Consider the following 52,500-nt stretch of genomic DNA (forward strand, 5'->3'; position numbering starts at 1 on the left):
CGGGGACTGACTCTTGAGTGAACGAGCGTTTCAAAGACTTTAGACAAAGATGGAAGAATGGTGAGAGGTCTGTAATTATCCTTGGACAGGCTGCAGTCTTTCTTATACACTGGAGTTATTTCGCCCTTTTTCCACTGTTTAGGGATTTTTCCAACGTCCAGAATATAATTAAAGAGAGTGCAGTACGGCTCACACAACACTTCAGCGGAATCTTTCACTGCCCTCGCGGGAATGAGGACATGGCCAATGGCTTTATTTGTTTTCATGTTACACATGATTTCCTTCACTGCTATGGGTTTAGTATAATTTAGGGTGATCTGGCTGCTGGCGGAGTCGTGTGGAAAATGTGTGAAATCCTTCATGCGTTCAGTTGAAGTTCAGTTGAACGGTTAAAGAGCAAATTCAAAATATAATTTTCTGAAATTGGTGAATGGCAAAATAATCCATAGCAAGATAATAATTGGGGACCGTAAGATATACCTATAGATATTGGTGGGTGAACTTGTTTCCCACACTTGTTTCACACACAAACAAAAAAAGCCATCATGATTTTTCCGGGGCCATTCCCCTTTATACCCACCTCCCCCCCCTCCCCCCGGCTCTATAAATGAGATTTTCTGAAGGGGTCAAAACTAGGAGAGGGGTTTTCCTGAGGGGGTTTGTCGTCCCAAATGTCATTTTCAAAAGAGTGCAAACACCAAGAATACATAAATCTCTGAAGAGGTAAAGGGAGAGGGTGATCATCAATATAGGCATGTTGAATGCAGTTTTTCTTGTAAAGAGTACTATAAAACATATTTTCTGAAGGGTAAAGAACGAAAATAATATTATTTCTCTGGGTATCTAACAGTAAATGCTAATTTCTGAAGGAGGTAAACCCAGAAACAATTCTCTGAAGGGTCAGACCAAAAACCCATCATCAGTAGTGGGAGGGAAGGGAGGGTGGATAATTAAATTGAATGGCTCCAGATGTTACAATAGCAACTTTTCCTGTTTTATTTAGACACTGCTGTTTTCCTTCTACCAGCATTTACAGTTTGGGCTGGGTATCTTGAGGTCTCTGATATGTCTTTGTCTTTGCACTAAAACATACTATCTTGGAGAAATTTAATCAGGAAAAGCAAAAAGAAGAAGTTAGAAATTAACTTATCTGAAGATACAACAGCTTTGGCAAATAAAAAAATGTATTCTTTTGATCTGCCTCTACCCATTACCTCAGTGAAACTCTAAAACCATAAACAAGAAGCAACCTTAAGAACCCAGGACACAAGAATTTGTCCCAATATACTAGAAAAAACTACCAAATTAATAATAAGGAATAATAAAAGATGGCGAACATGAACATAGAAATATCCTCTTAATTGACTTACCATATAATTGTATAGAATTACTAACCACATGACTTATCCAAATAATAGCCCTAAGACCTATTCAGCTAACTCAATGTTGTACCCAATTCAAACCCTTTGGGAATAAAATGTCTTGTTTCAGGAATTTCCATATCATTTAAATGTGAATTCCACATAATAAAGCAAATACAATACACAAAGAATCTTAACCCTGGGAGATTTGAATTGGGTACAACATTGAGTTAGCTGAATAGGTCTATTACACATTATCAGTATCCTTTCCTTAAGAATGTGAGGTTGAGGTTGACCTTGTTTTGAAACAAACCTCTTTTCTTTTTTAAAGGAAATTATACTTTAAAAATATCTAATTGCATAAGAGCAAAATGATTTTAAGTTGAATCAAATCAAGGTCTTCTCAATGCCGGCCTTATTTCTACCTAATGAAAATTGACATTATCTGGGGCAGCATGAAAATGGAAATTATTTATAGTTGGGGCTTTTGTAGTACTTTGTCTTGGCTGCATGCTGACTGGATCGTGTTTTGATGGGCACTCAGCCCGAATGTGCCCGTAAACTCTGCATTTGTGGCAAACTGAAGTGATAAAATCATATATTTTTTTATGTAATAAATGAAAACAAAATTATGATGCATCATGTTGTTGCACCAAGAGCCAGCAAACACAATTGCCATCAAACACCTTGTTGGAGAATAGCATGAGTTATAAATTCATCTTATTCTTCAGACACAAGTGGTTCTAATATTATTTTCCTTGAAGATTGTTAACATTTATCCTAGTTATTCCTTTTTTTTAACCTACTCTCCTCGGTGGCTTAGTTGGCCCATGCCAAGGTCTTTGCTGATAAGTCATAACACAATGAATATTTATATGATATTTACAAAAATAATTATGGTTGTATTAGTTTGTAGCTGATGTGCAAGTGTTTGGTTGATTGTTTCAAAGAATGTCTTTCATACCATTATAAAAAAAAGCACTTGTCCTAAGCTGCCAAGGAATATGAAACTCGCTTATTGCTTATAAGCTCCAAACTTACCTATTCTGTTTTGTCTTCCGTTGAAGACTCTGTTCTCCCTCCTACTTTCTCCTCTTCTTGTTTCCCTTCTTCTTCCTTCAGCTCTGCCAGCATCCCTTGTTAGCCTCTGATGCCTCCTTCCTCTTTCCCTTCTTATCTCTTCTTGTCTCCGTAGCCGTTCTCTTCTCTCCCTTTCTCTTCTAATATCTTCCTCTCTCAGCCGTTCTCTTAAATCCCTTTCTCTTCTTATTTGTTCCTCAGCCTCTCCTTCCCTTTCTAGCCTGTCTTCCCTATCTATTTCTTCGTTGAACCAGTCTATGTCTATGACATGCTCTTCAAAAATAGTAAAACAAACGACACAGTAAAACCTTAAGTCTAATATCCTTGAATGAGTTTGTCTAGTGGTTTAAATGGCAGCTTATATTTAAACAAACCATCTCTCCATGATTCCCAAGAGAGGAGAGAGGCATTTCGAGGTACATAAATCGGTAATTCAGGCCCAAAATTCCATACTGATTATTTAAATCTGTCCAAGATCTAGTCAGCAGTCGTGATTGATTGATGACACAGTAATATAAATAAATACCATACATGAGGTAGAAAAGATGTACACATACGCTATTAACAGAGATTATATTAGTGAATGATGTTATGATTGTTATTATTGCTGGCGAGGAGGGGGGGTTGAGGTGGGGTATTTGATCTCTTTGGCTGGAAGACTGGAACCATGTAAATTCAGGTTAGAAATGTTTAACCTAGGTTGATTCTTAATTTTCTATGTCTAGAGGACAAAGAAAATAGAGAATCAACACAGATTAAAAATTTTTAACCTGAATTTTATTTTGACATATAACAGCTACACAAAAAAGCAATGTTGCTGCAGTTCATTCATTTTACATGATGAAAGAAAGTGTTTTACCATAACATTGACCAGTAAAAATTGGAAGGGTATATTTTGTTGGAAACAGTACTTTGAATGAGAAAAGATTTTGTCTCACAATGGAGATCACGGGAGGTTTTCGTTAAGTCGGTAAATACGTAGATCCCTGGGTAGCGTGGGGATTTTGGCCATACTCAATCAATATATCCCTTTCCGACCTCCAAAACTTGAGTCAGCTATAAATATATTTTGTATGATTATCCAAGACAAAAATTTATAAGACATTTTTCAGATGTATAATTGTATAAGTGAGAAAATGCTCTCATAGATTTTTTCGAACCTCCTCAAGGTAAAAATGTCAGTTTGAATATTAGCACACTAGATGGCTAGGTTTCCATGCAATTCAAACTTGTATAGTTAATGCTACTGTTACATATATTTTTTTGGATAGTGTTAGAGAGCAGGAATCTCTTGAGGTGGATTTTAGAAATCTTTTAATTATTTCCTTAATTTTTTTGTAATGATGACATTATTTTCTTGCCAAAGACCTAACCTGCAAAGACCAGGTCTGAAAACGGGTGTGGAAAATGACTTTTTGTTTGCTCTGAAATAGGGTTAGGATTTGAAAAATCGGGCGGCAGACCCCCATCGATTCCGAGGAATACCCCCGGGTTTTTTGGGCATTAAAGTGCCAATAGAATAACTAGAATTGCTGTACGTAGATTTGCTGCATATATAACTGCATCGACTTTGTCAACCACTTGTTAGAAGAAGTAAAGAATACATTTAACTACTTACCACGTGGTCGGCTACCTTCTCTATCCATATTGACAGAATGATAATTAAACTGTAAACCTATTTGACCTGGATTAAAAAGGAAAAAGAGAGAATTGAGGATAACCATGTTATTCCAGGTACATGTATGGCAATTCTGAGGACTAAATCATATAAAAGCAAGCACGCGAAATCCTTCCATAATTCAATGTCGAAGTTGTAATATTGCTTCATTGTCATTGTGCAGGATACTCCAGACACTGTCCACATTCAAGAAACATTAAAAATGCCTTGGATAATAGAAAGACCTTATTTCTATTATCTATGTGAATATAGGATTAAGGCTCTGTGTGGCGCCGCAAACCGCAAGGTCTGCGGCATCCCCGACGATGTTTCAAGAAATATTCACAACTGCCTTCAGTTGTTCAAAAGTTGGATAGCGATATCTACTGGATAAATCACTATCCCACTATCCAAGGGATAAGTGTTTATAGGGAAACCAATTGCACTATCCAGTGGATAGTGCTTTTAAACAACTGGTGCCAGGTTTTTTCTTTTCTTAATAACATAAAGGGAGTTCATTCTCATTGTAACATTTAAAACGACATATAACATTGTTCTCATGAAAAGAATTGCTAATAGGGACACAGACTCGAGGTTTCCGAAGTGTCCGCTGTAAAGGTAGTCGACTGTTAAGGTATTTGTTACGTAATTTCTTCAAATCGACCCTCTATATCAGTGATTGTGTTTCAATCCGTCCAACTATTCACATTTTATAAAGTATAAGCATAGCATCTAATACCAACAAAATAACTGAATAAATTGACAGTGCTTTATCGATGCCATGGTATAGGGATACTAAAGGCTGCGTGTTTTGGAAGGAGTGAGTTGCGTACTGTTGATTTTACCACCCCTCTCCCACAAAGTTAACTTTTGCCAATTTTCCCTCTAAATGAATGTGATGCGATAGTTGTTGGAGTATAACCTGCATAACAGGCGTTTATAAACCAAGCAAGGTAAACGCGGCATTTTGCGCAAAGTGCGAGACGAATTCTAAGGAAGAAGAAAATAAAGTGTCTGCAACCAGAGTCTACAAAGAGTCTAAAAGACACTGACTTTGGGTAATTGCCCTTGCCATAACACTTTGAACTTCACTACCTGGCGTCACTAGCTAGTGTCCCTGGGTTTTCCACGGGACATTCATTTGTGACCTCTCACGCGAAAACGTACACTAACGGCTTCCCGTTTTCGAACGGAAATCCATTCACAAGCCGTTTCTCATCCGTTCAGAAAAAATTTCCATCCGTTCGAACGGCTTGGGCGATCCGTTTAAAAAGGAAATCAAGCCGTTCGAACAGCTGTGTCATCTGTTCACAAAAATTGCCCACCCATTCGAACGGCTAGTGTACCTGTTCGGAAAAATGTGCATCCGTTCGAGCGGTTTGGTCATCCGTTCACAAAAATCATCCATCCGTTCGAACAGCTTGTGCCATCTGTTCAGAAAAAATAATTGTCTATCCGTTCAAACGGCTGTGGCACCCATTCAGAAAAATTTGAATCTGTTCGAACGACTTGGTCATCCGTTCAGAAAAATTATCCACCCGTTCAAAACTTCAATCATTTGGAACCGTTCATTCAAACGCCTTGGATCATGATTAATTTTACGCTGTTCAGATGGCCTTATGCAGTGCCTTGTGGCCGGTCGTTTGCGAAACGAAGACACAAAATGGTAGTTTGCGAAATCTTGTTCTAGCCGTGCTTCGTTGCTTTCTTGCCGTAACGTAACATTGATCTCGAACCAAGCCTGAAATTCAGAACCGACCGAAAAAAGTCTACTAAAGAATATTGTCTCGAGTAAACAACTGTTTCACCGCAATTGTTGAGTCGAAAATGTGTTCCTCTGATCCCAGGTAAACTACTAAGAAACTATTGGTGGAAGTGGCGATTTAACTCGTTTAATGACCCGCTGCCAGAATCACGGGAAACAGTCTACCAAACGAAGAGAAAAGGGTTTTACCAGTAACACTTTCTGATCTTTCTGATCGCGAATGAAATTTGAGTCACTTGCAAAACTCGTTGCCTAGCACGTGACCAACATCTACTCAGTCAACTATCTGATGATTTATTTTTCGTGAACCAAAACTCTCGTCATTTTTTAAAAGACCTTAGATTTTTTTGCAAAGAACAGTGTACAACTATGGCATAGTTCTATGAAGCAACGGTTTGTTGCTTGTTGGCCAGCACGGGTGAGAATCATGACAAGCGTGACATCTCGCAGTTTTCTCTGGCAACGTGACGCTATGCAATTAATTAGTTTCAAAACGGTCTGCTATGATGCAAGCTTTACTTTCATTCATAATTCGATATTCAAAAATACTTACCGCTGCCGATTTATTCATCGTGATTTGAGCTTTTTAACATTATTTCTATTCACGTTTTCCATTTGTGATGGCCATAGCAAGTTTTTATTTAAAAGCATCAAAGCGTTTAATCGCTCTTTTTTTGTTGTTTGTCTAGAACAAGTTTGTTTATATTCTACCAACTCGCATTCCGCCATGGTCTTTCCTTAGAGTTTGATAATTGCAAATATGAGTGGCACGCGAGTTAACAGTGTAGTTGTCACGACAACGCGCCCACATGTCCAAGTGATTGATACGGATTGGCTGTTGTAATCATGTTGTGTTACCTGTCACGGCTGTTTAGAACTCTATGCAAATTTGGCCAGTTTTCGCAGAGCAGCTCAGAGTCATGCTTGAATGAGCAACAACAATGTATCCTTGCAGTTTCTTTGATTTTAAAAACTGTTTGAAAGTCTAAAAAAGTCATTGTGGGATAGCATTGTGATAACAAGTGAAGCTGCCAGAAGTAGAAGGAAAAAAACTTGAATAGCAGTATTAAAAGAGTATGTGTTTTAATTTTAGTAAACAATGGACTGGGTGGCATGTTTTCGGCAAACAACCACGACCCTCAGGCGACGCGTTGACGAGTAATCTTTGCATTTGGCGGTATTAAGGCATTTTTCGCTGTAAAGGTGACATTTACCGAGCGGTTTGCGTAGCGAAAGTAATAAACATTAATCTTTGGTCTGTTCCGTTCGCAGCCAGTCATTAACAATCCGAATGAAACAATATATAAATAATTATTGCTAGAACATGAGCCGTTGTACAGTTAATGGTTATCCGTTAGTTCCATTCGCAGCCAGTCATGACAATCCCTTCTCCCGTGCATGATCATCCGTTCGAAATTTTACTCGAGCCGTTCAGCCGTTCAGGTCTACCGTTCGAAATTTTACTCGTGCCGTTCAGCCGTTCAGGTCTACCGTTCGCAATTTTTTTAGCCGTTCAGCCGTGATTACCATCCGTTCGAAGGTTTTGACGAGCCGTTCAGCCGTTCAGGACTATCCGTTCGAAATTTTACTCCTGCTGTTCAGCCGTTCAGGTCTACCGTTCGAAATTTTTTTAGCCATTCAGCCGTGATTACCATCCGTTCGAAGGTTTTGACGAGCCGTTCAGCCGTTCAGGACTATCCGTTCGAAATTTTACTCCTGCCGTTCAGCCGTTCAGGTCTACCGTTCGAACATTTTTTTAGCCGTTCGGACGTGATTACCATCCGTTCGAAATTTTTCGCTAGCCGTTCAGCCGTCATACCAATCCGTTCGGAATAAATTATCAGCCGTTCAGCCGTTCCGTTTCCGATCGCATCAATGCAGGAAAAAAACTTCCCTTTTTCCAAGTCCTTTATTTGAAACTAAAGCTGGGATAGACATAAAATGACCAGGTTTAATTTGACAGGATGCAGGCATAGTTCAGTATTGGTCAAGCTAGCCTCGTCCGCCACCGTTTCTTATGTGTCTGATTCCCTTTAAACCCCAGGCGATCTGTGTCTTTCTTTCATTCTCTTTCTTTCAGAAAGAATTTCTTAGAAAAAGTCTTAGTCGCCCTGCTTTCTCCAGCCTCTCGCACAGACGTTATTAGGGGTTCATCACGGACGCGTGGCAGACCCCCTTAGAACGTCTGTGTGGAAGGCTGCGCTTTCTCATACTCACATGGCCTATCGTTTTTCAGGTGTTAGAATCGCTTTCAGGTCACGATTTGAAGTACTTGGATATCAGCAATTGTAAGAACGTTACGTCTGTTTAAGTGTCAAAGTTGCTCGCTCAACAACCCAATTTTGAAGAGCTATCGCTGCAAGGAACGTTTACCTTTCCTGCCAGTCCTCAAGTCTTGACACACTTAACCAGCTAGGGCTGAAGAGTCTTAGGTAGGTAATAATACAGTTTCTAGCGCCAATAAATTAGGGCCTGTTAACATGGAGGCGGGGGACTCCAGGTAGGTAAGGTAAAATGTGGCGGGTCACCCCACCTATCATGTAAACGTGATCAAATTGAAATGAGAGATTATATGGATAGGCGGGTTACCCCCCTCCCCCCTACCTCCACGTAAACAGGCCGTAAGAAACTTGTGAACATCAAACGCTGAAATGCCTAGACAACCCAGGTGTTTGAACTCTTGAGAATAACGTATTTCCTTGAATAATAGCCAGTGGCGATTATTAATTTTTCGCCCTAAAAGGTGGCGATTATTCAAGGGAGGCGATTATTTAAAGTACATGTAATGCAAACAGGTCTACAGTCGAATGTCTCCAAAACGACAAACACGGGAATGAGGAAAGGGGACGAACAGGAAGAACGGATAAATAAAATGAGAACAAAACCTAGCCCAAAACCTAACACTATCAGCAACTTCATTTCCAATTCTTCGTTTCTTTTATTTTCCAGTTCTGCTCCCTGTCTTAGTAACATTTAGTGACAAGTCGTCAGTATGGAATTTCTGCAGTCATTGCGCAGATGTCATAATAGTAGTGGTTGATGATGATGATGATGATGATAATAATAATAATAATATTAATAATAATAATAATGATAGTATATATTAATAATAACAATATTAATAACGTTGATGATGATGACGATGATGAAGATGATGAAATTAATGCCTTCTCTTTTTTTTTTTCAGGGTTCTGGAAATAGGAGGAAACGTTCATCTCCTAGTTCAACCATCAGTTGATCCCATACTGCAAATACTTGCTGCATATGAGAATCTGAGAGTTCTATCTCTTGTAAATTACAGCCTTATATCAATAAGCGAGGATTACTTCAAGCATGTTATCAACCTTGAAACCTTGTTTCTTTGGCCAGTGTCACCCACTTTTGTTTGAGAGTGCCAAAAACTCTTGTAATAAAAATTTCAAATGTGAAGTAAGCCCGGTCTCCCCTTTGAGAGACATCATATATGACACAGGAGAAATGTAATGTAATGATCCGAGATATAGATACATCAAACGTTACAAGGATAATAGATAAATTGCACCTCTATTCCTTTCAATTTGTTTTCCTTGTTGTTGTTGTTGTGTATTTAATTTCTGGCACAGAGTTGTCTGCCCAAGAAACGAAAGTATGTATAAAAAGAGAGAACAAAAATCAAACAGATTCACATCTTTGCAAATTTTTATTCAACTGATTATTTTTCAAAACATTATCATCAAGTATTGGCTGTACACAATAAAGCAACAGATAATAATCAGTTATTAAGGTTAAATTTATGCTAATGGCCTACTTTTCACGAATCATGACGGTTTTTCTTACTCAATAGAAAAATATCTCAGAAAATAAAAGCTTGTATGGAAATACAAGCTACAAGCTAATGGTCTTAATGTTTGATATATGTAATACACTTTCGAGCGACATGAGTAACAATCCAATTTCAAATTCAAAGATGCTTAATTTACTATACATAAGTTGATACAAAAAATCCCGTGCTTAATCATAAAGTAAGTCACTGGAACTATACACTGATTCAGTGCGTTCTTTTCATAAAGCGAAATTTGAACACAAAAATTCTGCAAAAAAGCAAACAGATCCTGACTAAAAAAATCTAATTGATTAGTTATTAAATTATAGTATAATTATTACCGGAATGGTATATGCTGTATAATTTGTTGTTTCCGTTCATGTTCTCTACAAGTTGTTGTAGTAATGAAAAACTATACTGTAACTAGACCAATACCTCCCTTTGAGGAGTAAGGCGCAATAAAGATATATTACTACTCCTACGACTGCAAAATCTTTTATCTCGAGAGAAAGGTAGAGATATAACAATTTTATGGGCATCTGATTGTGCTTCAGTGGCTGTCTTGGCCGAAACACTTGTCACGTGGTTTCAATAAAATTTCCCATTTGTCGTTAAAAGATGACAATTTGATACTGGGCTCCGATCCATGCTCAAAAGTTTCATTCACTGGATGAATTTACATTTTATATTATGTGTGTGCTACTGTCAACTTAAAACCAACAGTTATTCTCTTGGGACTACTATATTGTAGCATAATGCTGGACAATGCGACTCAGTTAGAATTTTTACTAACAAAATAAATTATAATCAATAAATCTAATACAATAGGCCACTTCTGAGTTCCAAAAATCCTCACTTTCAAAATGATGCTAGGTGCACAACCTTTCTTGTGAAAATGAGTTGTATTTCCATGAGAATGAAACAGGATTCCCTCGTCAAAGTCTGAGCACCTACCCTCGTTTTGAAGCAGAGGCCCGGAGGAACTCGCAAATCGCATATTTCTCTAGCAGGGACACCTTGTGACTTGTATACGCAGTTGCTTGATTCTTCGCAAAGTGTTGTTGCAATTGACCACTCCAGAAGAGTTTATCTTGGGAGTTAAAATGGCCTCAAGAGAAACTGAAAACAATGCTTATGCAACATTCTGGGGTGAAAAAACAAAGAGCATTATGATATGTTATGGTATTTTCTGGCGTGGTCAATAGCTTGTTGCTTGCTTGCCATTTTGTGCTGTGTTTTTACCTCTCTCTTTAGGTCTGGGGCAGGTAACTGTTGGTTGGTAAGCATTCCACTGCAAGGCTGTGCTGTAGGAAAAATGTAAGGAGCCCAGTGCTCTGAACTTGTGAAATCCAGTGTGCCCAGCATTGAATTTGTATGAAAAAGCAAACATTTTCTAGTCGCCCGAGAACAAAAGTTAGGTGCCACTAGCTACTGGGTTCTGCTAGACCACAGCCTTGCACTGAATTGTTTAGTGTGATAGTGCCGGGAGGGGGGAGGGGGGCTCTTGCGGGGTTGTCATGGATACCTCCTCCTAGTGCTAGAGCGCCCAAGCTCGTTTATTGGCAATTAGTTTATGCTAGCAAGAAGCAAGAACTTGTGTAAAACTCTGCATTTATACAATTCAAATACTGTCAACATCTAATTTATCCTTGAAGCCCTAATGAGCACTACAGTAGACTCTCTAAGACCAAAACCCACATTCAAAATAGTCCAGCCTGATGTTTAAACATTTGCTAAATGAAAAGAATTGGCAAAGGGCATTCATATAAAGGTCAGTACACGTTTTCTCAATAGGTTAACAATTCCTTAATTCTCAAAACTATCAATGTTGATTATGACTCCACTGGTAGAGGTTTACACTAGTAGGGGACAGTTGTGGTTGGTAATTCTTGGAGCTTAAAGGGTTAATAATAACGAGCAGTGGAGCAGTTTAAGACTGTAATATTGCCGGTTAATAATACCTAACCTAAATATGTAAAGGGCACCCCGTCTAACCTTTTAGGTTGGTTTATGTGTTAATAGTGCTCTCCTGGCATGCAAATAAATCACTTTAAAAGGACAGTTCAGCACTTGGCCTTGACTGCAAACCGCAACAGACAGACAGAGAGAGAGAAAGAGAGAGAGAGAGCCATAAGAACCGGCACTTTTGTAACGAAAAAAGGGCACTTCGGTAACATGGGGAACTTTTGTAACATTGGTAGGGAACTTTTGTCACGTTCATAGGGAACTTTTGTAGCAATGGGACACTTTTTTTAACTTTAATAGGGAACTTTTGTCACTTCATAGGAAATATTTGTAACAATGGGGCACTTTTTTAACATAGCCAGTACAGGAAACTTTTGTCACTTTCTTCTTAGAGGTGAAGTCCACCTAGTTACCACCTAATGAGAACCCTGTGCTATTTAAATGAGTGAAAATTATTCTTAATGTCAAAATTTATTCAATATAATTTGTTTCCATATCTTTTATAGACGTCTGAAAAATGAACATTGACAATCTAGAAAGCACGACGAGTCAGGTTATGTTTTGTGGTGACTGGACATCCTGAGAAGCCTGAATTGCTTCCGTTTTGTGTAATTACTCACTGAGGTTTATTTAAAAAAAATCTTTTGTCTTTTACTAGACTAGTCCATCCGACGCAACTAAAGCCAATCACATTTTTGCCACATAACATACAGAAAAGGAAATAAAATGTTAAAGTAGCTAGAAAAAAAAATAGTCAGTTGTCACTCAACGCCCGACCAATATGATCTATTTTAACAATTGTTTTTAACCCATTTGCTCATGGAATCTTTGTCCAAGGTACCTTCAGTTTTAAAGCTAGTGGGCAGGTTCATTTTTTCTGGCGAAACGTTTCATATAAAAAAAGGGAGGAAAGGCAAATCCTGCTGTTTATCACTGTTTTATCCAAGACAAAAATATAGACGTCTATATCATTTAGGCCAAACGAAACTAAAATCACCTAAACGCTGTAGTTCGCAGCCTTTTGTTTTTGATGCTAATTGTCAACTTTCAAGGTCCAGGCATTCGTAAAAAGCAAAATGTCGGGGTTGGGTCATCCTCCCTTTTTTTGCTTATCTTGTCCCGTTTTCTCGTTTGCGGAACTTGTAAGAAAATTTATTTGGGAAGGTGGGATTAGATGGAATGCAGTGCTGGTCCCCGTTGCTCAACGGTTGGATAATGCTAGCCACTGAATAAATCTCTATCCACTGTCACGGAGTTTTGTGTTACTTTTCGCGCGAAATATGATAGATTTTATTTGAAACCAATATATCTCTACAGTAACGGGCTTCTATTCCGATACACTTGCCAAAAACGATAGGGTTCCACAAAAGTAACGGGCTTCTAAACCGATACACGTGCCTTCCACAAAATTACAATTCTCCAAATCGAAAAACTACTCCGTTCAAAGTGTCACATGATCACGTGTTCGAAACGTGATCGGCTACATCTAAGGTCAAAAGATGTCACGCGCGAAAAGTAACACAAAACTCCGTGACACACTCCCCCCTTGACCAGTCGAATCACTGGTCAACTAGTCTCCGAATGTAATCAGCATTCCGAGCGGCAAGACGCCTGGGTGGCCTGATGCCTTCAATTATCTGCTCCTCCCGAAGTTGTTCATCATTAGTCACGACAGGTATCTCCAGGGGAAACAGCCTTTGCACTGGCCTCTTCATAGTTACAGGTCTACCACTCTTACTGATAACCTTGACTACAGCTGCTCTAACGCGATCGTCCGCACCATGGATCAACTGCTCCACTCGTCCAAGTTTCCACTGACTACGGGGCAGATTGTCTTCGAAAACGGTAACAACATCTCCCTCAGATACAGCAATACTGGATCTAGGCCTGGATTTCTGCCGATGCAGGTTCCTTAACTCTCTAACATATTCTCTGCTCCAGCGCCTCCAGAAGTGTTCCAGTAACAATCCCAAGTACTTCCGTCTTCTTGGGAGGTCTTCCGACGACACTGTATGGTCAAGTGAGGCTTGTCGATTTCCTGTTACCTCCGGCAGTGATAATATTCGTCTTCCATACATCAAGTGACTTGGTGTCAATGGTTCTTCAGGATCATCTGACGACACGTAAGTTAAGGGTCTAGAGTTGAGAGTTCCCTCAACCTCGACGAGAACAGTGTGTAATTCGTCATAGTTTAACTTAGCGTTCCTAAGTGTCTTCCGCAAACATCTCTTTGTATTCTGAATCAATCGCTCAAAAAAGCCACCCCACCAGGGCGCTCTGTCCACATTAAATCTCCAGTCAATTCTTTTACTGGCCAGGAATTTCTTGACTCTTGGGTAAGAAAATAACTTGCTCAAAATTTTATCTGCAGCCTTAAACGTTTTGGCATTGTCCGAGATAATCAGTTCTGGTAAACCTCTTCTAGCTGCGAATCTCCTCAGGCAACGGATGAATACATCAACCGACAGGTCCGTAGCAAGCTCTAAATGTACTGCTCTCACAGAACAGCAAGTAAACAGGAGAACATAAACCTTCTGTAACGCTGACTGTCCTGACACCTTAATGTACAAAGGTCCAGCATAATCTACTCCGACATAAGTAAAGGCAGGTTTCTGGTTCAATCTAAACTCGGGTAGGTCACTTTGAGGAGGCACTCTGTAACTCTGCCCTTCATATCTGCGACAAACTGTACAGCTAGCCAGTGTTCTTTTAACAAACTGTCGTCCCTTGACGATCCAAAATCTGGTTCTCAGCTGGGCTAGCGTAGCTCTACCCTATTGTGATGCACCCTTTCATGAGCATCTCTCACCAACAGAGTTGAAAGATAATGATTCTTTGGTAGTAAGGCTGGGAACTTCGTCTCATGTGGTACATCAGCATTAGCAACTCTCCCCTTACATCTTATGACTCCACTACTGTCTTCGTACAAACCAAAGTCTCGCTCTAACTGGCTGTAATTTGCTTGGGACTTCAATTCTTTCTGGACACTTCTTAACCACTTCACTTCTGCATTTCCAAGTTCTTCTGCAGTAACCTCTCCCAAGTAAACAGTTCCTTCCTTTAGCAACTTGGCCTTGATTTTCAAATTTTTCACAAAGCGCAACACCAAAGCTGTAATACGAAACAACTTGTTACAGGAGCTAAAATCTGTGATCGGAATAATAGTGTCCATATTGGGTATTCCATTTGTAGTTAACAATACCGCTTCACCAACTGCTTCGATAGCTTGGCCTTTCTTCATCTCTACGCAACACTCTTCAGCAATTGTTTCTGAACATTCCTCAGAACTGGGCCAGTTTCTCATGGGCTTCGACAGCCACGATGGTTCCTTCCACCACAACACATTACTCTTTAACTTAGCCGCACCTTCTCCACGAGATCCTATGTCCGCTGGGTTCTCAATGCCAGGACAATGGTTCCACATGCTCTCTTCGGTTAAAGACAAGATTTCATTCACACGATTTTGCACAAACTGCTTCCACTCCTTCGAACCCTTTATCCAGCAGATTGCAGTCTTGCTGTGTAGCCACAAGTGTGTCTTATCAATTGTAATCTGTGACGCCAAGGCTTCTTTAACTGAGGACACCAATCTTGCTAAGATGACCCCAGACAGTAATTCGAGTCTAGGGATAGACTGCCTTGTCAGCGGTGCCACTATGGTTTTGGATGACAACAAAACTGGAAAAAAATCACCACTCACTTCAAGAACCAAGTAAACAACAGCACAATAAGCCTTCTCTGAAGCGTCCCCAAACCCATGAATAACATACGACGTAACACCTTCCTCTAATCCAGCATACACACACCTCGGTACTAACACTTGCTGCACCTCTCTCAAGTCCTGAAGCCACCTGTTCCACTGCTTCCGGGCAGACTCCGGGAGTGGTGCATCCCATTCAAACTTCTCCTGGCAAAGAGACTGAAACAAAATCTTCATTTCCACCAGTATTGGACTGAGTACTCCAAGGGGGTCAAAGAAACTTGAAGTAACCTTTAACAAGTTTCTCCTGGTCGGCCCCAAGTCTTCTGAAAGTCTCAGTAAGGCTTCAAATTTAAAAATGAACTCATCAGTAACACAGTTCCAATTGACACCAAGTACCTTGTGTTCATCCTTCATATCAAGCTTCTCCAAATGATTGACAGTAGTTTTCGCATAAGACTCTGTATCCTCCACTACAGCACAAGTTCCGACAGTCCCAACTTGGTCCTCACAAATCAATTCAAGCAATTTAGGTGAATTTGAAATCCACTTTCGCAAGTTAAACCCACCTTCCAATAGGCACTTCTTAGACTTCTGATAAAGCGACAGACACTCCTCAACACCCCTTTCTCCTGTCACCAAATCATCCACATAAAATGAATTCAACAAGTTCTGAACCAACCCAGGGTCAGCCTCATATTGACTGATATGATACTTCAAAGTGGCATTCAAAAGAAAAGGGCTAGCATTGACTCCAAACACCACACGACAAAACCTATATAACATCAATCCGGGATTCTCTTCTTCTAAACTGTCCACCCAGAGGAATCGCAGGACATCACGATCTTCTTCAGCAACTCCCACATTGAGAAAGGCCTTTTCAATGTCTCCTACAAGTGCAATTCTTTTCTCTCTAAACCGGAGGAGAACATTGAAGATTGTTGGAGTTAAGGCTGGTCCTGAGTAAAGACATTCGTTAAGACTTGGACTATCACTGCTGGGCCTTGACGACGCATCAAAAACAACACGAAGTTTGGTTGTAAGGGCATCCCGGCGTACCACCCCATGATGCGGTAAATAATGCACCCTTCTAACATCAGGACGCTTGGCACAGTCTACTTGCTCAATTATACCACTCTGCAACTGATCTTGTATGATGGAGTCATATTCTTTCAAGATCTCTGGATCCTTTCTAAGACGTTTAAGCTGCGAGCTCAATCTTGCCACACAGTTCTCAAAATTATCTGGCAACAGCCCATGTTGCTCCTTCCAAGGTAGATGGACCAGATACTTGCCATCTTCAAAACTCAAATTCTTTTCAAAGGCTTCAAGAACAGTATCCTTATCTCGAATGCCGACAGAATCCAGATCCCACAATCTATCCAAATCCCCTTGCAGCGTATCATCAACAACCCTTGACTCCGTCCTCAACACGTGAGTCGACGAAAACTGAATACTTGAAAGTTTTTCCCTCGGGAGATTTTCCACCGGACCCGACAACACCCATCCAAACTTGGTAGAAACAGCCACAGGTCCACCCTGACCTGACTCCTCCCCCCTTACTGACTTGCCATCAAAGAAATCCCAGATATAATCTGAACCAATCAACAAATCAATCTGCATTGTATTGCTGGCAGGGCACACATCAGCAAATTCAATGTTTTTTAAGTTGGGATATCTTTCTTTAATCCATTCCAAATCTTGACCTTGTAAATCATTACAAATGTGAGGGACTGCAAATGCATTCAATGTTGTTTTAAAGTCTGTTCCTGATTTGGTTAAAGAAAGTTCGACCAGGTTGACAGCTTCCAGCTCTTGGTTCTGATCCCCAAATGTTGCAATTTTCAGTCTCTCTGTCCTGACAGTTTTCAATTTCAAGGTATTTACTACCTATTGGTTGATAGACGATCGCTGGGCTCCAGTATCAAAAATTGCACGTACAGTGAGACTATGAGAGAGTTCCTTCCCCGGGATTGAGACATTTACTTGAGCAGTTTGTAAGAAAACATGCATCCCAGAACCAATATGCAATGCAGGTGAGGCTGTTGCCCCAGCAGGAATATTACTGCTGTCTGCCATACCACTATTACAAACTGCCAAATGGTGACGACCACTACACTTGAAGCACTGAATTTTGGTGTCGCAGTTACGGGCTAGGTGCCCCCCACGGCGCAGGCAATTGAAACACCTCCCTTGTTTCTTCAAAATTTCTCTTCTTGTTACAACTTGGCACTCAGACGCTCGGTGATTTCCTTTGCAAAACAAACAGTTTAACTCCCCACGATTTCCGCTCAACAATGCACTCGCAGTTGATTCATTGCCAGGGTTAAACGATTTCTTTAATGGGGATTTTTTCTCCACAGATGTATTCATACCACACCTTTCACGGGCCTCCACTTCATTTTTGACAGCTTTTATTACAGAAGTTAGCTCCCAGTTATCCTTATGTTCCCTGCTGACAATCAATCGCAATTCTTCGGGCAACTTCTCCATGAATATAGGAATCAAAAGAGCTCCATACTGTGCAGAATCAATTCCCAGTGCTTGTAAACCTCTAACCTGAATTTCCAAATTATCGAGAACAGCTCGGATTCCCTTAACGTTAGACATGGCATTCACAGGCTGTAATTTGAGTAAGGCCTCCATGTGAGCGCTAATAATTATCTGCTTGTTTCCAAATCTATCGGTTAAGATTTCAATAGCCTCCTTATAGTTCAGTTCAGTTAATGGTAATCCAGTGATAGAATTTAGAGCTGGGCCATCTAATAGACTTCGCAGATAATTAAACTTGTCAACATTGGTTAGCGAAGCGTTCTTATGCACTGCAGACGAGAACGAATCCCAAAATGTTTGCCAGTTTTTTGGGTCGCCAGCAAATCTTTTTATGTGTAGTTTTGGTAGCTTCGCACCGTTACTAGAACTAGATGGAACAGACCCACCTTGACTTCCTTGAGGCGATTCTTGTTTGCCATGAGAATTTTCACATTTCTGCAACTTGACAAGGGCGCCATGAATTCGCGCGCGAAACTCTTCAGATTCCTCTATCTCCGGTTCTAAATTTCCTTCGTCGATTGCGGCCAAAATCGATTCGTCCAAGGTCTTTAAGGTCGCTAATTTTTCATTGACCGTAATAGTTATCCGTTTTATCTTGTCTTTAGTGGTATGAGACCCATCGTAATCCATGAGAAGTTCATCGACTGATGAAAGAATTTTCCTTGCGTGTAAGCGATGCGCCGCACGTATTTTCAGGTTCTTCGCTAGTTTTCCAGGCATAATTCAGCTAGTTCTGACTCCAAATCCGGCTCTTGGGACCAAATATGATAGATTTTATTCGAAACCAATATATCTCTACAGTAACGGGCTTCTATTCCGATACACTTGCCAAAAACGATAGGGTTCCACAAAAGTAACGGGCTTCTAAACCGATACACGTGCCTTCCACAAAATTACAATTCTCCAAATCGAAAAACTACTCCGTTCAAAGTGTCACATGATCACGTGTTCGAAACGTGATCGGCTACATCTAAGGTCAAAAGATGTCACGCGCGAAAAGTAACACAAAACTCCGTGACATCCACTGCATAGTGGAATTGGTTTCCCTAATACTTACCCGGATTTATTCGTTGGATAGTGCTATTCGACGTTTGAACAACTGAAGCCTGATGGGTAGCGGAACAAAAAAAAATTGCGTTCCTCTCCTGCTTAGCTTGTTTGATTGAATAGTGCTCATCTGGTTTTGGTTTTGAAGGATCTCTTCCCCCTGTCAAAAATTTCTGTGATCCTTAAAACGGATGACACCACAAGCGGTACAAGGGGCATGGATCCGCGCAAGCAGTTACGGGTGGTTCAGGGTTGAATGACTCTTGAATGAGTTAACTAAAAGCATGTTTCCACCTTCCTAAGGACTGTGAATAAAGAAAAGACCAATGGGGATCAAGGCATGTCTTCCATTCACAACAACATTTCAGTTTACTGCTCGTCTTTCAAACTTCAAATTATGCCACATAACGGCATAGACGGAGCAGAATGTAAAAACGTAACTTGAATAAATTTACTTTAACACAACATGGACAAAACTCTAGGTAAAGTTGAGATTGCGAATTACAGCATAGGGCAATACTAAGATGAAGAACTATTCATAAATATTATAGTATTCAAACGGTGCAACTTAGTCAGCTGACAGTGTATAAATGCAAAGTCTACTAGTCTACGTAGAAACTTGTCTGAATAATAGCATTGTAGCATAGAATTTTCAATAATGATATAAAACAGTTTATCAATCAAGGGGGCTCTTACAGCCGTAACACTATCAGATATTTTGAAACCCAACGTATTTATGCCTAAATTTGAGAATTCGATTACTTTTATTACATTGCAGCCAACTCAACCAGGGCTACTGACACTTTGAAATTTAATACTTAAGAGTGAGTTAACGGAGCAACGGAGTTTTATAAGCATTGGTTATATAAGGCAATTTTCATGAAAGGCGCTTTTAACAAACAATTTTAATTAAATTTACAAAAGGGCCTTTGCCCAGTTATTGATAATGATGTTTGGGTGGCCCCTGCTGAGTTGTTTGCACAAGTGCAATATATAACATGGAACGGCAATGTTCATTATAAATACCTGTAAAAAGGGGGAAAACATTTTCACTGTTCTATTGAAAATTTAAAAATTTATTTGCCAATACAACCAAAACAGTGGTTACTTGGTTCGACGTCTTTTTTTCTGCAAAATGAGCAAACAGTGCTTTATTTTTAACTATATTTTTGGAGATACCATAAAATCATTGCATTGTGTGAAATGTTTTAGGTCACCTGGACACTGGCTTAATCGTCTTGGGATAAAAGTCGCCTATTTATTACAGTTTTTCAAAGTAACGAAGAACTTAGTCGTCTGCACTGTTTTACTGGTGAGCTAAAGTTTATAGTTGCACCCGATGGAAGGATTTTTCACAAGGTGTATTAGCAAGCATAAACTAGTATCCATGAAGGCAGTAGCATAACTGAAAAACCAAGAACAAGTTCGTGGGGTACAACTAAACAGTCACGTTTTTTCACTTTAACTGGGCCAGGTGAATGATAAGAGTGTTATACGGATAAAATGTAGTTTTCCTTAAGTTACCTTTCCCAACAAAGTCTCTTAAGGTTTCATTTTTTATATAACTTCGCCCTTCACCTAAGAAAGAAGACATTCGTATCAAATTTCGTCACTGTGGTTGTTCCTGCGCTAGGTTTAATATTGCTGGGATAATTACGATATTTTTTTTCCTGAGAGAAAATGATTTTAGGAATTTTTGATAAACAGGTAAATCAGTATGAAATAAAAAAAAATTGGTTTGGTCGTACAGCCTATACAAACACCAAACAAACGAACGATCATGACGTGAAGCCTTGGTAAACCGATATGACACGCTCGTCCAACTTACCCAGCAATGTTGCATGGGTGAACACTATGTTTAGGATGATGTTGGATCAGATTATGCTTCTTACCAGACTTTGCTTTAAATAGAAGTAAGCGTATAGGCGAATGTGTAAAAACTTACGTGGTAGCATTTGTTCTGCTATTTTTCTATATAGGCAGCTGGCAACGGCCTAGTTTATTTCCTGTGAATGCGCCTTTCATATTTAATTCGATTTACAATCGTATCCACGGACACTTTCTTGATCAGCTGTTTTCCCCAGGCGTCCTTTTCGAGGGCTTCCTTTATTGTTTTCTTCACAATCGGAAATGACTTTTTAATCATGTCGGCGAATTTAACTCGAATTTTCTCTACGTCACCGTCTGAAAATACATTCCTGACACTACTTCCTACAGTGGGTGGTATGATATCACTTGAACTTCCACCCACATCAGGCAGTCCTCTCACTATACGTTGCTCAAGGGTTTCCACTTCAGAGGGTGGACTTGCAGGTCGTTCTGTGGAAATCGATGGAAGCTTTCTGAATCGCCACTGTGACCTTATTTTGTCCAATACTCTTTTTGGGTCTTCATTCTCCAGTTGTGGATGGTTGGAAATTTTGGACCTCACGTCTTCTACGGAAACAGCTTCTTTCTCGATTTCATCTTTGAAAACACTCTTTATTAATGCCTCCATACCGGCACTCCAAGAAACTTTTGAATTCAAGTTAGACGCACAATCTTCTGAAGCTGGTAGGCTGGGGTTGCTTTGACAATCTTTTTTCTGCTGATCAAAGGTTTCCTGAACTTGCCCACGCATGACATTACGTAGCTGCTGCGAGGCTTTAACCGATGATTTAGACTTCTCCTGTAAACGGTAAAACTTGCGCGCTATGTCAATATTGTGGGCCATCAAATCGGCAAGATGTCCAAGCGCTTCTTCACCTTGGCTGGTGTTGTGAACTTTCAACACAGCTGACTTTCTGAACAGAGTGGAAGAAGGACTTCCCGTCATTCCCGCTTTCTTCCAGAAAGATTTTATGGCCTTGTTCACTTGACTGGATTTCAGGTCTTCTCCGTTCCACGATACAAAACCTTTTTGCTAGAGTTGCTAGAAACACCAGGAACTCTGGAACGTACTTCTCGGACGAATATGTTCATCCAGCTATGCAATTTTGGGCTCATAACAATTCTGGCTGGACCATGGGTTGCGACTGTTTTACTGGCCTTAACAAGGATGACATTTTCGTCATCATGTTTTGATGCTCTGTTGAATTCTTCCAAAAGCATATTTGCAATGACACCAGCTCTGTTGGCATTGTCTACTGATATCTCAACCATCAAAAAATCTCTAATAAGAGTGTACTGGGTTTGGGTAATCTCTATTGAATGCGCACCTGACAACTGACCCAAGAGGCATATGGCGGCTCTAGAGGCTTCACTTCTCTCAAATTCTGCAATTTGTTCAGGAGAGATTAAGGAATGGAGGTCCTCGTCCATCTTCTCCCAGTGCCGTTTATCACACCCTTTGCGGAATGATGTAGACCATCTTGCGAGCTTCTCTTTTAAAGAAAGGAGTTTCTCTTTAGAGATTTCAATGCCAGTGGCTTCACTTAAGCAAAAAGAGTAAAAATAGCGAAGGCTCATCAGATACGATTTGGTAGTTTTCGGATGGTACTCTTTCTTTGCAAAGCCTTCTATGAATTTTTCATTGATGATTCTTTCATTCAATAGACAAGCCAAATCTTGGTTGCTGTCAATCACTCTCAGAATCTTAAAAATCTGGACTCGATGCTTCTTACATGTAATCTTGTCTAGGTTCCCTCCATCGGCCGACTGAAGCCAGGCTTCGAATTTGATAATAGCTGGTGGTATGGTTGCCTCTGAATCAACTGAGCCATCAACATTTCCCACCTCTTCAGCCAGTGTTTCTTCATCGTCTTCGTCATTGATGACCACCACTTCCGGGTCAGACATTCTTGGTCGTTTATGATATGGAGCCATGTGTGATTCTTTTATCGGCCCTTGTACTCTTGACAATTCTCTGATGTAGGCATCAGAGCCTGCCTTCAAGTTGTGTACCTTCTTTAAGTGAGGTGTAATTCTCTTAACCAAGGAAGTACACCCATCAACCGGGCAATAGCGATAATGATGATAATCTTTTGGCTTTGAATCTGCCTGAACTTTGTCATCAGTGTCATCTATCTTTTCTGTCTTTTTTTTCTTTTTAGGTGCTTTTCCTGGGCTTGTGAACGTGTCCTTTTTTTCTCGTACCGAATCGCGTTAAAGCCGTTCTCGCACGTTCCTTTGGCCAGCCATGCACATCCTTTAGGTGCCGAGGGAGGTGGACAACTTGTGAAACAATTATTCCAGTGATTATAAAAAATAATCCTAATCAATTGAGAAATTAAAGCCATATTTATAAGTTTTAAGAAAAGCAAAACAAACAAACCCAAATAAAACACAACAATAAATCTCATGATACTGTCTGGTGAACAGTAAACTTGAATTTTAAACCCCAATTAAGCTTACTGTTATCTGTCTGCTGTTCACTTAAAAAAATTCTTCATGCCTCATGAAAAGTCTTAAAAATATGCCTGAGAGCTTCGAAACAGTGACTATGGTCATTTAGGTAATCTATCTGCCATTTTCCTCAAGAACAATAGCTCCATGACATCACAACTGTCCCTTAATTTAGGGGTAATCTGGACTGGTTATATATTAAGGTATCCATTTTGGCAGCTGATCAATTATTATTAAAACAAATTTCTGGATTCAGCAATAAATAATTAAATTATTATTAATCTTTCAGAAGATCACAAATTATGTCAATTGTAATGATCACCATACCACGTGCATTTTTTTCACTTGCCCTGATGGCAAAGGTGATTTTTTCCCTATTCCTTTCTAAAACACCTTGCCAAGTAACAGGATGTCACATATAAGTGAACATAATAAATCAGTATTCATGTCAGTGGTCTTTATGGATTTCAAAGAGATATGTTGTAGGTAATAATAATAATAATAATAATAATAATAATAATAATAATAATAATAATAATGGACGATTATTCCTTTCGTAGGAATCTGTAGGAAAGCAAGTGGGGGGTGGTAGGAATCCTGCAAGAAAAAACCAATCAAATTTCCACACTGTTGATACGTCATCGTACACACAAAAATCGCTTTGATGGTCATACTGAGGACAAGGGGTCACGACATGCCGCCTAAGAGCAGAAAAAACTACAAAGGTCGTAGTCCTAACGTACTGCGGTACATTGAGAGCTGTGGCAACGAGGGAGATGTAGGAAGCCTTCTTGCTTCTAATCTTGCTGCACGCGCAAGGCTTGCAGCAGAAAACGAGTCACAAGCACATGAAAAAACGAGTCGGACCTACGAGCTCCGACTCATGTCGTTGGAGAAGTTCGCCGAAGAGAATGGCGATGATGCCGTGTTGTTTGGCCCCTACAAAAGGCCATTTTTGGCGGCAACAATCCAAACTTATATGCATAAGTTTGTATTTAATTTACCGTTGTGTTATTTAAAGCAGTTTGAAGGACTGTGAGAAATTTTGTCATGTTAAGTCATTCAGGTTGACGCTTTATAAGCTTAATTAACAGTTGAATACTCGCCTGACCTGTCTAAAGGTAGCGTAGCATGATAACCCACAAAAACCTTGATACATTTTTAAAGAGATGCATCATTTTAAGTTTTGTATACCGAAACTGCCTGAGACTCAAATTATTTTAATTATTATGGTGAACTGCCATTGATATATAAACTCGAACGTCTGAGGTGTGAAGACAAATTGACTTTGACCGTGGCAAAGGTTTAACTGTAACTTTCAAGAGCCTAGATGGTTTGGTTTAATTATATTGAAGTGAGGGGAAAAATCGGTTCATTAATTCTCCACGGAATGTTCACATTTGTCTCAACAAATTGTAATGTGTGCGGGAAATAAATACACATTCATTCATGCATCTAGATGGCCATGCAGAGCCTTTTTGCAGAAAGTTTGTATGGTTTTCATCACCGATAAAATCGTCGTTTGTATTTAATTCACCTTAACTGAATGTATCTTTTAATTTATCCTTTAGTCATGTAAGCTTCGGCTAAACGATCAAACATTTTTGCCCAAACGCTTTGCTATAGCTAAACCCGTACGTGGATGTCATATCCTATCCTATCCTATCCTATCCTAAATACCTTTCCTCATGTTGACACAGCTATAAAATTAATACAGTAATCAAGGCTGTACAACTATTGTATGAATAACTGGAGTCTTTCTTATGTTGTGTGTGGATTATGTTTAATCAGTATTAACCAATTGTTGCTAGCTAGTGTATGGAAAATTATGTGTAGTCCTTCTATATTCTGTTATCGTAATTCGTACTAATATTTGTTGTAGGGTATGCAAGGATTATGGCTTTGGACAGTAACCCTTTTCTCATTTGCCCTTTTCCTCCGAGGGGAGGAACCACTACGTCTAAAACTGCGCCATTTTAAACTGCCTCCAAACTATTCAGGTTTGTCCTTTTTTACAAATTTATATTACATATAAAATAGTCAGGTCAATGAAAATGTCAACCATGCCTGAACCCGATACTTAGTACTAGTCCAATAAGCCCTAAAAACACTGAAAGAAGAATGGAAATAAATACAAGACAACCAGCGGGCAAGAGAAAATCCAAGTGCCTACAAGCCAGTGAACTGGAAAATTTAATTGTAAACCACTTGCAGGTATATGGTTTTGATTCCATCGTTAGGAAACATTTCTGAGAAGGGTGACATTTGTGTTCTGTTTAATGCATGATGAAATCTTTGTAGGGTCAAATGGAATTGTAATTGAGCCCTCTTCAAAGTAAATAGCCCTTTTGGTGTCTGTTATGTTTTATGCCAGAAGAAATTTTCACTGAAATCTCTCATTAGTTTGGTGAATAATATCGTTTTTTTTTTATTTGGCGGTTTTCATTGTTGGATGTTTAGTTTATTATATATGTACTGAGATTTACTGCAAAATGAATATGTCAAATAAAAATGATGCGTTGCAGAGTACACGCAATCTGATTGGTTGTACGATTTTTCTAACTAGTGAAAAATACCGTATGACCAATCACAACCCGCAGACGAAAGTTTTCACTAGTGACAAAAATCGTATCGATTTTCCCGCCTTTCACTGACGGCGTCACTAGGCAAAAGGAAAACCATGGCGTCTTCTTCGAGCAATTCAAGGTTTGCAGATATAACTTCAGTAGAGGAATTTATTGAAGGACAAGAAAACGAAAACACCAGGAAGAAAACTGAACAGAATGTTGCTTTGCTTAAGGAGTTTTTGAGGCTAAAAGATGAGTCAAGGCCTGTAGAAGAAATTCCCCCACACGAACTGAGTTCATTCATCAGCGAATTTATCATAACAGTAAGAAAGAAAGAAAACAACGAAGATTACGAACCCACTTCCTTGCGTGCTATGATGGCCAGTTTTGAACGGTATTTAAAGAAGAAGAATTACGGCTACAGCATTATGAGAGACGTCGAGTTTGAAAAAGCACGAACGGCATTAAAATCAAAACAAAGAGATCTCAAGAAGAAAGGCAAAGGCGATAAACCAAACGCTTCAGTTCCCCTCACAGAAGACGACATAAAACTGCTGTATGACAAAGGATTGTTAGGAAAGTCAACTCCTGAGGCTCTACTGAATACAGTTTGGTTCAACAACACAGTCTATTTCGGTCTCCGTGGTTGTAAGGAACACAGAGACATGTGTTGGGGCGATGTGCAACTACGCCAAACTACAAATGGCGAGGAATTTTTAGAGTATACTGAGAGACAAACTAAGACTCGAACCGGAGAAAATCCCAGAGATGTCAGGCAAATAAAACCGAAAATGTTTTCGGTTCAGGGAAGTGAAAGAGATCCCGTCACTGTTTACAAATTCTACGCGGAGAAAAGACCGTCGGAAATGAACGACAACAACGCGCCATTTTATCTAGCAGTAAATAACTGTAAAAAACAAGATTCTTCTAAACCATGGTTTAAAAAGTCAGCCGTTGGCGTGAACAAGCTGAATTCGTTAATGAAAAAAATGGCAGAAAAAGCCGGGCTGGGGCCCAATGTAAAGAACCATAGCGGTCGCAAAACAATGATCCAAACTTTAACAAACAACGACATCCCAGCGACAGATATTATTCAACTGTCGGGACATAAAAATCTTCAAAGTGTGACAAATTATTCTGTAGTTTCTGAAAAACAGCAAGTAAAAATGTCTCGTACTTTAAGTGAACTGATGTCCGGGAATGTGCATAGCTTAGAGAAAACTAATTCATCTCAAGTTGGAGAATGCTCCACTGATCCTTCAGCTAGCTCGGCGGGTCGCTCGGCGGCAGATCATCACCAACAAGCGATGTCGCTTTTCACGGGCGCTGTTATTCATGGAGGTCAATTCAGCATTTCTATTAACAGCCTCAATCAATCCCCGAAGTTGGCAATCCAAGAAGTTGAGGTAAAGTCTTCTCCAAAGAGGTACAAAAGGCTAAAAGTACTGGACTCTGACTCTGATTAGAATGCATGCATTACTATAATTAGATTTACAAAACAGTCAACTTTTTCAAATTTTATATCTTAGTTATGGTTTTGAACGGCGATATTTAAAGCTGAAAATTTTCATTGTTATTTAAAGTTAAAGAATCGTTTAAAAGTAGACTTTGTTCCACTTTCTTCAGAGTCATTGGATAACTTTAATGTTGTAGGAAGTTTTGTACGTTCAGTTTGCTCGAATAAAATCATTCGCAACTCGTTGTGGTCTTTGTGTTGATTTCACCGCGCAATTGATAGTTGTTAACATTATTTTGTAATATCTCAGTACATATATAATAAACAAATTACCTCATGGTTGGTTCGCTTGTACGATTTTTATTCACTCGTTGTGAAGAATCGCAAACTCACTCGTTCGCTGCGCTCACTCGTTCGTTTTCGATTCTTCACAACTCGTGAATAAAAATCGTACGCACTCACCAACCATGAAGTAATCTCTATTTATTTCATGTGCGGGCTAGAAATGCCAATAGCAATGTGTAAGCTGTAGCAATGTGTAATGTAAGCTGAGATATGCTAAATGTTTAACACTACTGGAGTGGAGGAGTCCTGGAGTGAAATCACCCTTGCACATACTGTAAAAGTTAAAAAGATGGGCTGGACACATCAATGGGCCAGTAGTAATGTGTTGTGCACATGTGACATGAAAACCATTCATCTCAGCACACAAACAATCAGTGCAAACATCCTTAAGTGCCACGATGATGCAAGTTTTAAACCAGAAGAAAAACTACACAATGTTCTTAGAATTTCAGAAAGTAAATTCCTGGTAAATTTTGTTGTTATTTATTTTATTTAGCTGATTCTGGTAGAATGCCAAAGAGGATTGAGGTCAAAATCCCATGGTCGAAAGCAGACAAAAAGGCAAAAGGTGACATGTTGTGCCGCATTTTAAAAAAGACTGTTTAATTATATAGAAAACTTGAATGTTAAAAGCGAAACCTGTATTCACCTTGTTTAAACTTTCAGGCAGGTTTGGTAGTGTCATGTCTTAAGCACTGACAAGACATTTTGCCGATCTAAAGATGCCAGTGGATTCTCAATTGCTTGGTCATTCGTCGCCATGTTTGAGAACATGACAAAAGCATGTTGCGCATGGTTTGCTTATTTGGAAATTCTCAAGGCAAGGCCACCATTTTTACCAAAACAACACAAAATGTTGCAAGAACTGCAAATGTCTTTGCTTGTCAATCAAAAATGCACATTTTAAAGAGTTCTGGATTAACTGATGGCACCTTGGGAAAGGTATGCAAAAAATCTAACCAAAATCAAAACGTGGAATCAAACAATCGTGAATCGAAGCGAATGTTTATAATAAAATTGTGATTAACTGAGAATTTGATTGATCATTATAACACTAGGATTTGATGGCAATGATAGATATTGATCTACTAAAGCACAACCATCAAAAATATACCATGGCCAATTTGACTTAAATTTTGGTCAGGGAGTAAACCCATATTTTTACTGATCCAATATTTTCAGGTGTGACACTTTCTCTTTGGGCCAACCCGTTGAACCGTGAACTATGCCCAGTTACTGCCCTTTTTGTGTGGTTACTAATAACAGGTTTGTTGAATTTACATGTTTGGTAAATGTTGTTGTTCAATTCAATACAACAGGTTTCTTGGCAAACCTGTATGTAAAAAGGGTTTTGTATGCAGAACTATCACATTAAGCAGCCTACATTGAGTAAATCAATAAGGAAATCAGCTGGCAGACTTTTTCTATTAATAGTTTTTGAATTATGATAACGAAAAAAGTGCTGCTAAAAAGTTAAGGTTGCCTGCCCCCCCCCCCCCCCACACACACTCTCCCCTACCCCACTCCCCCCCACCACAAGTGAAAAAATTTAATTCTATAATTAGCTTTTAAGTAAGGAATAAGGTGTTTTTTCTTTTCTTTACCTACAGGAATTAAAAGAGGGAAAAATTATATTTTCCCTAGAGTTGCTAAAAGCAACCGAGCAGTGCTCCCTAACTGTGCTCATGGTGTCACATCATACTGGAAAACCTTTTTGGAGGTTGTATGTCCTATTTTTTATCACTAACTGGTAGTAAAAACAGGCTAACAGTAGCTGAGTTTAGAGAGGATGATGCAATTGATTGTCTAACGTTTGTGTCAAATTAACATAATATTAAAATACGAGCTGCATGGAAAAGAAGATTGGGTGTAATGATGTAATTTAGAGGCTGTATGGATGTGAGATGGTAGATGTGGGGATACAAGGAAGGGTACTAAATTTATCTTCTCTGACACAGTATACTTGCAGTATGTTCTGGATTTCACTTATCGATGTCAGCATACTTTTATGTTTCAGATGTCAAAGACGCTTTTTAGCAAAGAGTTTACTACTCACAGTATAAGACGGTCTGCAGCACGATGGGCCGCGAGGTGTGGAGCGAATGACAGCTCTATTAAGAGGGCAGGCCGATGGTTTGTGAGCTGATGTAGATTTTAACCTTGCAGTACTGAAATCTTAAAGTTTATGTATTAAATCTACATCTAACAATTGCCCATTTTATGAAATCTATTTGTTTTATGTTATTTTTCAAACTACTTTCGCTTATGATGTCTTTTGTGTGTCTGTACTTTAATCGCAAATTCCTATAGAGCAATCAAAACATAAGAATTACAGCTGCCATTGTATAATTTAATTTGATCTATAACTTGAATAATCTGAATGATAACTGTTTTGCTTGACTGTAGTTTTGTTATTCATAGATGATCAGTTCTGAAATAAGTGAATTGGACTAAATTAAGTGTTTCATTTTGTGTTTCAGGAAGTCCAACAGTTTCGAGCTATACACCCAAGATGCAAGGGCAGAGATGATTAAAGAACATCATGATGGTCAACCAGTGTCAGACCACAAAATGTGGATGTTCAAACCCCTGAGATAATTGGAGAGATTTAGATTCACAATTAAAGCAATAAAAATACAATTTGTATGAACACGTAATTTTGTAAACATATATTGTTTAAATTTTGACTCAAATTTGAATGAGTTTGAAGGCTTACACATAGAAATGAAACAGGGTCTGGACACATTCTTGAGTTGGTTTAAAATATACAGAAAAGGGGACTTATGAGGCCTGTAACAATTAATAATTCCAGATCAGACTAAAGTAAATCTCCTGTGAATTAGGCCTTAAAATTGGCCATTTTGGTTTCATTACACCACAGTTTGTGTGAGAAAGGATTAACACATGATTTGAACAAATGATCAGTTACCACACCTTTCAATTACACATGTATTCTGTAAAGTTCTGAGACCCAATTACTATTGGTTTTTCCACTGCTGACAATCAATGAACCTTGAATTATGGAACAATTAAGTCAAGTAATATGAATGAATTAAATTTAATTATCAAAACTCACCAAGTGGACCCTTTCTTTTTTGTATGAGGTTTGCTAAGAAAATTGATGGTAGCAAACACTGCAATAGGCCTTTATTGTATTAGCACGATGGAATTCTGATTTTGTATATTAAATAGCCTGGCAGTTTTTGTTTGTGTTCAGTAATCGACATCCTCGGAGACCCAGGGGCGGTTATTTGGGGCGAGAGGAAATAAATCGGGCAAAGAAATGAAGCGTCACAGGTTTACAAGTAAGGCAGATTTATTTCCTCTCGCCCCAACTAACCGCCCCTGGGTCTCGCGAGGATGAGTAATTAAAGGAGTCTTCAAAACTAACCTAGTCTGTCCCTCTCTACATTATAACTTTTTGTTAGTGACCACGCCTGCTTGATGTTATAGTTAGTGCCTAAAGTCGAGGAAAAAAAATAATATTTATGTCGACTCTTGAGCATTGCCTGACGGGCTTCACATTTATTGGTAGCGTGGAGTGTATTAAATTTGTAGTTCAATTGGGTTTTTTAATCGAGACCCAGCAGGGGACCGCCCAAATCTTTACTTATGCCTCGATGGAAGCTGAATTGCTGCAAGCACTATCACATTCAGTTGCAGTTGAAATGGTTGCAATTACCCCCATTTCTTCCTCGGCCCTAGGATTTATTTTTTTCTTTTTATGTTAAATTTTAGAATACTGCTTTGTGCAGTATTGTTTTCTGTGTTCCAACTGCAATTTTTGGTATCCTTGTAGTGCTTCCTGTTCTCTTTATTTGTCCAATAATTATTACAGCAATTTTTCATCAATGCAAGTAACTTAAAGCTAACAAATCCATTACAGGATTGTGAATTTGATTGCTTGAAAAGTCCAGTGAAGCTTAAATTGTTAAAACACAACATTCAACCGGACCTCCCCACTAAACTGTTGTGTAGGGATTCAGGCGATCCCATATTAAGTTTATACGTCATCCAAAGGTGACAGAAACTCGTTTTGTGGGCATGTCTTAGTTTCAGTAAATCCTAATTTTTTTCTTATAATTTGGTACCCTAAGCGCAAGCACTCTACAAATTTTGGTGTTCACAAAGGAAGCACCAAGCGTCACTATTTATAATATGCTTTCTTCACCATTGCACCTGACGTGCGTTTCTGAAACCTCCGGAAAACATTTCATGCCTGAGAAGTCTTAAGTCAGTTTCCAGTCTATGAGTAATATCTTTTTGGGCAAACCAGCACAGTGTAATTCTCATTTTTATAACGTGTTTTGTTAAAAGATTAATGAAAATACTAGAAATAGATTTTCTGGTAATGAAACTGGTGTACGTAAATTGGTATTTCATGACCGAAACGTTTTCGGCAGTGAGAAACGCGCGTCTGGCACTGTTAGTAACGTTAACATCAGGTAACATAAACAACGATTACAATATGGTCTTTTGAGAAACATGCCGAAATTTGACAAATAAGTTTATCTGTCAACGAGGTGGATGTAGCGAAAACAATAACATACAAAGTTTAGAAGTGTTGATTCCATAGGTCAGCACCGCACATGACAGCATTAGTTTTTCCGAGACGACCTTAAGGTCATTCTTGTCACCTCGCTTGATTCATTCTCGGAAACATTGGACGATGACAATGATGTTTCTTTGCTGTCATGCACGTCCGCGTGGATTTCGTCGAATTCCAGAAGGGCATGGGCCGTAGACATTTCAATTGGTAAATCCTTACAAAGTTCACTTCCACACTCGGGGCAAGGGACACCACAATTGAAGCACACTGGCATGTCGTCAAACCAAGGCATGGTACAGGGCTCGTTAACGGAGAAGGCAGAGTCCTCTTTTGGGTACGCTGGGCTTTTTCTTCGCCATTGATCTTGGCACCACTCAATCATTCTTTTAGTTGCTCTCTCTCCAGGTTTCCAACCCTCTGTTGCCGTCGTTACTTCTTCTTCCTCCATCCTGGCTTTCAGATGGTCAAACGGTCTTGCGTCCAACAGCTTGCAAACAAAATTTGCCACAACCTCGTGCATTTTCCATGTGAATTTCAGGCCTGACGTGTTCCTCCTCTGTTTCTTAACAAATCCTAACATTAAAATAAACTGCCAGACAGCTATATCATAGAGTGGTCTTAGAAAGGACAAACGGTTTGAAGACGGCATGTTAACAGTTGCCAAATATGCAAGTATGTGAAGTATGGGTGATAGATTAATGAACTAACGCTTACTCGTTCCTAGGGCCCTCTCTGTCATTTTGAATGCCGCGAAGGCCCTGGGGACAGGTTTTTGTCGACCCTTCTGGTCGTGGAAAATGGCGTCCTCCTCATCGAAATCTTCTGTGGCTACGCAGACAGTGTCTTCGAAAAGTAAACTTGTACCACCGTTAGTTTCAGATCTTCTTGATTTGGCTATTTATTCGTTTGGTTGTCAGTCAGGATTAAGATCCAACCATAAAGTCCGTGGTGACCCAGTTTTGGAAGGCGTTTCGGCGTTTCTTGGACGAATGCTGTTAACCAGCAATGCTGAAACTCAGGCAGCGTTCGAAGAAATAACAGCTACAAGACTGGGTAAATAAATAGTTATGATGTTTATATAGAGACATTTCATTTTTTACAGATAGTTTGGTTGAAACTTTGAGGGCCTTGGAAGACCATTGATTGCCACGTGGGGCGAATGAACCAGGTCGTTTCGCCCGATGTCCTGTTCGCCCGGAGTTGTTTCGCTGGGGCTGAGAGTCGATTCCCCCGAGGATTGAAAATAGATCTTTTTTTACTGGTTCTCAGAATAAATAGAATCACGGCAAGTTCAAGATATTCATCTGATCGATGTAATGATGAGTATAACAGAAATAAACAGGCCAAAAAGGTGTGTGAATATTCCTCGTTCTAAAAAGGGCATCCACAAACATAAGTATAAGTGTGGACTCTCAATCTGGGCGAAACAACTTCATACTCCTGGCAAAACGACTCTCAGTCCAGGCGAAAGGACTCCGGGCGAACAGGACATTAGGCGAAACAGCCCTAATTTGCAATAGATGACAATATTCCAAGCCCCCCGGCCCCTTTCCAGGGCATTAGATGGGCATTTGACACTGTTTTTCATAAGGTTGCAAATGCCTCACTGACGGGCAGCTGGTCCATACAAAATCCCCACAGGGGAGGGGGGACGTCAGAATAGTGCAAATGCCCCAATGGTTCTTTGCTTTTAAAGCAACATTGCCATGTACTCGGGACTGCTAACATTAAAAAGCATCTTCAATTTTGTAAATAGCTCATTATATTTTGATTGTGACTGTTATTCGTGTAATCAAGGTTTTACATACACAGTATTGAAATTGATTCAAACATGTTAAGAAAGTACTGCACACCGATCTCCACAAAGACAAAGACACAATGTTATACATTCACAAAGGAAAATGTGATCGCTATTTAATTTTGTAAAAATGTCAATAACTTACCTTCTAAGGTTTCTATTTTAACCTTTAAGGCACTGTTCTATCAGCCGACAAGCCACAAATTCAAAACCCTTCCCAACATGAAGACCAACATGAATTTGTGGGGGTGCTGCAAGAGCACTAGCTAGTTCCCAGTGGGTTAATCTCAGGAAAAAGAATTTACATCTATGTTCTTTATGTAGGGCTTATCCTTTTGATGTTTAATAAAGCGGGCTTGTGTTTCAAAAAGTACCAATGTATAAGTCTTCTTGTGTAATGTTTTCGCGAGCAAATGCCCCATGGTGGGGACCAACAACCAGTCAAATGCCCGTCCAATGCCCGGGGGTGGAGGCTTGGGGATGGGCTGGCTTGGAATTAACAAAGCCATAAAACTTAAAGTGATATTGTCTCCAGATATACGGCTAAGGAAATTTTCGCTAAATTTACAAAAAACCAACAAAGTTCTAACTAAAATGATCGAAAGCAATTTATTGCACAAATTGCATCTCTCCGAGCCAAACTTAAGTATCTCGAAAAACTGTCAGGATGTCTCATTCCCGTGTAGTTGACATCCTTACTGTCTAATGCATTTCTGTTATTTGCATAGTGCTGTTGGACAAAATCAAGCCATTATTATTGGGTTTGCTATGATTTTGGAAATTTTTTGACCTTCTCTAAATCATGAAAAAATGAGGACACTGTACTGTCCCAGTATTATTCTATCGGCCAATTGATACCCAATCTTGCTGTCAAGCTGATTGTTTCCACTCATTCTAGTCTTGAGGTGAAGACGTAGATTTACTCACGCTATGCATGATTATCAAACCTAACAAAATTCTTTTTTTGAAGTGTTTTTAGCATTCTTTTGTGCCTTGGCTGAGGATATTTGCAATAGATTAACTTGGTTGTAGCAACTAATGAAAATGTTTTACTATTTTATTGATCCATGGCATGTGATTGATGAACAAAAGATTGTGCATGGTTGTAGTACTTTCAACGTAGTTATAATACGTTTTAGTTCCTTTTTATCACATTGAAGTCTGCAAGATGTCATGACCAGTTGCTCTATTAAATGGGATTGAAGCTACTGTGCAATAGTCAACAACACACATGAGATCAAGCTCACGCCAAGGGTACTCAACAGGTGTTACAGGTTTTAGCACTAATGAATGCCCTGACGGCCGAGTATGACTAATTCAGCCACACTGTACCATAAGTTGTTTACAGTGCTTTGCAGAGAAAAATGTCTCGTGTGAAATCATTTCTAATCTGAATGTGTCCGTTTATATTTGTTTTGCCGAGTTACAGTGTTGTGGCAATCTGTTGTCTACAGTGTTGATTAAGGGGCTTTTTTCCCAGTGAGAAGTGAAGTGTCCTTATATAATAGAGAGCTCTCCACATTATTTTGGTGTCCATGAGGAGAGGTCCAATTGTATATATATATATATATATATCCAATATGGAAATTTTATAACTTTTAATTCATCGGCCTGTAGGTAATTGGAGACCAGGGGAGATACCAACAGAGGAGCTGCTATCCCTTATATCTTCCCGAATCGAGAAACAGAAAAAAAAAGGGAATCATCATGGAAGGCAAAAATCCATCGGTGCCATCACTACTGCTGGAGGAGAAGCAATTGTACTCTGAGGAGGATGATCGTGTGAAATACACTTATTATCTAACATGTTGGAGATGCCGTCAACGCTGCCGGTTCTGCCTAAAAAGGAAAAAATTTTTTCCAAAATTTGCCAATTTCACCATGCAGTAAGTACATTTTGCTGCTTTTTACAAAGTACATATATGTGGTTAAACAAGCACTCTCAATAAATTTTTAATTTATTAGGTGTAATTTCCCTTTAATTTTATGCTTAAATACCAGGATGACTCAGATGCAGTGTATTTCATAATCAAAGACTTTAGTTCCTGACACCCAGGTGTATATCATATTATAACCAACCAATTATTTTTGTGCGGTTTTATTGGCTACTTTACGTCACATGGTGTAAAATCACAGGACAGTAATCATGCAATAACCCCTGCCTACATTGATATTTGTTCTCCTATGACTTCCGTCGAAAAGAAACAAAGCCAGTGTGAAAGAAACTTTGAGTTTTCGTCTTTCTTATTTTACAAAGAAACTCGTTTATAAAGTCTGGAGATACTGACATTAAATATGGAAGTTGAATGATTTCTAACAAGTACAGGGTTTTCTAATCATGGCTGCAACATACTGTATTTTCATTTTGAACTAGGATTAATGTCCAGGGTGTTCCAATGTATAAGTACAGCCATGAGTTGTGTTTCAAATTCGAGTGAATTCTACCAGTTACCTGGTCTTTAAGTTGAAGACCTGAATTTTTGGTCAAATCTTTGCTTTGCTGTTTGAACTGTTTGCCTCTATCACGTAGGCGGAAAGAGATACTATGTCAGTATTCTTTTGTCAGTATGCCAATCAATCACCAATAACGTGAAATAAATGAACTGAACAATGGAATTGAAACTATTGTTGAATTGAAACATTACTGAGCTGACAACTGGAATCTGCAATGCCAAACTGAAATCACTACTGGATTGAGATTAGTATTAATCAATATTTATACAAAATGCCTCAGTCATTTTAACTGTAGAACTTCACAGAATTCATGTGAATTTTTCAGTCATCTCAACTTTGTGGAGCAATTTCCTAGACTAAGTTATCAGGAAAAAGTATCTTTGATTACAAACTAACAAGGAAAATGTGTCACTTTTGTATAGAATTGCCTCCCCCTTCCTTGACATGCTGGAGGAAATCCTCTCTTTTGAGGATCAAGATGATCACGAGGATGAGGATGAGGAGGATGAGATGATGCCCACAGATGAAGAGGAAACAAATCATCAAAACATGATGAAATGTATATCTGGAGAAGACTTTTCAGGAAGTGACGAAGAGGAGGCAGATGACAAGGAGGATGTGGAAGATGTGGTAGACAGCGATGATGATTCGGAAGTGATTTGTGAAGATGACATTTTATAAGTGTTATTTATTTTTTTATTACAGATTTTTATTACAGATTCACTCCACTGCAAATAATGAAATGAAATAAGCTAACACTACTTTAACAAACAAACAAACGAACAAAAAAAAAAAAAAAAAGTTGTGGAGAAGGAGACAACCAAAAGCACCAATGCACCATACTAGGGATGTCCCCACTAATTAACATACAAGAAAATATATACAAATAGAAATATAAATGTTCTAGTTATCCTTAATAAACCTTAACACATTTCTTTTAAAAGTTGCAATACTGTTTGATTCTCTAATATGATTGGGTAAACCATTCCATTCATCTACAACACGGTTAAAAAAACTATATTTAAAACCATCAGTTTTTGCCTGACTAAAGTGTAACACATCTACTGATTTGTCAATTAGCGTTGCGTACTTTCCTTCTACTTTTACAATAACTTCTGCAAAACATACCGCTCATGTTAAAAATTATTAACTGTGTACATGATATCTTACCTTTGACACAGTGAATCGTGTACTATTCAGTTATGGATGCACTTTGGAGGTTATTTAAGCAATTGAGATGGTAGAGTCACTCTCCGCTGCTTGTCTCATCAAGTGACACTCATGTACTCATTATTTAAAGTGCCTATGAAGCGAATATTTTTTTTATAGTTGTAAAATTTGGCCTTTAAAATATGATTCCTAAGTTTTAGAGTGGCTGGGGTAAAATTGCGGATTTAACAAACGTGCTAAGTTGGGCGATTTTGCTCTTAAAAATGGTCAGAGGACTGGACGAGTTTAATGTGAAATTCCAATTGATGACGTCACATTTGTCCCGAAAGTTTGGGCATTCTCATTCCGCTCTTGGCGCCAAACCGGATTTTTAGAGAAAAGCATGTGTAGCGATACTGTGAAGAAATGAAGTCTTTATTGTTTGTTTTCCATTGGGTATAGCCCCTCCAAGCTGCCTTTTTACAAGCTCAGAGGGCTTTAAATTTTCATTACGAAGTACATTCTCCGAGGTTTATACATCTGGTTGAAGTGTCCGTGGGTTGTGCTATCATAAAAATTAGCAAGCACCTGATGGAGGAAATTCATCTTGTATGTTAGGCATTGAATCTTGGGTCAAGCTTAAGCTGATAACTCAAGTTGGCATGTAATCAAAGAGTCTGTAACATTTTTTATGCACGTTTGAAAGGAAATGAAGTACAGACAGTTAAGAATATATCACTTCGATTTTCTCATTTAAAATATGTTGAATATTTATGAGCAGAGACACTTGCTAGCAGTTTGATACATCAGGGTGCTAATTCGTCACAAATCTGACCATAGTTTTTAGGTTTCTGTCAATAACAAGAGGATGATGGTACCAAATACTCCTGACGCTGACCCTTAAACGCTTCATTTCACAAATTACTGATCTTTATTTATTTGTTTACTTTGTTATTGGAGGGGGCCCTCGTTCGGTGAAAACAGAATGGTAACTTGGAAGATAGTTTATTGCGTGCAAAATAGAATTTCAATTTGTTTCTCTTTGGCTGGGTTTATTTCAGTACAAGGAAAGAGTGGGAGATACCGTTATTACCTGGTTAATTTTTGGGTCAACTCAATTGAACTTGTGATGCCACGAATTGATGAGATCTTAATAATAAGCCATGTTTTGAGTCAAATTCAAATCATGGCAAATAAGATACATACCATGTTTTGCGTTGACTCAATTTGTGGCATGACAGTCGTGGGCTATAGCCTAAGACCGTGGTGCCATAGACTGAGTCAACGCAAAATGCGGTCTTATTAATAAGCCATGTTTTGAGGTAAATTCAATTTACGGGTTGTAAGGTGCATACCATGTTTTGCGTTGACTCAATCTGTAGTATCGCAGTCGTGGGTTATAGCCTAAGACCGTGGTGCCATAGATTGAGTCAACGCAAAATGCGGTCTTATTAATAAGCCATGTTTTGAGTTAAATTCAATTTACGGGTTGTAAGGTGCATACCATGTTTTGCGTTGACTCAATCTGTGGTATCGCAGTCGTGGGTTATAGCCTAAGACCGTGGTGCCATAGATTGAGTCAACCCAAAATGCGGTCTTATTAATAAGCCATGTTTTGAGTTAATTTCAAATCATGGGATGTAAGCTGCATACCATGTCTTGCATGACTCAATTTGTGGCATCGCAGTCGTGGGCTATAATAGCCGAAGACCGTGATACCATAGATTGAGTCAACGCAAAATGCGGTCTTACTGCTGCGAGCTAGCAGCAACATAATCAGGATTTAAAAGAATATATAAAAGGGAGTACGAATTCTCAAATTCATCACTTTTTACCAGAATGCATTGCATTGAACAGAGTGCACTGCACCACTTTTTACCAAGGTGCATTGCGCGATGAACAACACGAGGATGTCATACCGTCTTTTTGCGTGGATTCCAGTCAGAAATTTTGCTCAGATTTACCTGTAAAACGAAGTGAAGGGGATCGTGATTGACTTTCACAACTCTTGTTTTTGTTTTTAATGCAGTACGTGAAAGTTTGTAACTCTGGACGATTAATTGTGACATATTATTTTCAACTCAGTATGTCATTTCTTAGCAATCTCGCCTCCATGGTCGAATTCTAAATTCAAAGGGGTCAACACGATACTGAAAGAAAACTACAAGTGTCGCTACTTGTCGGCTATCGAGAAGGTTGGCGATACTTAAGTTAAAAATGACACATTTTGAGATAGAAAACAATCTATTCAAATCATTTTTCAAAGTGGCATTTTCATGGAGACATGAATTGCGACGCCTCAAACTATGTCATCATCAATAGGACATAGATTGAGTTAGAAATAGCAACTCAAAATGCGTCTTTCCGCCGCAAAGTCATAGTTGGCAATAACGCAAAACATGGCCATGTCCTGAAACCGTATTTTGCGACAACTCATACCATGGTCTCAATTCTCTGCACAACTTCAGGATTCATTCCATACTTAATACTAATAAGGAAAAGGGGTCATAAGCAAGTTACTTTTCCAAAAGCTCGCACCACAGTTAGCATTATTTCAATGTATGGCATGAGTGATAGACCGTAGATTGAAATATCTCAAAATGCGCCCAAGGTGGAACCAACGGCTTTGTGATAGTTTTGAGGCAACAATTGCTGTATATTCCTTCTACAACGAGAGGCAAACGAACAAGAATTATTTGAACATACAACTTTCCGCCGTCAAATATAATAAATATTAATGCTTGACGGAAAGAAGTACGTCAGATCTTGTTAGCTTAATGTGGACTGGACTGAATTTAACTCAAAACATGGCTTACCATTAACACCCTATTTTGCGTTGACTCAATGTATGGCACCACAGTCTTGGGCTATAGCCCACGATTGCGATGCCACAAATTGAGTCAAGGCAAAACATGATATGTACCTTATATACCATGATTTGAATTTAACGCAAAACATGGCTTATTATTAAGACCGCATTTTGCGTTGACTCAATCTATGGCATCACGGTCTTAGGCTATATATAGCCCACGATTGCGATGCCACAGATTGAGTCAACGCAAAACATGGTATGCATCCTATATGCCATGATTTGAATTTAACTCAAACATGGCTTATTAATAAGACCGCATTTTGCGTTGACTCAATCTATGGCACCACAGTCTTGGGCTATAGTCCACGACTGCGATGTCACAAATTGAGTCAACGCAAAACATGGCCCATGATATCCCATTTGAATTTAACTCAAAACATGGTTTATTAGAAAGACCCTAATTGGCGTTGTTGTTTCTTGCCGTCTTGGGTATTCAGTGATACAACAGCCAGGCCCCAATTGTTCAACGGTGGATAACGCTATCCATAGTGACAGTGGATAGTGTATTTTATAATTCTGTTAACACTTATCCATTAGATATCGATTTATACGGCGGATAGCGTTATCCAATCTTTGAACTACCGGGCCAAGATGTATAATGAGGCTACCCAGACGATTGATCCCTCTGATAGCTTGATGCGACTAGTACAAATACTAGCGAATAATCAGCCGGCCTTCTAGACGAAGTTGGGGAAGCATTTTAAGTTCATTGATAACATAATCTGTGTGTGAATAGCATTAAAGTAACATTCAAGCACCAAAAACCAAGTCTTCAAGGAGTGTTTATAGCAAGTTCACTTGGTCTTGCACGTTTTGAAATGCTTTAAAAAAAGCTCCCCTAGATATAAAATGCATAGTTAAGAGACACAACCCTGAAGGGAACTAAATCTACTGATTTTGATATAATCCTATATTATCCGACCACCCTGCTTCATGTTATGACCAAATTGTTATGCCGCGAGTAAGTGGTCGTCTTATTATGGTTGCGCTTCTAGTTTTCATTTAATTGAGTTAAGTTTTAAACTAGAAGACACTTAAGAAAATCTCATCGTGTAATTAAATTTGACATACGCGCTATTGCCAAAAGAAATGGCAAAGTTCCTTTCCTGGAAGCTATCCAAGGTTCTAATTGTACACTTTCCACGTCACGCTTACTGACAACCACTGAATTGATGTTCTGTTGAGTAAACGCCACAACGTGGATACCTACCACCAAATGACTACTGTGTAACACACTCAAAGCCAAAAACAAACAAACAGACAAAACAAAGTCTAAAACAAAATTGAAAGCAGAACTCGTAACCAAAGCGTGCTAAAAGTTTAACCAAATCATTTAGAAAAAACTTTAATTAAACAAATCTCCAAAGGTTACCAAGAGGGACACAGGGACGATGACTTCCCCTTGTCCTATCTACTTTTACAGCAGAGCAAATCTATCACTTTGATGTCTGCTGAATCAAATTTAGAACCTAGCAAAAACAATGTTTGATTCCTTCAACAACACTAGCGTTTCGGGTATAAACTAAATGAAGTCTTGCGCTTGTGATTCCTAAACTAAAAACTTCTAGAGAAAGTTGATAATGGGGAGAATATGCAACGAAGACGACGACGACGACGAGAACTTAAAAACATCAACAGGTTTACCTTTCTTTGCCGACACTGCACAACTGCAACGTGAAACGTCCTACTCTCACGTTTGTACGTGAACGCAAGATGATTTTGGATGGTCGTTGAGAATTTAACTCCAGGGAAATTCGCCAACAATTTGACAAGGTGAACGAGGTTGAATAAAAAGCGACGAGGTTTGAAACAGCGCCAATTCACTTTAAGTGACGTGTTCGCCACCGTCGCCATCCCTAAAGTCGTGCTTGCTTAAGCTCCCTAATATACAGTAACTATAAAATGACTCAGCCTTGTCCCCAGCATCTTCTTGCAAGCAGCAAGAGATAACTGTTAAACACCAGATCACATATCCTTATAAAATTATTACTCAATCACGAGTTTAGTGACATTTTGAATAGTCATGTGATGATCTCTGCTATTTTTTTTCTGATTCTCACAGCCGCTACTTTTCGCGAGTCTGACGCCTACTTCAAAATCTTTCTTTCAAGCAACCTACATGCATTATTATGGCAACGGAATTTTTGGACAGTCATTTCATTGATGGCTTTCCATACGTCACACAATTCACTAACAGCAATTAATGTGGGTCAGTCAATGACCAACGGAAACTGGCACAGAAAATAATTGTCTTACTTTATCAGTTACCATCATTACATTATCAACCAGCAAGGGTTAATCCAGGGAAGGTAACACCTCAGAATAAGGCAAAAAAAGCTCTACTTACTCTCAGTGTTTAGGATTTTATACAACTTTCCCGGCCTCAGTTCATTGTATTGTGCAAAAACAAGGTTTTCGTCAAAATTACAATTTTTAAATAAATTGTACATGTATTTCCGTTGACTAAACATCGAAGAGTTTTTTCCAGTTTTTTGATCTATGATTTCTCATCACAACTGTCCACTTATGGAGAGGAGGACAATTGACTGTACCAACCTCCCAAAGATCTTTAACCTGCTGTAAGTTGTCAATGTTCCTTGGTATGACCAAGGAATCCAGCCACTCAGACAAGAACCAGAACCATACTCAGTAAACATTGCTATTGTTGCAGGGTCAGTAGTTGCTGTAGACAAAACTGGCTGATTCATTGTTGGAGGGACGGAGACTGTTGTAGGATTAGACCAAGTAGGTTGGGTTCTGGATGGAGGAATGAGGGTGGTCGCAGGGATGGACAAAGAAGGTTGGTTGCTTGTAGGTTGGATGAAGGCTGTAGGATGCTTGGACAGAGTAGGTTGATAGACTGCAGATGAGACGACAGCTGTTCTATGGGTGCCCAAAGTAGGCTGGTTGATGCCGGATGGAATGAAGGTCGTTGTGGTCATGGACTGGGTGGGTTGGTTGCTTGTAGACGAAATGAAGCCTGTTGTATTGATGGGCAAAGTATGTTGACTGCTTGTAGATGGGATGAAGGCTGAGGTTGAAATGGGCAAAGTAGATTGACTGCTTGTAGATGGATGAAGGCTTAAGGATGTCTTGATTGAGTAGGTTGATTGATTGCAGATGAAACAAAGCTTGATGCTGGGAAGGGAAAAGTAAATTGGCTGCTTGTAGACGAAATGGAGACTGAAGTTGAGAAGGGGAAAGTAGGTTGACTGCTTGAGGATGGGATGAAAGCTGATGTTGGAATGGGAGCAGTGGGTTGGCTGCTTGAAGGATGGCTGTTTCAAGGGGTGGCGAAGACAGCAGGGTTGCTTAAATTAGAAGAAGGGATGGTGGCAGCATTGTTGGAAACCATGGAAATAAAGACAGAAGACCAATAGGCCACTTGCCTTGCTGCATGGAGAGCAGGACCAACATCACTTTGTGGCTGATATTCCTCCAGTTGTTGTGTGATGTTGGTCATCAGGTGTATCAGGTTGCTTGGTGGTCTTCCTTGAGGTGCTTCATGGTGCTCGATATCATGATGCAAAGCAGCACTTATTCTTTCTGCATGATTAACTATTTGCGTCATGGAAGGAATTGGATGAGATAAAATGTTGTGGATTTCATCCCGAGATTTCAGAGCCTCTATTACTTCAGAAAGATCTGTCTCCTGCAAAACAAAAATGAGTCACAATTGAAATTATAAACACAGTAAAAGCTCTCTTCTCAAATGTAGACATTTGTTAAAGAAAATGTCCTTGGTTTTATATACTCGTGAGAGAAAATCTCTAACATGGCTGATCAATACTACGGACACGCATTTCTATTTTTTTTACTCCTTGGCTTAGCCCAGCGAAACAATAACATCTTTAATGCTATGCTCACTCTATAAATTCAAACACTCAAATAGCAATGTCAAATTCCTGTCACCGTCCATATTTCTTCCACTCCAAAGAAATGCCTGCACTGTGATTAGTCGTATAAAATTCATGCACTCTGCTTACATCGTGTGCAATAAGATGCTTTATTACATGGCTTTTTCCATATCGAACAGATGACCCAAATTCTGTCCTGTAATTAGCTTCCCGAGCGGGCAAGGTGGTGCTATCTTGCCCACTTGGAATTACCAGCTGTGTCCCGCAAGAAGAATTTCCGTGAAAGCCATATAATAAATCCTTAAGCGACGAAGCTTGTTCAGTCCACATGAATGGATATTGGCCTTGTTCTTTTTTTGGTGTGTTTGTGGACCTCAACTCCGTCTCGGTCGATAAGCACGCAAAAAGAACTTGGCCAATATCCAGCCATCTTGACCTCACCCTTAGAAAATAACCCCTATTTATCACATTACAATGCACTGATTAGATCACCAAAATGACCACATACAAATCATGAAACATTTTTTAAAGGAAATAGTTGCTTGTTGTGCATTGTTTAGTTATATACATGTATAAGCATGCATTGGAATTAAGACAAGGAGAGATAAGGAGACCCTCTCTCCTCTCTCTTATGGTTTTTGAGATTTTATGCATCAGTATACGCAACAACAAACATATGCATGGTATTGTAATAGACAAGCAAAGAAATTAAATTTGGCCTGTTTGCTGATGACCTGACCGGCTTTTTGAAAAATGATTTTTCTTTAACAAATTTTCTTAAAATCATAGAAGATTACGGAATTTGCTCAGGCCTTGATATTAACCATGAGAAATCAGAAATATTGTTATTGGGCAATCGCGCTTACATTATACCGGAAACCAATGTCGTTCCTGACAATATTCATAATATAAAAGTCAAGAATTCTGTATAAATGTTGGGAGTACACTTCTATTATGCTTTCCACTGGAGGGATTTGACTATTATCGGAATAATCCAAAATGGCAAGACGTTTATTATCCCTATTTTCTTATATGGGGCGAGCTTAAGCCCCACATGTAGAGTCTATTATTGAAACGCAGAGTACAAACTTTGTTGCAAGAAACTGGCAAGCGATCAGCCGAGCAGCTGGAAAACAACTCTTCTGCACTAACTAAAACCTGTTGGTAGGAAATTAATTTTATGTTTTATGTTGCAACTTTGAATTGCAGAAATTGCCGATAAAGCTACCAAAATTCTATGCTCTGCAGCAAATAGGGGAAGCGTACAGGATTTAAATGGAAACGATCTTGAAAAATTATTCTGTGGAATAATAAGTTTACTTGTACTGGAGGCAAGTCTGTGTACTTCAAAAAACTGGCAGAGAAGGGAATAATTAAAATTGGGGAATTAATCCCCGATAACAATGAACTTATTGTTAAAAATAATCGCAGGCTGAGGGAACTAAACATTTCGCCACTTAATGCTTTTAGACTTCTTGATTTAATTGATGCTTTACCACTTGAATGGTGCGAAGGTTTAAAAGCAATTTCCTACATAGAGGATGAGCCTTTTAATATACATGATGAGATCAAATTAAACTGAAACGAGCAAACTGTTCTAATCAAAACAGTGGCTTCCAAAACTGTCTATAGGAAACTTCGAAATAGAATCATCACTCCACCAACAGCTCAGCTGAAATGTAACACCAAATTTGTTACGATGTCTTAGAATGGAAGTAGATTTACAGATTGCCTTTTCGCGCTGTCTTGGATAAAAAATCCCGTGATTTTAAGTACAAATTGCTCAACAGATGTCTGGTAACAAATGCTTTTTTGTTCAAAGTTGGACTTGTATCAAATCTGGCATGTTCTTTTTCTGGAGAAATGGATAAATCCCTCATGCACCTTATTACATCTTGTCATTACTCAAAGAATTTTTGGGCTGAAGTGATAAAACGGTTTGATAAACAAGGGATTAACATTGCTAATCTCTCTGATAAAGATATAATGTTTGGTCTTGTACAAATGTAAGGTGCAATGATGAAAAATTTGTAAACCACATTCTATTAGTTGCCAAACAATACTTATATTATTGTAGACAAAAAAGTTCTTTACTTCCAATTAGAGTGTTAGACTCAAAAATTAAAATGGTTTACCAACTTGTAACAATTATAGCCAAATCTAGTAATAAAATGTCAGCTCAGAATATAAAATGGGCCAAATACAAAGTACATTAATGCGCAATTCTGTAACGCTGCTGCACGTATATGTGACAAAAAAATATTTACAATGTAAATAGATGATGATGAAGGGGTGTGTGTGCACGTGTATGTATGAGTGTAGTGAGTGTAAGTGAGTGTAGTAAAAAGGTAGTAAGTGAGAGTAGCGTGTAGTAAAATTGTATGTAAAACTGAAAATAAATAAATATCATTCAAATAAAAAAAATGCATGGGAATTTAAAAAAAAATGGGAGAAGTGTTTAGAGAAGCACTCGCCTGTGGCTCATGCATGAAATTCCTGAATGCTTCTATAACTTAACATGCACATAGCAGTGTTTACTACCTTACTGCATGTATGGATACATACCTGATCGCCCTCTCCATCCTAACTGGATAACTCTTCCCACTGGGATTCTGACTCTGAATTCGCCTATAAACAAAATCAACCCCCCCCCCAAAAAAAAAGGAAATTAATTTTTCTACAAAAGAACCTTGTTTTGTTTTCTATTCTGCTGTTGATACAATGTAAGGGTTTCTAATTATTCATAACATACATGTAATGCTAGAATAATGTGGAAAAATGCAACACGGAGAATGTTTGTCTGGTTTGGAAGCCATTATGACTAGCAGCAACTCTAGATCTGTAAGTATGAATACAGTCAACACACTCATAGCTACCACTTCTTGTAAGCGAACCACCTCCCGTAAGCGGTCTTTGTAAATACCCGTTTTGTTTCTCAGAAAATACTACTAACCGCCAACTCAAATTACTTAGGCAACCAAGACCAGTTTTTAGTTAGGCCAGAAGTTTGACATATTCTTTTGTTTTCTGTTTCCAGTAAGCAACCACCCAACATGATCACGTATGATCGTTATGAAATCTTTACTCAGAAGTGACAAAAGTTCAGTTTTCAATAACACTAACCAGACTGATGACAGATAATAACAGTTTACATACGAAGACTATGTCTGTGAACAGATCTTGAGGTAAAGAGAAGAGACTCATTGACAGGTACACTCTACTGTACTTTTCCCAAAAATTGTTGCATGTGAAAAACAGAAATCAAACAGCTTTGTTTCTATTTGCCTAATTTAAGCTAATAAGGTAATATCTTTATATAATTGATCAGTCAATCTAGCACTGGGCTTATTTTGTTGATTTTCCCCGTAAGCAACCACTTCGTCTTGCACCAGGGGAGGTCGGTTACAAGAGAGAACTTTAACTTGTTTTTTCCTTCTTGACTAAACAAAAGGCAAACAACCAACAAAAAACTATAGGGATATGAAAATTTCTTGTCCATTAATTTTATTGCTTTTCTTGTGGTTTAAACATGCATTTGAAACACTATGGAAAGAACAAATTTCAACATTTACTCAGACTTCATGATCATGGTTTTTCAAGTCATACCATGATAAAATATGACTTGGGTTAATTACAGGCTCTTAATAAGGTATAAGGCTAGGGGAACAGAAAATCGATTGTTTCCACTTCTAAACCTTTTAATGACTATAATTTATGGCCTATTCAGAATACCACGTCTTGTTGGACACTGTATGTAAAGTGCCTATACAATGCACTGAGTACAAAAAAAATTAAACCCCAGCACACCAGCAACACATACTGAAGGGAACTTTAGGCCATGAGAAAGTTTAAAAGTTGCAGCAAATTGTAGGTCACAAACTAGTAGCTATATCATGAAGGGTTTGCCACTGAATTTTTCATGCAATCTGTCAACCATGTCATCTAGAAGTCTATGTACAAGTTAATCCCTGCTGTACATTTTTGGCTTTTATGATGTTCACTTCTGTTGAATTGCCTTATTATAACTGTTCACATTTTTCTATTTACCACAGCAGTAATGAAATTAAATATAAAAATTCACAAAGTTTATCTTTACACCTCACCTCTTCATCAGACTCTGACTCTCCAGACAAATCCTGAAACAACATAACAAAGCAAAGCAAAAATGATCCTTTATGACAATGTCTCTTTATACAGCAACCTGTGTTTACGGAATGTTAACCAACTTCCTCACTTTAGATACAACACTTACTTTCACAATAGCATAATAACTAACACTAGCAGAAGTAAAAATAAACAAAACTTTGCGGGTGCTCAGGGCCAGCATTTTCTTAATACCTTTAAAAAGCCACCACAACGGTTGCATTTAAGACTATAATAGCTGTTGAAAATACTGTAATATGAAATACAGTAGAACGCTTGGAAGGGAACATAAAAGGCACAATGAACAAAACAATCACGATGTACATGTATGTACACCGTAATGTGTTAACTGGTAAACAAGGGCAACAACAAAATCACAAGCAAGGTAGAGCAGTTTCTTCTTTTGTCTCTTAAGAAAAACAGAAAACAAATGGTATCTTAAAAAAGGTTTGCAGGTTGCCTTAACTTTTAAACAATTTTTTTTTCATTCAAAACCAGAGATAACTTCCATCCTGTTTTCACCAATGTATGCACCTCCAAAGATTACTCAGTACAACTTATTATCCACCAGCCCACACCCACCCCCCAACCCCGGGGATTACGCATTTGATTCTCCTAAAGTGAACTAACTCCCCGCTATATGGAGCAAGTTCAGTGTGTCAAATGACGCGCCCTCTGTTGGTTCATTCTGGAAAATTACATCATACAGCCATAACATCAAGAATAACTTAGTCTGTGTAGTCAGTTGACAAGTTGACAAGATCTATTACCGTGTGCTGCAGAATAATTTCATGTGCTTACTACTGTAAATGCTCTAACAAATTTGACTGCCTAATTAAGGAGATGCTTTTTATAAAAAAATTAAACGTGCAAACGAAGTCGATTCGCGCAAAGGTATTCACTTGATGAACTTGTGATCCAATGTTATTATGCTAAATTGTGGAAACGGTATACGTTAAATCAAATCTTCGTATTATTTATTTATTCCCTTTACGTTGAGAATGGTGTCGCGATGACTCCGAAACGTCAGCTATTCACTGTATTATTCGCTTGCTTTTTTTTAACCCTAGATGTGCCAGGGGCCGATCAGATCGGCCTTTGATGTGCCTAGATGTGCCAGGGCCGATTCAATCGGCCCAATTATGTAATGAGCAATTTGATTGGTTGCTAAGACAAAGCTAACAGATTAAGCCAATAGAAACTGCTGTACTATTGAACTGTTTGTTATCTTCGCTTAGGCTATAAAGTAGTTGTCGCATAAGTCTATCTCAAGCCACCCACATTTAAATGAATAAAGTACAAAAGTGTGATTTTTTTATTATTTCTGCTTTCTGAAACGAAAAGCAACATGAAGCAAATGTCTTATGTACCTTTAAATTAGGGAAAAAATCTTCAAGGACATGCGCGGATCCAGGGGTGGGGCCGAAGGGGCCGTGGCCCACAATTTTTCTGCAAAATTTTGTATTATTATTTTTTAAGAATTCTAAGTAACTAAAAAGTATCTATACAACCAGTACATTTCCCGCCCTTCCATTTTTAATTTCCTTAATCCTCTTTCGATGAAGCAGATAAGGTGAAGTTGATGTTATCCTGGAACTAGATACCTCCTTCAGTTCGGAAAATGGATAGTTAGGTTGGGTCAGTAAACCACATCACATTCAGCTTGCAGTTTTATAAAAGTGGAAAGAAAAAATGCTCTGCTTCCATTATCTCTTCATTAAACTACTTATCCTATACCTTTATACAACCGTTAATTATTGTGTAGAGTTCACAGATTTTATTCGCAACCTTATATGTCCCCAGGGACGCCAAAAGCATCGAGGCTCAAAAACACCTTTTCGTATCTCTAACTCGTTTCCCTTTTAAAGCACAAAATTGAATCTTTGGTCACTTATTGCTGCCATGTTTGTCTTTAATTTGATTTTAATGATTTTTGTTTTCTCTTAAAAAATTATGGGAATATCACTTATTGGAACCTTAGCGCAAATAAGGCGCTTTTATAACGTAACTGATTTGGAGACATGGGTAACAAAAAAAAATCACAAAAAAATAACAAACCATCAGATTCTTACCAACTTTGCATCATTAGGTACCTAAGTGATTACTTCAACTGCCAGGAAATTTTCATCACATTTCATTTAGTCAAGAGTGCCATAATCGACTTTTCAAACTCTCGGTGCAATTAACAGGCTTTTTGCGAATCCTGAAACCTTTCATCGACATGAAAAGTCATACACATACCCGGCAGATTTTTTTGAGCGCAAATTTCTCCAATTTAAAAGGCTGTAGTAGTCAAGAGAATCGTGTAGCATATACATGGTAAGGTATAAGCTACAATTTGCCGAAGAAATTGTTTTAAAAGCTTTTTAAAAAGTGCTTACCACGACATAGGGCGCTTTTGTAACCTCTCGGCTACATTTTGGTGGCTTATTCTATGCATTTTTAACGTAAGGACTTGCAATTCTCTGTGAATATTACCCAGTAACGGAGGCATGTCCTACGTAGGTTTTATGGTTTACCACGCTTCCGCTGCGTAGATATTGGTAAAAGAGAAAGATGTTACCGAAGTTCCCTACTTTGCTTATGGAGAGAGAGAGAGAGACAAAAGACAAAAGACAAAAAACTGATTAGAAATAAAGTAAAAATGCAAAAGTGAAATTAATCATCTACCTGAAGTTGTCTCCATTTACTGTCTCTCCACATTTCATAAAAATGCTGTTCTCTTATATTTAGCATGACCCATCCGTCTCCATCAACCCATTTCATGATACTTTGTACATCAAAAGACTCCCCTGAGGCCTCCTTGAGCCACAATTCCAAGGCTCTGTACCACTGCCCAGGTTGAGAACCTTGTTAAGATCTTGTATGATCATGAAAGATCTTTGATGGTCTTGTCAAGCTCTTGGCAAGATTCTACCAAGATCCTGCTAAAATCTTGAAAGAGTTGATTTAAGCAAGATCTTGACAAGACACAAACAAGATCTTGATAAGATCTTGGATCACCGTACGATATTTTTTTTTCCAAAGATAGATGAAGTCTTGGCGGGATCTTGACAAGATTCTACCAAGATCCTGCTAAGATCTTTTAGCAAGATCTTGACAATTATAGCTACAAGCAAGATCTAGTCAAGATCTTGGATGATCCTACTTTTTTTCCCAATTAAGTTTTACTCGAAATCTTGACGTGATCTTGGCAAGATTCTGTTGAAAATTTTCTGTTTAACATCTTCAAAACATTGATCTTTGCAAGATGTTTGCAAGATCTTGGATCATCCTGCATAGCTTTTTTTTTTCAAATTAAGCTGCATGAACTTGAAATTGCTGCATAAACATGAAATCTTGTCAAGATTCTGCCAGGATCCTACTAAGAGTTTAAACAAGTTGATCTAAGTTTGCAAAGTCTTAATCAATTGGATCATCCTACATACAGCTTTTTTCAAATTTATATAAATACCAAACATTGGAGACAAGTTGACATGATCTTGGGAACATCGTTAACAAGATGATCTTTCCAAGATAAAATCTTGACAAGAATAACACAATATCATACTAAGATCTTTTTGCATGGTTGTGAATGCAGAGGGTTTGCTTCCAAGATCTAGACAAGATAAAAGCCAGAGCACTCAAGATCTTATGAAAATCTGACAATAACAAGAAAATAAATCATAAAATCTAATTATGTCAACATGACTTCCATTGGCCAAAACCGTTTCAATAAAGTCTTGGCAAGATCTTGCCAAAATCTTAGTCATCGTGGACCCTCCGCTAGTGGCCACTTCTCTACAATGGCCACTTTTTTTCATCCCAGCAGACAAAAAATCCATACAATGACTTGTTTAACGCTTCTCTACCACGGCCACTTTTTTCTGACCCAAGCTAGTCTCAGAGAAAATTAGTTTGGACACTTCAACTCAACGCTATTTTTTTACTTCTGGCCCATCTCCTCGTCCTCCCAATGTTGTTTATCGCAATTAATTCACCAGAGCTTACACACCAACTTTGGAAGGGCAAGAAGACAACAAACTGTCCCAACAATTTTGACTCAAGACTGCAAGTG

The 52,500-nt window shown here is 38.7% G+C and overlaps 3 protein-coding genes and 2 pseudogenes across 3 annotated transcripts; 3 read left to right on the top strand and 2 right to left on the bottom strand.

Moving 5' to 3' along the window:
• Window positions 1–4,163: 4,163 nt before the first annotated feature.
• On the top strand, window positions 4,164–9,346 carry LOC140931790 (uncharacterized; annotated as a pseudogene).
• Window positions 9,347–13,189: 3,843 nt separating this feature from the next.
• LOC140931791 (uncharacterized) lies at window positions 13,190–18,603 on the bottom strand. Its single transcript, XM_073381526.1, has 3 exons — window positions 17,317–18,603; window positions 14,440–17,220; window positions 13,190–14,356 (listed from the first exon to the last, which is right to left on the bottom strand). Exons 1-3 carry the CDS (start codon window positions 18,601–18,603, stop codon window positions 13,190–13,192), a joined length of 5,235 nt encoding a protein of 1,744 aa, XP_073237627.1.
• A 2,326-nt stretch (window positions 18,604–20,929) lies between these two features.
• On the bottom strand, window positions 20,930–21,891 carry LOC140931792 (uncharacterized; annotated as a pseudogene).
• Window positions 21,892–23,947: 2,056 nt separating this feature from the next.
• LOC140931793 (uncharacterized) lies at window positions 23,948–30,234 on the top strand. The gene is made up of 8 exons (XM_073381527.1): window positions 23,948–24,240; window positions 24,825–24,828; window positions 25,136–25,253; window positions 28,118–28,189; window positions 28,804–28,887; window positions 29,232–29,341; window positions 29,639–29,754; window positions 30,102–30,234. The coding sequence occupies exons 1-8, from the start codon at window positions 23,948–23,950 to the stop codon at window positions 30,217–30,219; spliced, it is 915 nt and encodes a 304-aa protein (XP_073237628.1). The 3' UTR covers window positions 30,220–30,234.
• LOC140929466 (uncharacterized protein KIAA1958-like) lies at window positions 25,824–27,364 on the top strand. The gene has a single exon (XM_073379256.1). The coding sequence runs from the start codon at window positions 25,934–25,936 to the stop codon at window positions 27,284–27,286; it is 1,353 nt and encodes a 450-aa protein (XP_073235357.1). The 5' UTR covers window positions 25,824–25,933; the 3' UTR covers window positions 27,287–27,364.
• Window positions 30,235–52,500: the final 22,266 nt, after the last annotated feature.

Source organism: Porites lutea, chromosome 3, assembly GCF_958299795.1.
Source record: "Porites lutea chromosome 3, jaPorLute2.1, whole genome shotgun sequence".
Taxonomy (NCBI): domain Eukaryota; kingdom Metazoa; phylum Cnidaria; class Anthozoa; order Scleractinia; family Poritidae; genus Porites; species Porites lutea.

Coding starts and splice junctions, on each gene's coding strand:
- LOC140929466 (XM_073379256.1), top strand. CDS start 25,934: ATGGCGTCTTCTTCGAGCAATTCAAGGTTTGCAGATATAACTTCAGTA.
- LOC140931793 (XM_073381527.1), top strand. CDS start 23,948: ATGCCGCCTAAGAGCAGAAAAAACTACAAAGGTCGTAGTCCTAACGTA. Junction 25,254..28,117: donor ACTGCCTCCAAACTATTCAG/GTTTGTCCTTTT, acceptor TATTTTATTTAG/CTGATTCTGGTAGAATGCCA. Junction 29,342..29,638: donor ACTGGAAAACCTTTTTGGAG/GTTGTATGTCCT, acceptor TTTATGTTTCAG/ATGTCAAAGACGCTTTTTAG.
- LOC140931791 (XM_073381526.1), bottom strand. CDS start 18,603: ATGCCTGGAAAACTAGCGAAGAACCTGAAAATACGTGCGGCGCATCGC. Junction 17,221..17,316: donor TTTTCTTACAAACTGCTCAA/GTAAATGTCTCA, acceptor ATCAACCAATAG/GTAGTAAATACCTTGAAATT. Junction 14,357..14,439: donor ATTATCTTTCAACTCTGTTG/GTGAGAGATGCT, acceptor TGGATCGTCAAG/GGACGACAGTTTGTTAAAAG.